We start from the raw sequence: 72089 nt of genomic DNA on the forward strand, positions 1-72089 counted from the left end.
AAAACAAAGTCCCTTCTTCATGGAGCTTACTTTCCAGGGAGAGAGACAGATAATAACCACAAAAAAAAAATTTTTTTAAACCAAAAAACCAAGTAAACATATAGTTAGTCAGGATTGGTGATAAGGGCAAGGGCAGCATAGGGGAATACAGAGTATGCGGGAGGGGTGGTAGCAAATATACACTCTGGGGATGACTCACTGCTAGGGTGACATTTGAGAAGAGACTTAAAGGAAGTGAGAAAGCAGAGAAAGGCTGGGCAGCAGATTTCAGAAGGTAGATTGTTCCAGGCCGTGGTAACAATAGGTGCAAAGGCCCTGAGGCAGGAGCACAGCTGTGTCAACAATGGCCTACTGGAAGGGAATGTTTGGTAAGAGAGTGAAAGGAGAAAAAACGAGGAGGAGCGGAGATGTTGGGAAGTTGAGAGAGACAGGCAAGATCATGTAAGACCTCTGCAAATACTTTGGCTTCGACTCTGAATGAAATGAGAAGCCAGTGGAGGATTCTCACCGGAGGAGTGACATATTTAAACGTGTATTTTAAAATGATAGCTCTGGAAGAATAAAAATGCAAACAGAGAGATCAGGGGAGAGAGAACGGTGGAGTCTGAATCACGGTAGTATCTGTGGAAGAGGTGAGAAGTACTTGAATTCTAGATACTTTCTGAAAGTAAAGCTGAAATCATTTGCTAGTGGATTAGCTATAGCATGGGAAAGAAAGAAAGGAATTAAAGATGACTCGAAAGCATTTAGCTAGAGAACTAGAAAAATAACACTCCCATGGATTGAGATGAACAATACCACAAGAGGAGTAGGTTTGGAATCAAAATAAGAAACTTGATTTTGGAAAACATGAGGTTAGCATCCTGTGCTGTCCAAATCAGCAGTTACTGACCATATGTGGGTATTTAAATTTACATTTTAATTAATGAAAATTAAATAAAATTTAAAATTCAATTCGTCGGTTGCACTCGCAGTATTTAAAGTGCTCCATACCCACCTAGATGGGGCTAGTGCCGATGTGTTGAATAGTGCAGATGATACACTGCATTTCCATCACTGCAGAAAGTTCTGTTGGGCAGTACTGGAGAGACATTAAGCCTTTACTATGTGCTGGGCCCTCTGCAAAGTGCTTTACCTACTTTATCTCATTTAACATTTAAAACAACTCTATGAGTCAGGCAATGTTGTATCTTTTACAAAGGGTATAACTACAGTTCAGAGGAGTTAAGTAACCCTGCCCTAAGTCACACAATTCTTAAAAGGGTAGAGAGCCAGAATTGGATTCCAGGATTGTCTGCTTCCAAAGCCCAAACACTAAATCATCACACTAAATTTTAGAGATTAAACCAGTTTGAAATTAAACGTGACATCTATAGGGAAACGTCCAATAGGTTATCGGCAATAAAGTGTTGAAGCATAGAGAAGAAAACAGGAGATCTGATAGATCTGGGTGAAACTCAGGGAGTGAAACTCCCAACACATGCAGTGTGTTGTAGAACTAAACAGAACACATTCCAACATACTACCAGTTAAGAGAAAACAAAAATATTCAATGAAGGCACTAGTTTATACCTTTTGATAAGGGGTGAAATGATGTTAAAGGATTGTTTAGCAGAAAGAAGGGCTTGATTGACACTACATAATATGAAGTTGAGCTACATTTGTTCTTGTTCTACCCAGTGGTTCTCAACTAGGTATGCTACCATACCCTTAGAAGACATCTGGAAATGTATAGGGTGTTTGGGGTAGACTGATGGGTGCCATGGGCATTTTGTGGCAATGATCTTAGGACACCGACTTGCCACAGCTCAGCACAATGAAGAAAAGTTCTCTCACCCAAAATGTCCACATCTCCCCCCATAGAAGAAACATGGGCCTACCCTTCCTCTAGTAATACTCCACTGTCCATAAACTGAAGCAATACAGACATTAGAACATGGTGCTGGTTGCACAGGTTTTAGTCAGATGAATCTGTGCTCCAATCTGTTCTGACTCGTACTAGCTGTATGGCTTGGTATCATTACCTAGACCCTGAGACTTAGTTTTCTCATCTAAATAAGGCAGAAAACAATTGTTAATACATATCATTTAGGGTGGTTCTGAGAATTTTAAAAGTACTTGGCCCAGTGTTTGGTTCAGGGAGTCATATAAATGTACACTATTATTAGAAGTGGAAAAAGGGGATGAAAGAGGAACTCTAGTATGGAGACGAAAATAAACAAGATGGAAATTCAAATAGAAAAGGAAGTCTAGAACAGCACTGTCTGACTAAAAATATGGACCAAAAAAAAAAAAGGCCAGCACATGTAATTTTTTTTAGCGCATGTAATTTTTAAATATTCCCTAGCCACATTAAAAAAGACAAGAAACAGGTAAAATTAATTTGATTAATATACAATATTTAGGTAACCAACTGTATCCAAAAATATTATTTCAACATGTAATCAATATAAAAAAAACAGAGGTGTTTTCCATTTTTTTTTTTTTTTTGATATAAAGTTCTTTAAATCTTATGTGTATTTTACTTACCCAGTGCTCATCAGCCACCTGGGGCTACAGCTATATATTGGACAACACAGAGCTAGGGTATCAGTGAGTCCAACTCTTTCATTGACTGCTAGCTTTCAGTAATTAAAGATTCTTGCCAGCTAATATTTCAGTGCATAGAGAGTAGTTTCAGAAAAGTCTCAGTTATTACATTTAGGGACTTTAAACTCAGGATCTTTATACCACTGAGAAGAGGCAGTGCTGTAGAATGAATGATTGACCAGTCATGAGTGGACTCCACGAGTTGTAGGTTCCCACTCCAACTCTCCTGCTTCCTATGTCCTTGAACAAGTTAGGTAGTCAAAAACCTGTTTTCTTATTTGCAGCACAGAGATAATGTTACTAGCTCCCCTAAGTATTGTTCTGAGGATCATGTACATAGTTTTAGCCCAGTGCCTATAGGAATTTCTCCAGATGTGAATTGCAGATATTTGTTATTTGGCTTGAGAAATAGGACAGGAGTCACTAGAATTCTAGTTATTCTTTATATATACATACAAGTATTTCATTCAGAGCTCAATTACTCTTACGGCTTTTGTTAATGAGCACACTATTTGCTTTCAAAGCTGAGTGTTTCTTGTCACAGTGAGTGCAATGATTTGTCCTTGTGTTCAGACATACCTTAACCTCTGGAAGACTGCCTGGCACATGGTAGGTCCTCAGAAAGTTTATTAAATGAATTTCTGGCTCAGAATTCCTGAGTAATAGTTATAAGCACACTATTAAAAGTATGATTATTAGTCAATGATGGTGATTTAACCTTTATTTTAATATTTAAATTATAAAGTTTATTTATGTAGCTATTTTTCAATGAGAACAGTCTCTGCCACAAATTTAAGATTCTTGAGTTGATACAAAGTTCAAATAGCATAGGGCAAGATTAATGATTGGTAGTTTATTTGCCACAGAAGTAGCTCTACATATAAATTACTAAAATATAATCTCAATATGGTAACCTCAAGGCTACCCCAGAATTTATTCCATCCATAAATGTTAAAACTCATCACTAAATTCCTATAAAGCTTAAAAAAACATGCAAAACTGGTATAGCACAAACAGATTTATTTACTAACCAAAGAGATGATCCTAATTAAACCAACACTGAAATAGTTAAAGTAAAATGTTTGTGATAAAGATAATTGAACATAGTAATGAAAAACAAAACAGTATGGAGATTTGCTCATTGAACTGAGCTTTTTCATCCTCGCAGCTTCCTATCCAAAATGATGATGAAATTTTTACTCTACTTTTTCATAGACCCGAGTACAGGTGACATTGTTCATGACACATACCTAGGAGAAAGAGTGATATTAGAAGAGTCAGGTTAGTCTTACATCACAGAGCAATGGTAATAGTTAAATGCTAGGACCACAATCCTACAAAACGTTGTAATCTACTTCATAGACGAAGAAAATGCACTTTAGGATTCCTGGGTTTGAAAAGCTAGAACCTGTTATTTTGCTTATGACGTGCATATGCTTAACTGAAAACTAAATATTGATTTGCAATATCTAAACTATTCATTCAGTCTCAGCAAATACTATTCCTCATACTGAAGAAGCAGAAAAACGTATGCCCAAGATTATATAGACATTTTTTTACAAATTGAAGGTTTGTGGCAACCCTGCATTGAGCAAGTGTATTGGCGCCATTTTTCCAACATCATTTGCTCACTTCCTGTCTCTGTGTCACACGTTACTAATTCTCACAATATTTCAAACTTTTTCATTATTATTATATTGGTTTTGGTGATCAGTGATTAGTGATCTTTGGTATTACTATTGTAATTTGGGGGCAGTTATTAGCAATAAAGTATTTTTTTAATTGAGGTATGTATATTGTTTTTTCAGACATAAGGCTATTGCACACTTAACATAATAGTATAAACATAACTTATATGCACTGGGAAACCAAAAAATTCACATGACTCACTTTATTGTGATACTCAGTTTATTGCGGTGGTCTGGAATCAAACCTGCTATATCTCTGAAGTGTGCCTGTACTGTAAATGTAGCAGCAGAGCATGAACTAAACCCAGCTCGTGCTACATCCTCTAGTACATCATCTCACTTCTCTACCTCTACAAAGGGCTTTCTCAGTTATTAGTGTTTTGTATTTACCTTGTTGCTTTGCAGTTTTTTTCTTTCCAAACTTAGTTCTCCTGCTCATGATCAGTGATACAGAACACCTATGTGAACTATGAATTCAAACAAGAAGCGCAATAAGATATGTCAGACACTTACCACCATTAATTTTCCATCTTCCAGTTTTCTTGTTATTGTGCTTTCCTTTCCATCCCATTCCTGACGTTGAACCAATGCGCCATCTGTAAAGTTGCAGACAGTCTGCCAAAATAAAGTATACTTTTTAATCTTCCAAAGCACAGTAAAAGAGAGTTTCTGTGACTCATAACCTCCTTAACCAACATTTTTTTCATCTTTTCCCTTCCGAGTCTACTTCATTAGCCCATACTGATTTCATTCGTAATACAGTTTATGCTTTTCAATCTAGATGCACATAAGAGATACGCACTCTTTCTCGTGTCCCTTAAACTATTTTTACAAAATAGACTACGTTGTGAAGCTGGTACTTTCACTAATTTGTCACAACTCAATTCATAAAACAACTTGTAACTTCTTCATTAAGTTCTTGCCTGGAATCAGTAAGACTGTTATTAATAGAATCTATCATTCTAGAAGCTTCTGTGATATTATAAGTTAGGACTGACCTGAGTTTTTCTGCCATCAGCTGTAGTCTCTTCAAACTTCTCTCCCAGGATGCAGGAAAACTGTGTTGTTTTCAAAGTGCTCTCACTTTTTATGGTGAGGTTTTTACCATCAGAAGTGATGATACAGTCCGGTTTGGCCATTGCACCCATTTTTCGCAGAGCTATCCCCACTCCTGTAGAATGTTATATCATGTTAAACAACAGGAGGACCAGAGTTATAGTTTACATAATAAAAGCAGCAATTCAATTGTAATCACTATGCTGTGCATATTTTCACTTATTCACTTACCAATAACAACCGTGAACACATATCCAGTGCTCACCATGTGCTCATACTTGACATATATTATTCATGGCAGCCTTACGACAACCTTGTGGAAGGGGGATACACTGTCTCCATTTTACAGATGAGAAGATGGGGCACTGATGTAACTTACTCAAGCTCATTCAGCTAGGGAGGGAGGGGGCTGGGAACCAACAATGCAGGCAGGCCGTGGGCCTCCAAATAGCTCCACCACCATGCTCTGCTGGCTTTCAGAAAGTTAGGGAAGATACCTGAACTTCTACAATGTCCTCAATTCTGCCAACCATTGTATTCTATGACTCCAGCACACAGTCTGGCACATAAAAGGCCCCTGATAAATATTTGATTAGCAGACTATACAAAATCAACATTGATCCTGAGATACTCAAATTACACAAAGTTTTAAGAGTTAACTGCACAATCATAATGCTAGCAAACAGGAAAAATCTTACCCTCAAATAGAGTAAATATTTCAGAGCTGTGTAACTCAATTACTGTATTGATATATTTAATTTATAATCTGTGTATTTCCCCTTAATGTTAACATTTAGTAGGAAACTTAGCTCTAGGCGAAATCTCAGTTTCACAAATGAGGAGATTCAACCTAAACAGAGTAACTGACTTGATGATGAACACTCAGCCAGGCTTGAAATGTCCCCGTGAAGTCTTCTCTTTTGCCAGCTCAAGGCTGGTGCCTTGTTTTGTTAGAGTCATTATTTATTCTCACTTTGGACAAATAAAGGGCTCTGCTCTTCCTCCACCTTGATTGTTCTCTAATGAATTGAGCCTTGACAACCTTCATGACTCCAGAACTCTGGAAACCAGCCATCTGATAAACACATTTGCTTTCAATGGGCAGAGAAACAGCCTTCTCCGGCCCTCACACATGTGAACAAACACAAATGTGTTTCTTCGATTTGAGCACGTTAGGTGGCTTTACTCACAGGATCATAAAGACACTCAAGATTCACCACAGAACCAGCCTTAACCAGACACTGTCTTGCATAAAGGTTAGTGAAGGTGTGTTTCTCAAGTACCTCAGGGCCTAGGTCTTTGCAGTGACTTCTGCACCAGAAAGCAGGCATGTTAACATTTGTGGGAGGGCGGCTTCTAAAGCATCCCCACAGCCCCAGCAGTTGTCTCAGATAGGATCTTTGCCATGCTTCACCATCCCACTTCCTAGGGGCCTGTGACAAAGGTTCATCTTTGTTTGCCAGTCTACCCAATGTCTCAACCAGCATGCAATCGTTGTCACCGGCTCAGGAAAAAGACAGGAGAAAATTCAGCACTATTTTGAGTGACACCTTGAATCTTCCTACAGAGACTCATCCTTCCTTGGAAGGCTTCTAATAAGTCAAGTGCCTTCTGCAAAGCCACGGCCATCTTGGATGTGGGAGGAAAGCAGCCGCAGGAGGGACCGGCAGTTTCTGACCGCGGTTTCCCAACAAAGCCTCTCTGCCCTCCACCCTCTAGACGCAGAGGCCAGGGCCGCGCCCCACTGCCTCCCCATCCCCGGCTCGTCCCACAGGCCACCCGCCAACAGGGCAGCGCCGCCAGTGCCACGCCTCTGAGCGCCGCTCTGGGGCGTGGAGGCGAGGATGCCCCGATGCTCCCGGGGGAGCCGTGCAAACCCAAAGGGCCCGGCGCACCCGGAGAGGGCGGGTGGGGGACCTGCGGGGAGGGGAGATGCAGCCGAGAGCGGAATGGAAGCTGAAGCAGTAGCCCGGTTCAGACCCTCTAAAGGGTTTCTGCTAGAAACCGCGTCCCGGGAAGAGGGAGGGGACCCCGCGCGCCATCTAGGAACAAAGATGCGACACGGTGGGCAAGGCGAGTGGGTGCGGCCACGACGGAGCGAGTGCGAGTGGGAGGACGGGGGCAGGATTAGGGAGGACGAGTCGTGGAGGAAGAAAAATAGGGAAAGTTAAGAGGGCTGCCTGAAGGGGTCGAAAGAAGTGAAGTTTGGGGTGGGAGGGGGGTGAGCGCGCCAAAGGCAGGGAGCAAGTGCGGTGGCGCCCAGGGGAAAGCAGCAGAGAGCGGGGCAGACCGAGAGGCCCACGCTCTCCCCACCCCTCGCCCGTGATGGAGGTGGAAGAGGATAACGGGGTCGGGGATACGCAGCCAAGCATGCCCAGCCTCTGAGCCCAGCACGCCGAAGGGGACCTAGGGACAGACAGACACGCACGTGCCACGTTGCAGCGCCGCATGGTGGGGAACCTCACCTACTTCCTTCATGTATTCGTCAAAGCCTTTGCTCTCTACTAAGCACCATCTTCCTACCAGCTGCTGAATGGTGGCCATGGTGGGCGCGGGCGGGCGAGCGGGCAGAGTAAGCGAAGGAGGGTCGGACGCCGTGAACCTGGCGTGCGGACGCCAGCCCACCGCGGCTGCTTTATAAAGGCGGAGCGCGCGCGGGGCGGTGCCCGGCGGCCAATGAGAGGAGCGCCTCTCCCGCCCCCCCACCCCCACCCCGCCTCCGGGCCTCGCTCCCGGGGTCCAAGCGTGCAAACCCGCTCCACCTGTCCCGGCCGCGAGGACTCCTCCGGGGCCTCCTGCAAGCAGGGACTCGCCCGGCGCGCCCCACGCCACCCCGGACGCCAGCCCCTGCACTTTCCCGCGCCTCCTTACGCCCAGGAAGCCAGCGGGGCTACCGGCGGACCCGGCCCGCCTCTCCCGGGCCCACTGATCCCACGTCAAGCTGCCGCCCTTCTTCCGTTCAAAACACCCCCAAAGAATCGATTAGCCTTCGCTCCGCTCCAATGGCAGGAACTGATTGATCGGTAGTTTGATTGATCGATTGATAAACTTCTTTGCCTCACTAGTCACTGCTCGCAGACAGGGGGCAAACCCGCATCCCACACCCTCCTGAGACAACCCGTTCTCCCCACCCTCAGGCCACTCCCGGACCAAATGGGGCCTCAGGATGGTTGTATACCTAAGTTGAGTTAGACCATTTTATCAGAAAGTGCTGGGTGGATGGAGATGTCCCAGGAAGTTGGTTTTCCAAACTCAGACTCTGTAGCAGGTATCAGCTTAAGTGACTGCCACTGCTATTAAATGTTCTCATTCGAGTGTGTTTTATTATTTATATTTTCAGTTTCCCCTCAGGCTCCCAAGTCTTTAGATTCCAGGGTTTTTCCTCTTCACCTTTAATCATAATAATACCCTGTGTTTGTATGTAGAACGTTATACTTTTCAAAGTGTGCTTGTCGCAGTATCTTACTTTGTGCTCCTGGGTTTCTGTGGGAGCGAGTTGGCATGAGGTGAGGAAATTGCCACACAGAGAGGGTAGCCAACTTGGTGAGGATAAGGTCCGTTTACTGAGTGCCTCCTTGCTGGATGCTGTACTTCCTGGCTCCTTTATATCCATTAACTGATCTCTACTAGATTTCTGCTGAAGAATATTATCCCAATTTTCTGAAAGAGAAATAAAGCAGGGAAAGTTTGCAGAGTGGCAGAACCAGAATGCCTGTCCAGATCCTTCTCACTCTAGACCTTGTGAAATAGGACCACACCCGGCTGCCTCTGGCTCACTCTCCTCCTCAAGGGATTAAGAGTAGAGGCTATAGGTGCTTCCCTGGTGGCACAGTGGTTGAGAATCTGCCTGCCAATGCAGGGGACATGGGTTCGATCCCTGGTCTGGGAAGATCCCACGTGCCGCGGAGCAGCTGGGCCCGTGAGCCACAATTACTGAGGCTGCGCGTCTGGATCCTATGCTCCGCAGCAGGAGAGGCCCAGATAGTGGGGGGCCCGCGCACCGCGATGAAGAGTGGCCCCCACTCGCCGCAATTAGAGAAAGCCCTCGCACAGAAACGAAGACCCAACACAGCCATAAATTAATTAATTAATTAAAAAAATAAAAAAGAGTAGAGGCTACAGTCCCCATGCACTATTCCAAGACACTAGCTCTTGTACCTTCCTTAACAAACTGAAATCTGAGCTTGGTTTCTTATCTCCCCGCGTGCCTCAGGACATTTACTCCCCACTCCCCACTGTAGCCCTTTCAAGTTCCTGCCCTAATTTTAGGGTCATCTCAGTTTTCCTTGTGGTACCATTTTAATACTGACTGACTCAGGCCATGCAGTTGTGCCACTAAGGGCCGGTACGTTGCACACCTGAGGCTCTACTGCTCAGCAAACATTCACATTCTGAGGGCAGCTGAGCACGTCATTTGCTCAGCAAAGCAAGTGCTGGCTTCCAGACACTTAGCACGGCCCGCTGCCCCTCCTCCTGGAGAAGCAGTTCCTACGTGTTTGGACTTGCTTTCTTAATGTGCTAGTTCAGCATGTTTTGTCCATTTTTGTATAGAATATGGTAATAATAGCCAGGACTCAGTACCGGAATACTAATTTTTAGATTATCATAGTCAACCATGCTATAGAAATATCAGAAGGAAATTGGCACTATAGTACTAAATACTCAGGTACTTAAATTGTTTTTATACCAGAGGCATTACCCAAAACTTAACTTTTAAGCACACTCTTTGATGTGATGAGTGTTTGAATGAAAAATGTCCCTGCCGTATCAGTAAACAAAGGATGTTGCAACCATCAAGCCCTCAGCCACAGCAGCGCCCAGACTGTGCGCCCTGAGGGGATTCAGGGTGGAAAAAAGAAAAACACTGGCCCTAGATAGTTAAGGCACGTGTCAAAGGTGTGATTTTAATAGCCCAGACTCTTGCATCTTCCCATATATAGAAAAGCGTTACATTTGTTAACTTGAGATGTCTGGTTTTCTTTAATTAACAGTAGTCTTCTGGTGCTCTATCTGGTTTTTGTTGCAAAAATTCCTCTATATCTTGGCTCCTCCCTTCCCTCTTTGGAACAGCCCCTCAGAGCTATTGGAGAGGCTGTCTTCCAGGCTTAAGTCCTCAGAAACTCCACCAAATAAAACGTAATTCTCAACTTTTAGGTTGTGCATTTTTTTTCAGTTGACAAGTGGAAACAATCCTTTCGTGGTTAAAACGCGTCAACAAACATAAGAGATATAGGCCAAAATGACTGTTACTGTCTCTCATGGAACAAATAGGAAGGGCACTGTGATTGCTCTGCTACTGTGGGCAACACACTTAATCCCTTGTTCTCTGATGCCTCTCATCCCTATTACAAATACAGAGAGATATTGAAGTCAATTATTTCTAAGGGACCTCAAGCTCAAAATTCAGATTCCCTTCCTTTCTTAAGAATACTAGTAATGGATTACAAGCGCTGAAAAACAGAGTACTTCCTTAACCTGCTAATTAAAGTCCTGTTCTAGACTACTTAACTTGAACCCAGTATAAGTGTAAAAACCAAAACTGTTGTGAAAACAAATCTGATTAAAGTCTTGTATGACTTTACGGGACTGTGGACAAAGAATATCGCCTGCTGGGACACGGGTTCGAGCCCTGGTCTGGGAAGAACCCACTTGCCGCGGAGCAACTAGGCCCGTGAGCCACAAATACTGAGCCTGCGCGTCTGGAGCCTGTGCTCCGCAACCAGAGAGGCCGCGATAGTGAGAGGCCCGCGCACCGCGATGAAGAGTGGCCCCCGCTCGCCGCAACTAGAGAAAGCCCTCGCACAGAAACGAAGACCCAACACAGCCAAAAATGAATATAAAAAATAAATAAATTAATTAATAATAAGAAAAAAAAAAGAATATCGCCTGCTATTTCAGTAAACAGAGGATGTTGCTGTGGCCATAAAGCCGCCCCCGATGTGTGCTCTGAAGGGATTCAGGATGGAGGGAAAACAGCATCTTGGCCCTAAGTAGTTTAGGTGCATAGCAAAAGAATAATTTCAATGAGCCCAGACTCTTGCATCTTCCCATACAGAGAAAAGCACTAAAATCATTAACTCGAGATGTCTGTTTTTTTGTGTTTAGCAGTAATCTTTTGATATTCAACTACATGGTTTTGTTTGTTTGTTTGTTTTTTACCGGCACAAACTCCTCTATATCCTGGTTCCTCCCTTACCTCTTTGGAGCGGTCCGTCAGAGCTATCTGAGAGGCTGTATCCCAGGCTTAAGTCCTCAGAAAGTCCTCTGAATAAAACATAATTCTCAACTTTTAGGTTGTGCATTTTTTTCAGTCGACAGGATGATTGAGTATCTCTTCATTGGAAAAAGGGAGGAGAATTACCACTTGATTGAGATTAATTACATTACAATACAAGGAACTAGGGACAACAGTTTTATCCTAGCCTATCCTTACAAACAGAAGGAACTGTGCTGGTCATTAGTTTTAGTGGCAGCACAGAGACAGTATAGGTGTCACATCATGTATTCCTTCATGCTGGAGGATAATAACACATTATTCTTGTAGATGAAAATGGTTGAAGAATCCTGAATTACTAGCGACTCTTTCCCAGTGGCTCTAGTAGACTACTAGTTATAAGACAGATGCAATTTTCTTTAATATCTCTAAACCCCAGTTTTCTCATCTATGGAATTAAGGAGGTAAGGATTAGACTAATTAATTTCTTAGAATCCTTTCAGTTTATGAAGTACTCCTGCAGTAGTTGATAGCCCTGAAAAATACACTCAAAATTACTCTATTTCCACCTAGTGGTAAAACGGAGTATTTCTCGCAGGTTTTCTTTGATAAGTGTCAGTAGCTTCCACAAATCGCACACATACTGTTGGTGTATATCGTGTAATTTTGCTTAAGACAAGTTCCCAGCTGCAGTTTGTATAGATGAATGTACATTCCACAAAGTTAGTTATAATGTATAATCATTTCCTAGGACAGCAAGCATTGGTGGCCTAGAAGCACACAGCTGGTAGAAAAAGAGAGAGCATCACATTAAATGAATCATTGCAGAGATTACACAAAGCAATCCGTGTTCAAACCATTGAGTCTTCTCTAAGTACATGCCCAGATGAATCCAAGAAGGAGGAGGAAAAGCAAAGTGATCACTATAAAGCATTACTTCTCAAATTTTAGTATGCAAATCACCAGGGGATCTTGTTAAAAATACAGAATCTGACTTAGTAGGTCTCTGGGCATAAGATCGTGCATTTCTAATGAACTCCCAGGTGATGCCAGTTCTTGGGTCTGTTCGCCTGCCCACTTCAATTTATACCCTTAAGTTATATCAAACTTAAAGGTATAAATTGAACAGCATGTAGTGAAATGTTGGCTTTATTCTCCCATACGTTTTCCCCATGTTGTCTTGTCTCTTGTGTTCCTGAATTCCTGCTTTACAGCAATAGTTTCTCAATTGAATGACTCACTGTTAATAATGAGAAACCAATCTGAGTTTCCAATAAACTACATTCTGTTCTCTAGGTTGGCTAAACGCCATGATTTCCTACAGGAACTGGGGGCTGAGTGGGTGTTATCATTGAGGCCAACCATGATCTTGGTTTGGCTCTATTTTAGAAGGTGGATAAAGAATATTTGTGTCACAAATCTCATGTCTTGTCATCTATCTTGTAGCTTCAAAATAATAGTTAATCCTTCAGGACAAAGCTAAGGTTCCTAATGGCCTTTCTGCCCTGATAGATTAGCAGAACTGAACACAGTGTTTGTGGCACAGTGCAAGATATGGTGCTTATGGGTCCCAGTTAGCCTTGGGACAGGTCTGACTGATGCTTGTTCTCCTGTTGTAATTATAAACAGTACTCTCTTTCACTCCAAGTATCTCAAATTGAATGATGTTGGGTGAAGAGTTGTGAAATGTTAATTCTCACCTATCAGGCAGTTCCAAAGCCTAAATTTCAAGTATGACATTATCATGGGACTCTAGTATCATCTAATGTAAAACCTGAAGGTTGCCTTACAGGAGGGAAGAAAGGCTGTGAGGCATAGTCAGTCCTTCTCTATTCACCTGACCTTACACAAATATGTCATGTGCGCACTGCTCCGCTAACCCACAAAAGGCAAGCACACGACAGACTCCTTTGATTCAAGTCAGCCTGCATTTTTAGACCACCTAACAATTATGTGGAATGGGAGGTAGTCCTTGTCTTCAAGGAGTTTGTCACCTAAGCTTGCACCAGTTAAGGAACTGCATTCATATATTTTTTTAAATTTAATCAACATTTAGTAAAATTGTTCAACACATTCTGAAAATTCTCAAGTATTAAATGTCTTTGAAAATATCAGATAAATTCATTTGATAACATGAGGTGAATTTTCCAAGAAGTTACCACAGAGTCTTTTGCGGGGGGTGAGCTGCATATATCGTCCATCCTAATTGCTTTCAATTGTATCTGGAAACTCTAGATTTTTGATGGTTTGTTTGTTGGTGTGCTAGTTTGAACAGGTCATCTCTTTGGCAGGAACAAGGTGGGTGTACTAATGATCCGTCCTGTTTAAAATTAATGTGCCAAATGCCACAAAGCCACCTGAGGTAACCTGTGCTCAGATTAGAAAGACCTTGTCTAAGGAATACTGGGTTAGAGATTGTGAAGCAACCCACATCAGTACCCAGCTCTCCCTTTGTTTTAGAGTTAGTGCATCACCAAGTGAACCATAAACAGACACTTGGCTGTCCCTAAGGTTGTCGCATGTGGTGAGATACACAACCTGCATGGTAAAATCTGCCAGTGTACGACTCACAACGGGGATTCTCCACCACCCCGGCCAGGCTGGGTAAGGATCAGAAAATCCTGCTGTGTTCCCTTTCTCGTGTCATCGACATCCTCTCTTGTGAGAAGAGACTCAGAAGCAAAGCTTAATGATTTTCCCACACATCCTCTGATACCTCTGTCTTTCCATAGAAATTATAGTTGGATCCTAGGGAGAGAATATGGCTCTGTTATGACAAGTTTTATTGCATTTATCGCACAATATAAAATAGTATCACTTCTGCAGCTATATTAGCAGCACATCATACAAAGTAATAAAAACTCTAGTCAGTCAAGAAAGACAGATAAAGGTACCATAACAAATCCTCTGAGAAGCCATAGACCCAAACCAGTCTTGAAACTGAAGCCTTAAACTTGTCTTGCAACCTTAAACTGAAATAGATCCTGGAACTCCCTTCTCATCTACTATTCTAGAATAGGGCCAGCTTCTGGAAACAGGAAAGAATGTCACTTACCAGTGTCTCTTTGAACATTACTTACTATATGAAAGTCACCTTATGCCACTTACTATACAAAAAAAAAAAAGGTTTTTTTCAAATTGAATATCTCTCCATTGTATTGTATTTTTGCATTTTGGTTGACATGATCATTGCTGAGATATATTTATAGAAACAGAAGTTGGGCTCCATTACAGAACAGAACATCATAACTGCCTAATATCTCGTTTGAAAGCAAGTGGGGATGTAAGTCAGAATTGGAAACAAGATAAAAATCGCTTCAGAATTCAACAAACCTTTTATTAATCACTTTCCAGTAGACATGAATCTTGTGAAGAATGTAACAAGTTTCCTTTTGTTTTCATCTTTCCTGAGCAAGTGGCAGCAGCTCCACATTTCATAGAGCAAGGCTCCAGTTCTTTCGCACACTGACTTTCACAACCCCAAGCCTTAAGGCCTGGGTGCTCTGAGAAAATCGAACTAGTTCAAGTCAGTTATGCATATTCAGAAGTAAAACTTGATCTCTGGTGCCCACACCCAAGTCACAGAATTTTTATTTGCATATTTTGGCAGTAATTTCTGGTTGGACCTGATCTCTGCCCAATTAGCGGTTATTAGTTGAGCAGACGTATTATAAGTAAATCCTTTAAAGTTATATAGTTTCACTTCTGAATAGGGATGTGTGACTTGAATTCAGAACTAAAGGAAAATCTTAAAATCTTCAAGTTTGCAGGAATTATAGATGCCTTCTACTTCAACGTAAGTCCATTAAGCAGCAGCATAGCACAGGGAGATCAGCTCAGTTCTTTGTGACCACCTAGAGGGGTGGGATAAGGAGGGTGGGAGGGAGGGAGATGCAAGAGGGAAGAGATATGTGGACATATGTATATGTATAACTGATTCACTTTGTTATAAAGCAGAAACTGACACACCATTGTAAAGCAATTATACTCCAATAAAGATGTTAAAAAAAAAAAATGAAGGTAGGAGAATTTTCTTTTTTTTTTTTGTCTCATCCAAGCCAAAATATTATTTATCAAAATAAAACTAATGACCTATTATGGTTATTGAATTTCTAGAGCCATTTTGCCAAAAGCAAGCAAAGTATTTGTGGTATTCACACCAAAGCTCAACCAAAGTAGTGGTCAGAAGAGCCATTGTGATAGATCTTTATGAGCCCTCATTTATCAGAAATTTCAATATCATTTATTATTTGAGAAGAAGCCAGATTTCCAGTTGCGCAGAGCAATCTATAGCATACAAGAGGCTGGGTGAATCGTAAAATAGTAACTATAGACCAAAGATTTAGGTTGTACATGGGCAATCATTAAATTCTTCCAAATTGCACTTTCACAGTATTATGCATCCAGTTAGGGAGAAGTTAAGCTTGCTGTCAAGGTGACCCAAAGGAACCTTCTCCCACAGCACTTGCCTATTGTACCCTTCACTCTGTCCTAATAGGACCACTCTAGGTACCCAGGAGCGGCTTCTGATTCCCCTGTCTCTAGGACATTGTTCACCTCTGGAATGCACCCTTCCTATTCAATCTTTTTAACAACTTTATTGAGGTATAATTGATATACAAAAAAAAAAAAGTCACATATTTAATGTATATTATTTGATGAGTTTGGACCTATGCATACACCCTTGAAAGCATCACCACAATCAAGGTAATGAACATACCCATTACCTCCAAAAAAAAGAAAGATTCCCTTAATACAAATAAATCCAGCCTCTTATTTAAATCCTTCTGGTGATAGAGACCTCGCTTCCCTACCAAGAAGCCCTTTGTGTGTTTAACTGGGAGAAAGCAATGATCACTATCGTGCTGAAATCTGCTTTCAATAATTTCTAGCTATTGGTCTTAGTTTTACCCTCTGGAATAACATAAAATGTCTGCTCACTTATTCTCTCATGGTGGGCCTATAAGGCCTGTATGTATCTGATTATGATACTTCATCCACATAAAAAATTGCTTAGAGATCCAAATATATTATACATAAAATACTTTGGAGAAAGAGAAAACTATAAATAAAATTCTATAAAATATACGTTATGTGTCTTTGTGTGTGTATACATGTGCATGTACATATATGTATATGTGTACGTGTATATATATTCTCTCTCTCTGTATATATATACATACATAGAGAGAGAGGTATTAATCATAGCAAAAGGAAGAGTGAAAAAGAACAGTAATTCCAATTACATTTTTAATTTAGAGTAAGCTAGAGGCTAGGAAGGACCAAGTAATAATGACTCCAAAAACTTGTTTAACATGACTATTACGAAACATTCAGAAGAAAAATCATTTCTACTCTACTCAGCATAATTAGAATATTTCATAATCCAACTGCAGCTATTGCCTGAATGCAGTTTTTCCAGAGTAAGCAACAACATAATCCCAAATTACAGGTTTACCAAGAATATCAAATATATTCAGTGATTAAGTATTAAAAACACTTCATAGAGAGAAATATTAAAGTGAAAAATAAGAGAAGGGGATTAGCCTAAAATTATTTCTATCAATTCATATTTGGCCTATGAAAATAATAAGTAACAATTGATGATTAGAGCAATACTCGTGTATGGATTTTAAATAGCTTTGGGAAATTTAACACTAAAATTAATTATGTGGTTGTTTGGCCTCCACCGTTATTCCTCAGGAAAACCATACATCATAATAACAATATGTGTCATAAACACACACACACACACACACACACACACAATTTGCTCACTATTTAAACTGTCACCGGGCCTTTTATGTTCCTTAGAGAAGCTTTTCTTTAAGTGTCATAATCGTTGTGGTCTCAATTCTCCTTTGCCTTCACTTCAATTGGATAAGCTTATCTCAAAAAGATCGTTTTGAGAACTGAGTTAGAGCAACTTTTGTCTATTTCATAAACCCTGTGCTTCAATATTTTAAGATACGCCAGTCAAAGAAACACTGGCATCACTCATAAAACAATAATCTTATTAGTTATCCACTCTAAAGTCACCATGGTATAGTTGAAAGAATAGTATCCTAAGATGTAGGAAACCCTAGTTCTAGACTTTTTATTCTGCTACTAAATAACTGTGTAAACTTAGATTTTTGTTTCCTCATCTGAAAAATGAGAACAGAGTAAATCAAAGTTTCAAGGATGTATATATTAATTCCACAGAGCATTTCTTTAACAACCTAGAAAGAAAGCTGCATTGACAAAAAAACAACAACAAAAAACCCTAATTGTGTACTTTAATTATTTGTCATCTAATTTAAGGGTGCAATATAATGGTTGAAAATTAAAATATATGCCACTGACTCTTCAGATTCAGACTCCTGGGAAAATTTCATAGTATGATCCTTACTATTGTTGACCAGCCCCCTTCTGCCCAGCAAGATCTTGCTGAAGGGGGCATTATAAGCAGAGAGATGCAGGAGTCCCCTGAGTCAAGAAAACGGCAAGTGAGAAATTCTCAATGATTCGGGTGAGAGTGGGGGTCCTCTAAAGAATCCATAGTAACATCTCATGAAAAAAAAAAAGTAGGCAGCTTTAAGTATTCACTAAGAGCAAACCAAATTTCAAAAGAACTTTAATTATTATTCAGATGTAAATAAGTTGCAGCTCAAACCATTCCAGTCAAATAAGATTTTTTTCCACCCTTTCTTTTTCCTCTTCCCCCCCCACCCCCCGCAACTAGAGCAGCCAGAGGTAGCCTTGCGGAGGCAGGAAGACCATTGAGGAGAGGTCTCCACCTTTCCCTACAGAGGTTCTCCAACCTGTGAAGAGGCTGAGGGAGGGCAGGAAACTGCTTGCTTCTTGCGCAATGAGAAGTTCCACTCTTTAAACCTGCCATTTACACGTGTATTGACTTAACATCTGTGAAATGTGCAAGTTACTCCCGGTTCCTCCTCCTTGCTTAACCCCACTCTCTCTTTCCTTCTTTTTTCCCATGTACTAGGGGATTTCTACCGTTTCTTGAAATAATTGCCAGGGTTGTGCCGAACGTATTATAGAAATCAATTAAGTCAACTGATGCCACTGAAAGCTAATGGTAAGAAGACGGTATCAGTAGATTTGAGCATGAAAGCCTCACTTTTAGGTTACTGGGTTTGTTGTTGTTTGTTGTTGTTTTCCATCACCAGACACTTGATGATGACAGCACCATCCTTCATATGACTCCATGTGCTGAAGAAAGGTAATTAAGAATATTGATCCTCTGTTAGAAATTGGTGAATTAGAATTGATCATTCATGTAATTAGAAAAAAAAAAAAAGAGACAACCAAGAGGTTGAGAATGGACTCTGTGATCTAAGAAACTTTGGGTGCTAGAAATACCATGGAGATTAAGCCTCTGTTAATCTTCTGTTTATTAGGGATTACACTGCCTTTTCTTCTTTACCACTTAAGGTACGGGAGGCAGGGAGGAGAGGTTCTCTTTGAAGACTACAAGTTTAACTTGCTTGTTCAGTTTCTCTTCACATCGGCAAGATGAAAAATTATGGATACATACATATTACTCATAAAAAAAATGTCATTCTCTTTTATTCTCCACACCATCTCCACATTCTCACTAAACTTTTCAGAGACAAGTTAAAGTAATAGATCTATTTCATTTTGCAAATGTACTTCTGGAATTGTCCCTGGCACCTAGGGTTATCTAAGGTAAATGACCATCTCTCACAGCTTTTCTCTTAAGGAAGTAAAAAGCAGGTATAGTCTATAAGAATTTCTGAAATAAGATTTATAAGAAACTTTCATAAAAGGATTTGACCTACTTAAAAGAAATGGGTCAGAAGTTTTAGGCACCTGTTGTCAGTTCAATTAACACTACCTTCTAGAGTGGTGCATTGCAGAAGTTCTGGCATCCTTAGAACTTCCATCCAAACACTATGATAACCATAAGGTGCATCAGGAAGAGCTCAGGATTCATTTTTGCTGTGACCACAGCACAGCATCCGGGCTTAATGTGCCTCTACCTTCTGAATGGCTTACTGTGGCATTGTTCTTTTCAGACCAATGAATCAACAACAATACAAAGATGATTTTAAAGTGGTTACTCACACATGAGATCTGCACACTGGGGCCCTGCCATAGGTTATTAAATTGTCTCAGTTTACAGCATACTCTAGAAAACAGTTCCAGCTAGAGAGCTAACACTTGCAGCTAGGGAGTAGGTCACAATGACTAGAGTCCAAGAAGGCAGCTGAAACACCATGGGTGGAATAAGTAAAATCTGCACTAGGACAGAGGTGATGCTTCCTCTGAACACCCAACCTTATTAACAAGTATCAAAAATCAGGACGAAAAGATAGGGTAGGAACCCTCACATGGCTGGTAAGATTGTACATTAGGACAACCAATTCAGGAATCTGTTTGGAATTATCCACTACAGCTGAACCTTTACACCAAGAGACATACAAAAATGCTCATGGTGGTGTTATTTGTAATAGCCCCCCCCCCACAAATGGGAAGAACTCAAAGGTTCACATCAGTAGAATGAATTTTTTAGTGTGATACATTCATACAGTGGAATAGTATTCAGCAGTGAATATGAAAGAACTATGGTTACTTGCAACCACTTGGATGAATTTCATAAACGTGTTGAGCGAAAGAATCCACACAGAGATTAAAAACGTGAATATTCTACTTATTAAAAATTCAAGGGAATTCTCTGGCGGTCCAGTGGTTAGGACTCTGCATTTTCACTGCTGGGTTCAGTCCCTGGTCAGGGAACTAAGATCAGTTCAGTCCCTGGTCAGGGAACTAAGATCCTGCAAGCTGCTCTGCACGGCTAAAAAAAAAAAAATTCAAAAATAGGTAAAACTCATCTACGATGTTAGAAGACAAGACAATGGTTTCTTTTCAGAAGGAGAGAAGGAGGAGCCATTGGGAAGGGAATGAGGGGACTTCAGAGTGCTGGCAAAGTTTTCTATCTGGAAGATGATTACAAGAATGGTTTTATGTTGTGATATTTCACCAAGCTGTACACATAGGATCTGTGTGTTCTTCTCTTTCTCATGTTAGGCTTTAATTGGGAATGTTTATTTTTAGAAAGAAAATATAAGCATTAGTGAAAGAACTATGAAATATCTTAAGTGTCTCCGGAAAAAGTAAGTGGTTCAATGAAATTCTATGTCTATTACTAATCCTTGCTTATGAGAGTCTTCTTATTATTTTAATAGTTAGGGGCTATCTAACTTTTTACTGTGTCAGTTTTAACCTGTCGGCTGAGTGCAGCTAGAGTTGGTTGAGTTCAGCAGTTAAGGAAGTGGATTTTGAGGGGACCACACAATAACTTGATTTTCCACTTTACAAGATTACACTCACAACCATGAGGGTGATATGTGACTAAGAAATATCTTAGGGCTCCTTTTGGAGACTGCGTGACAGGGTGGAAAAGGGTGGAATTTGGAGCCAGAGGGAACAGAGTTTGAATTTTAGCTCTATTACATACGAGTTGTATGATCTTGAGCAAGTCACTTACTTTCTCTGTTTCCTCATCTTTAAAGAAGGATCATAGGACTTCCCTGGTGGCGCAGTGGTTAAGAATCTGCCTGCCAGGGCAGGGGACACGGGTTCAAGCCCTGGTCCAAGAAGATCCCACATGCTACAGAACAACTGAGCCTGCGAGCCACAACTACTGAGCCCGCACGCCACAACTACTGAAGCCCACACACCTAGAGCCCGTGCTCCACAACAAGAGAAGCCACCACAGTGAGAAGCCCGCGCACCACAACAAAGAGCAGCCCTGGCTCACCGCAATGAGAGAAAAACCCACGTGCAGCAAAGAAGACCCAAAGCAGCCAAAAATAGATAAATAAATTAATTAATTAAAAAAAAAAGAAGGATCATAATACCCATTTAAATGAGGGCTATATTACGTATGTATGTATGTTTACTGTATGTGTAAATATAACATATATTATCCAGTGAATGGGAACTATTATTATGAATAGAATTACCTAACCTACTTGTCAACAAAGTAAATAAATGGAACCAATATAAAATGTAAGTTTTATTTTGTTCTCAAGGTTTTTACCACATGTTAAAATGTTCCAAAAGCACAGTCCTAGGCCCCAGCAAACAACTGGTCTATTTCAAAATGTCTGAAGCTGGTATTCTCTGTAGTCTCAAATGTTTTCTTCAGAATCTAAGTAACCAATATGCCCCTGAGGCTTACTTAGTACTACACTATAACTAGTACTACAGTATAACTAATGTCTCCCAGATGAGGACTTCAGACCCCTGCAATGACTTGCACTTGAACTTTTATCACAGAATGCATCCAGGAAAATGGTTAAGTGGAGAAGAGGGCAGGACATGAGCACTAGAGGGGCAAAAGAGCATTACTATTAACATAAGGAGGGACAGGGAAGAAAATATGTAATTCCTGCATATTGATCTAATCCGTTGAAAGGAATGTGTAGAATAGGATTTAGTGCATGGTATGTTATAGTTAAGCTTGGACATCCACTGTACAACCAGCAATATACAGCCTAAGCATTAATATCTTAAAGTTTTAATTTCATATCTATAAAACAAATATAATTAGAGCTTTAAAATTTTTCTTTGGAAAAAAAAGAAATGGTTTAATTCTTTAGTTGTGAAAAAATTATATTAGTCTCTCTGTTTGTTGTCTGTTTGTTTTTTACATCTTCAAAAAAATATTTAGGTCTGAAACTCCATATGGGGAGTGGAGAGTTGTAGAATTAATACAGACCACTTTCCCTCCATGAGCCCCAAGTGTACTGGAAATGATGTCATTTGTCTTAGGGGCTTTGAATTCCATTCAAATCACTCCTTATCATGACCACAGATCTTTACAGATAAAAGAAACTTTAAGAGCTTATTCTGGTCCAGTAGCCAGAAAGACAAAGAATTGCTGTTTCCATCTTATCTGTCTCTGAAACTTCCTCCAAAAAAATTTTTTGACCTAAAAGTATTGGTTCTGACATAATTTAATTAAGCATGTGTGAAACTGCAGTGTTCCAGAGTCTGAAATTGATATAACTAAAGTGAAATGCAAACTGTGAACCTCTGATACCGTTTTTTAATGTCACACTACATCACTTCTGCTTAATATCAAATCACAAGAGATATTTTTCATCTGTTAATTGCATTTTACATGCCCTTCACATCACTGGCCTCAAAGCAATTAAATTTGAGAAAAAAATTACTGAAGCAAAGAGTAAGGTCCAAAATAATCAAGTTCACTAAAGTTGCTTTCACTCAATGATGTCTCTAGCAGATGAATTACCATAGTTTCATTCTACTATAGCTATTTCACTCTCAAAAATACTTAGTTTAAAAACTGAGGAATCTAGAGCAAGATTTTTATTTTCAGAGTATGTGTGGAAATCTAGCAAAAAAAGATATCTGCTTATTTCTAATACTGTATTATAGAAATTATTATTCTTTACATAAAGCTTAAGCTATTGACAAACACTAAAAATGAAATTAATAGTTGGTCAATTTTCATTATCCTTTATCCATGAGTCTCATGAACCACAAAGTGTTCTTGGCAGTTTTATGCTTCAGATATTCTCTCTAGACTTAGATTTGATAGTTGACACAAAGGACTTGAGGATCTGACTTCTAGTCAGTAAGAAACCTAACATATGATATTTGGGGATATTGGGTTAAATCATATTAAATTGCCACATTTGTAGTCTAAAAACAGTCAAATTCAGGAAATTATTATATGATACAACCAAAGAGCTGATAGGTTTTGAATACAGGCATCTCGGTGTACCTGGAAATATCATAGGGTTCCTTCTCCATTAAATTAATGTGAATATATATTTTGAAACTATTATCTTATAAAGGGCTCTTCTGTTTACTGTTCTCTATCTTTTTTCATACTCACTTCCTCCTTCGTCCTTTGAGTGGATAGCTTCTATTCTATCAACCCAATAGAAACTCTTCTCTCCAAAATCATTGATGATCATTCAGGAAATTGCCAAATCCAAACACTTCTACAAAGCACATACCATGCTATGTAATCTACGAATTTTACAAATATTAAATTATTTGATTCTCATAACAACTTTATGATGTGTACTATTATTATCCTTATTTTATATAAATGAGGAAATTGAGGCCCAGGGAAGTTAAGTGATTGACCAATGTCACACAGCTAGTTAGTGGCAGAGCCAGGATTCAAATCCAGGCAATCTGGGTCCAAAGTTGAGTTGGATCTGTTAATCTCATCCCTCTCTGTCTGAAACACCATGACCCCCCTTCCAGTGGTTCCTTCTCTATCAGATCTTTCTTGTTTGCTCACTACTTTGATAAATTCAACCTCTATCTCTTTAGAACGCCCTCTATAATAAGTACAAACATACTTATACTTATTTCCATCTGCGTTTCCCTTTCATATAACCTCCTTGATGCCCTCTCTTTTACCATTTCCTGTGGTTTTCTCTGACTCTAAATACTGAATGTGCCAAGGTTAAAGCCTTCGAGCTTTTGCTCTCTACTTACACCCATTCTCTTGGTGATTTCATCCACTTCAGACTGCAAACACCATCTGTACAGGACAACTCCCACATCTATAGTTCCTGCTTAGAATTCTGTCCTGAACTCCAGACCCATATATAAAACAGTATCGTCTATGACTTCACTTGGTCGTCCAGCGGGATTTCACAGTTAACTTGTCCAAACAAAACTCCTGACCCTTGCTCCCTCCCACAAACCCCATCTCAGTCTTCTCCATCCGGCCAGGAATAACAACATGCTTCCCATCGCTCAGGACCAAAAATGCTGGCGTCAGCTTTTATTCCCCTTTCTCCCTCATGCCCTACAATCAATCACCAAGTCTGATTGGCTCTACTTTCGAAATAGATCCAGAATACAACCACTGGTCTCCGTTTCCACTGCTATTAACTTGGCCTGAGCCACGATGATTTCTCACCTGAATTAGCCTCCTAACTGCTTCTGTTCTTGCCCTTTTAGTAATTTTCCCAACGGAAACCTAAGTGATACTATGAGAATGTAAGTCAGATCATGTCACTCCTCCACTAAAATCATTCCAGCAGGTTCTCATCTCACTCTTAGTGAAAGCCAAAGTCACTTTCACTAGTCTCTGTTCCCTCCCTGACCTCACCTCCTCCTACTCTAGCCCTGCTTGAAATACTGGCCTTCTTGCTTTTCTTCCACTGCTCCAGGCATATTTCCACCCCAGCGCTTTTGCACTCAGTGTTCCTGCTGCTACTTGCTGCTCTGCCTGGAACATTTGTTTCCCATATACCGTTGCTGCTTGACCTGCATCTGGCCTTTGTGCAAATGTTACTTTCTCAGTGGGGTCTTCCCTGATCACACTATTTAAAATTGATAGTCCCTAATCCTAATATTCTCTATCTTGCTTTCCAGCCTTACTTTCCTCCATATCACTATCTAAGAGGATATATTTTACTTATTAAGTTATTTTCTATCTCTCCCCACCAGAATCTAAGTTTCATCAAAATTCACTCTTCCAACCTCAGTGCCAGGCAGTGCCTATCATATAATAAAGACCCTAAAACTGTTGTCTATTATACTCCTCAGCCTGTAGCCCAGAGTAGAGAACACATTAGGTCTTTGATAAATGCTACAGAATGGATCAGTTCATTTGTGACGGAATATATTTTCTTTTTATCATATATCTAAGCTATCCTAAGATCACTCTGAAGGCAACTCCAATCTCTAGTTCTATTCTAAATCTCTCTTCCAAACCTGAAACTTGCAGTACCAACAGCCTCTTGTTTATCTCATCCTAGAAGGTATAGATCCTCCAAATTCAGTCTAAAGTTAAACACATCTCTGGATACTCACTGCCCAAGCTCAGTTAGCTTTCTAATTTTTTTATTAGCGCTCAAGACCTTATCAGCCCTCAGTCAACAGTCATTTTGTATGCACTGACTTCTATGTCCTTGTATCCAAATAATTATCAAACCCTGAGTCTAGCTATATATACAACATTTCTCTAGTTTGTCTTTTCCTTTCATTCTCACTGATAACACCCTCACCAGACCTTGACTATCTCTTTATTCCATCAATCCAGTCAGCCATTCAGTCCTTCATCCACCTCTTCATACATCAGCAAACATTTATTTAGTCCCCACTGCACTAAGTACTTGGCCCATATTGTACAAAATGTGCCATCAAATGGTGTCCTTGACCAGAAAAAAGTCACTGGGTAGGACAAATTGATACAATAGCATTTGTTTCAATCCTTTAACTGTATTATTAACTGGGTAAGCAAAGCCAACTCCTGAATCATGGAGTCAAATCATGGAGTCAAAACCCATGTCAGTCTTGGGTTTTGAATTTTCCTGGAGATAAAGGCAAGGGACAAATATGGTCCACTTGCCATCTGTGTGCTGGTTCTCACCCCTGGGAATATCTTCTTTTGCATTTTGTAAACACCGTCTCTCCTGCTGCCAAACTGGACAATTAGATTAACAGTTCCTACTTCTTCTGGTGCTGTGGCAAGGGATATCATTCAGCTAAGGGCTACATGGCTCAGTTCCTCCTGTGACCACTCATACCATCTACCCAAAAGGCCACTTCTAGGAAATGCACCAGAACATCTACCTCAGTTCCTCTCTGATCTTGGAAAGGGATCATATTCTATATAATTAGATTTATTTACGTGCTTTTGTTAACACTTGCTCTCCCCAGAACCAGATGTATAATGAGAACAGGATCTGTGTTTTAGGAGTCTCTTGTACCGTCAACATTGTTTGAATATATTAGGGGGTTTGTGGATGTTGAAAGTAATTGAATAGAATTGCTTACAGGTCACACTCAGTTTGAATATATCATACAGCTGTTTTGGCATTAGAAAGAGCTGCATATAATGTAGGCAGTAGGAACTATACATCCAAACAATAACATTTTACTCAAGGAAGAGTCAAGAGGTCGTTCTTTCTTTGATTCAGCCAATGAGGAAATATTCCCCTGGTCTTTAAGGATGAGGATTATAACACCAGCTCCCTCTATTGGTCCTTTTAGAAAAGATGTGGCATTTGAAACTATTTTGAGCAGCCACAAAAATAGAAGACACCCTCCCTCCAAAGTAAGATACATTTGAAATATTATTTATCCAACCATGCCATTCTGAATATATAAGGAAGAAATATATAATATGGTTTTTTTAAAAAAAATTATTAGCACCTTTAATTATTATTTATTTATTATTATTATTTTTTTGGCTGTGTTGGGTCTTCGTTTCTGTGCGAGGGCTTTCTCTAGTTGCGGCGAGCGGGGGCCACTCTTCATCGCGGTGCGCAGGCCTCTCACTATCGCGGCCTCTCTTGTTGCGGAGCACAGGCTCCAGACGCGCAGGCTCAGTATTTGTGGCTCACGGGCCTAGTTGCTCCGCGGCATGTGGAATCTTCCCAGACCAGGGCTCGAACCCGTGTCCCCTGCATTAGCAGGCAGATTCTCAACCACTGCGCCACCAGGGAAGCCCTATAATATGGTTTTAAGTGGCAATTTCATACAGTGTCTCCTTCCCTGTTGATTATAATGATCAACAAATATATACTATGTTTAGGAGATCAATGATAATGGAGTCTAGCATAAACATACGATTTTAGGCTCTTTGAAGATAGTGGTTATCAAGTTTTTGTCTGCATAAGGAAAATCTGGACAAGTGGTTTGCAAGCTTTGGTAAGCATCAGAAATCCCCTGGAGGGCTTGATAAAACATGGATTGTTGGGTCCGACCTGCAGCATTTCTGATCTAGTAGGTCTGCCTTGGAGCTGAGAGTTTGCATTTATCATGTTCGGAGAACCACTTCTCTGGGTCATGCTACTAACTGTGATCTACAAGTCGGCAGCATCAGCATCACCTGGGAGATCTGAGAGACTCTCAGGCCTATCCCAGACCTACTGAATCAGAATCTTCTTTCTCAAACGATTCCTAAGTGATTTGTATGCACATGTGAATTTGAGAGGCATTAGAACAGGGGTGGCAAAATTTTTCAGTGAAGGACTGGATAGTAAACATTTTAAGCTTTCCAGGCTGTAGAGTTTCTGGCACAACTACTCAACTCTGCCATCTTAACACAAATACAGCCACAGACTAAGACTGGCTTTGTGTCAATAAAACTTCACCTCCAAAAACAGGCTGTGGGCTGGATTTCGTCCACTGGTCATAGCTCACTGACCTCTAGCTTCGTACATAGGTGTGTTTTTGTGGGGTTATTTTGTTTGTTTGTTTGTTTTTTTAAGTAGTTTTATCTCGCACGGTCTCTGTTTCTGTGGTTCTAGGGTTGGACCTGCTATTTGTATTTTTAACAAGCACCTGGAAAATTTTGATTCATGTGGTCAGCATACCACACTTTGAGAAACACATTCTGCCATCATTTTTTTCTTGTAGTATCTAATTATTTTATTAGATATATATGGTTTTCTTGTAAATCGCTCACAACAAGACAAATTAAAAGCTCTGATCCATTATTCCTTTCAGCCATACCCTCCATGTTTTTCCAAATGTGTCCCACACAGGGTTGGGCTGGTACTAATAGTATGTATTTTTCCCCAATGGAGCAAACTGAGCACTAGAAGGAAACTTGGCTCTTGGAAAAGTTGCTACTGCATATATTTTCCCATCAGGAAGGAGGACAAACTGCATGTACATTTAAGCAGGAAACTCACTACAGAAGGAAGTTAGAAGCCATGAGAAGTGCGCATCCTTCTCCTTTATTGCTTCTCTAAATTTTCAAACCAAAACTCAACTGCTCTAGCTAAACTCTTCAGGGAATAGTTTTATGATTAAGGCCAAAAAAAAAAAAAAGAGTACTGTGCATTTATTTTCTCTCAATTCTATATCAAGCAGAGAAAGGGAGGGAAAACAAAGCCAGCTGTGAAATGGACTTTACTCTCATTCTCTAAATGGTTAGTTGTTTCTTTCATAAAAGTAGATTTGAATTTACCTTTTCATCACAATTATCCCATCTCTCTCACCAACACTCCTTTCTCCCAAAGACACTAGCTCTAAAGTAAGTCTGTGAACTTTTCTGCTGCCATTCTTCTTATTTTGCTTAAAAGAGTTCTAGGAAGCAATACATGAAAAAACCTTAATTGCTAATGAACAAAGATGAACATTCTAAACATTATGTTTTTAACAGTTTTTTCAAAGACATGTTTTTCTCAAAGTGTGTAAAAAGATGTTTAGAATTTTCTTAGCCATTTTTTCCAGCTGCCTTAAAGCGTAGCTTTAAATTGTCATGTTCTTGGGGGCTAATATTTTTTTAAAATATTTTCCAAACTATTTAAACAATACTGTTCATTGTTAAAATTTTTTAAATACAGATTAATGATGAAAGAAATCATGCATAACACCCCTAGTCAAAGATAATCTCTACTAACTTTAAAAAAATAATTTGAGGTAAAATTCATATAACATAAAATTAAATATATATTTTTTTAATTTTATTAAAATACAGTGGATGTACAATATTACATTACAGGTGTACACTATAGTGATTCACAATTTTTAAAGGTTATACTCCAATTATAGTTATAAAATTATCCCCATTCCCCTATCCCACAGCCCCTGACAACCACCAATTCATGTTCTATCTCTATGGGTTTATCTATTCTGGATAATTCATATAAATGGAATCATACAATATGTGACCCTGTGTGTCTGGCTTCCTTCATTTAGCATCTTTCTAAAATTCATACACCTTATAGCGTGTATCACTAATTAATTCCTTTTTATGACTGCATAATATTCCATTGCAGAGATATACCCCATCTGTTCATCCATTCATCCATGGATTGGATGTTTCCATCTTTGGCTACTGTGAAATAATGCTGCAATGAATATTGTGTACACATAGTTGTTTGAGTAACGGTTTTCAATTCTTCTGGGTATATATCTAGCAGTGGAATTGCTGTGTCATATGGTAATTCCATGGTTAACTTTTTGAGGAACCACAAAACTGTTTTCCATAGTGGCTGTACCATTTTACATTCCCACCAGCAGCATATAAGTGTTCCAATTTCTTCACATCCTTGTTAACATTTATTTTTGTGCATTGTCTTAAATTATATCCATCCTTGTGGGTGTAAAATGGTACTTAATTGTGATTTTGATTTGTATTTCTCTAGTCACCATGATGTTGAGCATCTCTTCATGTGTTTGTTAGCCATTTGTATACCTTTGTTGAAGAAATGTTTATTCATGTCCTCTTTTCATTTTTTTTAATTTGGTTTGTCTTTTTTGCTGTTGCGTTGTAAGATTTCTTTATATATTCTGGATGCTAGACCCTTATCAGATACATAATTTGCAAATATATTCTCACACTCTATAGATTGTCTTTTTTACTTTCTTGATAAAGTCCTTTGATGCACAAAAGTTTTTACTTTTGATGAAGACTAATGCGTCTATTTTTTTTTCTTTTGTTGTTCATACTTTGGGGGGTCATATCTAAGAATCCATTGCCCAATCCAAGTTCATGAAAATTTACCCTTACCTTTTTTCTAAGAGTTTTAAGGTTTTTAGCTCATATTTAGGCTGTTGATCCATTCTGAGTTGACTTTTGTATATGGTGTGAGGTGGAGATCCAAACTCATTCATTTGTAAGTGGACATCCAGTTGTCCCAGCACCGTTTGTTGAAGAGACTTTTTTTCCCACATTGAATGATCTTGGAATCCTTGTTGAAAAGAAATTGGCCATAAATGAACGGGTTTATTTCTGAGCGATCAATTCTATTCCACTGGTCTACATGTCAGTACCTCACTGTTTTTATTGTTGTAGCTTTGTAGTGAGTTTTGAATCTGGGAAGTGTGAGTCTTTCAACTTTGTTCTTTTTAAGGATTATTTTGGCTACTTGGAGACCCTTGCAATTCTACATGATTTTAAGGATCTGCTTTTCCATTTCTGGAAAAAATAGCATTGGAATTTTGATAGGTATTGCATTGAATCTGTAAATTTCTTTGTGTAGTATGGCTATCTTAATAATATTAAGATTTCTAATCTATGGACACAAGTTGTCTCTCCATTTATTTAGGTCTTTTTTTAAAAAATAGAATTTTTTTTTGTAGTTTTTGGTGTGGTTATCTGTTTAGGATAAATTTCTGGAGATAAACTATATTGGCTTAAAGAGTATACAAAATCCCAAATATATCACCAAATTTTTCCTTAGAAAGGTTTGCCAAATCACACTTTCATTCAATCTTTATCAGCTTAAGGGGTAGAAAATTGTACTTCTTTGCCTTAATTTTCACTTCTTTGATTCTTGGTAATAGTGATACTTTTTCATGAGCTTCTTGGTCATTTATAATTCTTTGTCAGGAATATTTATTTGTAAACATGCCTCAATAATGATTGACTTTCTAAGTTAGATTTATAGAAGTTATACATCTGGTTACCATAAACCAATATTAATGCAAGTAAGAACATTATTATGATTATTGTTTTATCAGTGGTATTATATTCCATAATACCTTTACTTATATACAATACAGCATATTAATCTCAAAGCCCCTTCATTTTAATTTTGTGCATAGTCAATAAATCAGAATATTTGAGAAGAGGCAATAATTTGGTTTGTCTTTTACTGTGCATGCTGCCTGGAACTATGACTCCATATTTACACAGTGTGACTTCAGCAAGATGAATAAATGTCTTTGGTGCTAGGAACCCCATGTTTCTACTTAAACTGGCACTGCAAGTGAAGTTTATAGAATTTTAGAGCTGGAATAAACCCTCAGAGACCATTTAGTATAGTTCTCCATAGTTTTATAGATGAGGAAGCTGTAGCTTAGTCTGGTGATAGAGGTTAACAGAGGTCACAGTCAGTCTGGTGCAGATTCAAGATACCATCATGTTTCCAACACACTAAAGTTGTGGTTTGTATAGCCAACAAAACAGTGAAAGAGCTTCAAGCCTACGTGCTCCCTCTGCAGGTCTCAGAGGCTAAAAATGTCTGCCACAATCCAGTCAATCATTGGAACAAGTAGTGGGAAAGAATATGGACCATTTCAGCTTTGCTAAATGTGTTTTTCTTGCCACACATAGCCCCAAGCTAAGGCTATACAGATATTTCAGGTCCTTCAGGATGAATACTTCCTTCTTCTAAATATTTTGTTCCCACTTATATAAATACAGAAATTAAAGAAAGCAGTATCTTGTAGTAGTTAAGAACCTGAGTCCTAGATTCAGAGATTCTGAGCTTGACTCTGACTCAGTCTTTTGCTAGCTACATACACTTTCAAGCAACTGTTTCACCTATAAAATGGGGGCAATAATAGTCATTATATCCACAACTAATAAGATAGTTGTGGAAATAAAAAGGAAGTGATGCATGTAAAGTACTTAATATAGCAATTAACATATGACAATAGTGAAGACAAATGGCTGTAAGGGCTCTTTAAAATATTTTAAAAATTGCAGAAGGTGTGCAGTATGCAGCTCATTCACCTAATCTCATTGATAGGGGAAAATTGACTACTTCCAATTTTTTCAACACATTTTTGTTTTGTTTATACTCCTTGCAGATGGAGCATTTTAAAGACACATGTGACTTGGATTTTTCTTTAACAACATGTGAGTTTCTTAACAACTCTGGCTGTGGAATAATACACTCATTATAATGTTTTCAAGACTTAGTACCTGGGAACAATAATACTTTAAGAATCTAAAGTACATGTTTGAAGACAGAAAAAACCTTCAATAATGCATTTATTAAAAAGTTGATAAAGTTTATATATGCCACTTTAACTGTAATTTGGAAAGATGTTTCAATAAAATGGTAAGAAATTACAGACTCCTGAATTAGAGGTATGAAGAATATTATCTTAATATTTATTTATTAATATAGAGAAAAGTCAGATAAGAATTAATGGAATATGAGGACTTCCCTGGTGGTGCAGTGGTTAAGAATCCACCTGCCAATGCAGGGGACATGGGTTTAAGCCCTGTTCCAGGAAGATCCCACATGCCGCAGAGCAACTAAGCCCGTGCGCCACAACTACTGAGCCTGTGTGCTCTAGAGCCCACGAGCCACAACTACTGAGCCTGTGTGCCACAACTACTAAAACCCACATGCCTAGAGCCCCTGTCGCAACAAGAGAAGCCACTGCAATGAGAAACCCACACACCCCAACGAAGAGTAGCTCCTGCTCACCGCAACTAGAGAAAGTCCATATGCAGCAACGAAGACCCAATGCAGCCAGAAAGAAAGAAAGAAAGAAAGAGAGAGAGAGAGAAAGAGAGAGAGAGAAAGAAAGAAAGAAAGAAAGAAAGAAAGAAAGAAAGAAAGAAAGAAAGAAAGAAAGAAAGAGAAAGAAAGAAAAAGAAAGAAAGGAATATGAAACAAAGATAATAAAGATGAGACATTATTCTGACATCTAGAAGCTAATCATAATTTTTTAAACTTTCAGATCATACCAAGAGCCACAATTAATTAAAACAAAGAGACTTTTTGAAAAGAAGTAATAAATAAACTTTTGGAATGTTTGATAATCAAATTAGCTAAGAGGAATAAATTATATCAACACATTGAAAAAAGATATAAATTTCTTGCTGACTTGATAGGAAATACCAACATTGATTAAGATAACATAAAATTCATAATATGCTACAACAAAGGGGGTATTGAGTGTTGTCAGTGCAAGAGTATTTGAAATTGGTCATTGCTTGAGTAAAATGAAAATGCCCAGAAATTTTACCATTTGTTATAAAAAGAAGTAACCAAAGAGTATGCAGCCAAAAATAGCAGGAATGTATTATTATAGAGTTGTATGAGGTAGCTAATTAATTTGAAAAATTATATTATTTTTGTGGATTTTGTGATGTTTGGCGTGTATGTCAGATTTTTTGAATGCGTAATTTGTTGTGATTTTATTTCTCAGTTGAAATAAATATTCATTTGTGTAGCTAATTCTATACTTGTAATTTTTATTATTTTTCATAAAGAAGAACTTCTGAATCATATAAGTTTCAAGCCCACAAAAGCTGGATCTGTCCCTGGGTAGGGGAGACATGAAGGATCAAGGAAGGAAACTGAGGGGCCTGGATTCTGAGGGGAGTCTCAGATGCCAGCTGAGTCCTCTTCACTGCTGCTGATGCAGCTTCCATGGCTGTTAGGTCAGTGAAGTGTTGTGGGCCTTTCACAAGCTCCCCACTTTTTCTTCTCTATTTGCTACAACTATTACTGCTGTTACATCAATGACTGTCTGCCAGACACTGAATTGTGTGTGCAGTGTGATGTGGAATAAGAGTACCTTTGGGGGTTTCCCTGGTGGCGCAGTGGTTGAGAATCTGCCTGCCAATGCAGGGGACACGGGTTCGAGCCCTGGTCTGGGAAGATCCCACATGCCGCAGAGCAGCTGGGGCCGTGAGCCACTATTACTGAGCCTGCGCGTCTGGAGCCTGTGCTCCGCAACAAGAGAGGCCGCGATAGTGAGAGGCCCGCGCACCGCGATGAAGAGTGGCACCCGCTTGCCGCAACTGGAGAAAGCCCTCGCACAGAAACGAAGACCCAACACAGCCATCAATAAATCAATAAATAAATAATTAAAATAAAAAAAGGGTACCTTTGGCAGCAGGTAAAAGGTAAGCATAATGATCAGTGCCAAAGAAAAAGAGTGTTTAGTGGAATGTACGAGGACTTTGCCTCTTGAATGTATAAAAGAGCTTGGGTAGGGCAAATGAGATAATATGAAATGGGCAGTGATAAATGAAATACAGCCTGTCGTATCAGTAAACAAAGGATGTCACAGTCATCAGCGATTGCAGTCTATGGTGAGCTGGTGAGCCCTGAGGGAACTCAGGAAGGAAATAATACCTGCCATCTAGCAGCCATCAGACCGCAGCCACTCCCCACAGTGAGCCCTGAGGAAACTTAGAATATGAAAACACAGGATATTGGCCCCAGATAGCTGAGGTACATATCAAAGAAGTGATTTCAGTGAGCCCAGACTCTTGCATCTTTTCATACATAGAAAAGCGCTAAATTCCTTAAGTTGACATATCTGGCTTTCTTTAATTAACAATATTCTTTTGACGTTCAGACTACCTGTCCTTTGTTGCAAAAATCCTATATATCCTGGCTCCCCACCTCACCTCCTCTGAGCAGTTGTCTCGGGGTTACTTGAGATGCTGCCTCCCAGTCTTTAATCTTAAAAATTCCCACCAAATAAAACATAACTCTCAACTTTTAGGTTGTGAATAATTTTTTAGTCGACAGCAGTAATGGATTTTAAATTGACCAGTGGTGACTCCTGAATTTCTATATAGGTTGGTGATCTTCTTGAAAGGTGAAGGTGGGAGACATATAAACTGAGTTTGCTTAGCTAGATCTATCCTTGATTTAAACTGTATGTTATTTGGGGTGGCTTGATCAAGGGGGCGGCTGATGAAGACTCTGAGAGGTAAAGGGAGGGGTAAAGGACCTCCTTGTCCATGCCATCCCAAGGAGCCTGCCCCGACCCCTGGCTACAAAATATTAGCTATAAGTTGTACTTGCTGCTGAATTACTTAGCTTGTTTTGTTTTGATAACCCCTTAAAATGTGTCACCAAAAATATAAGAACTCTAAAGTGTGTATGAACACAAATGTTTGAGAACCACAAAACTGTAAGGAAACTCTTTTGTGTTCAAATGTAAGATCTCACTTTCTTTGGCGCAGTTAACTGCAGAGATGCTTTCAGTTCATGCAAAGTTCTCTGTTCTGTAGTAAATGATGAATTTTACAAAATCATTCAACTCAAATGCATTTGTCACACACCTAGTGGGCCCAGACATTGTGCCTGCAACTGGGCAAAGAACAAGTGGCAATAAATGTTAAGAGCTTTGGGAAAGACGAGGCCTACAGGAACGTTAGTATGTCAAGTCTGTTCTGGAAAGGACTGTAAGGAAAAGAGCTTTTGTTTTTTATGGAAGTAGAATCACTGCCTAAGAGAAAAGGAACAGAAGAAGGACATTATCCCATGGTAAGAATGAAGTTTAATTCCTTATTTTTTCCTCTGGGAAGGCTTTGTAAAGTAAGTATTTTTTTTTTCTTCAGGGGTCTGACATATTTTAATTAAGTTATACTAATGTCCTAGTGTTTTAGTATATTTTTCTTATGCTAGAAAAAAATATGCTTTATAAGTGGCTTGAGGCCATAGTGGGAACAAAAACTGAGGAGGGCGGCAAGAATGTTAGGACAGCAGGAAACTAACTTGTCTCACTTCATGATTTGGCTGAAAATCAGCTAAGATTGCATCTTCTTACCTTTATTCTATTAAAAAAATTTTTTTTCTGTTCCTTTAAAATTTTTTAAAAAATAAGCCACCTTACACTTTTATTGATTTAGACAAAATCCTCAAAAGTTATTTTTGAAACCTGATTAAGGTTTAATTTAAGCTCCTACTTTTAAGAGACAAGCATTTTGCTATGAGTTTCAAGGAGAGCTTAGAAATCTCCTTGATATTTGTAAATCTCATTGAGATTATCACAGTAGGAGCCAAACCATACCTTGGTTTGCATATAATTTTCTACGCAGCTAATAACCTGCACAGTTAAGAACTAATCATCTCAGCAGGGCTGTATCTGCTGTTCTAAGCATGGTAGAAGATAATTGCAGCTTAAAGTATCAGAGGAAAGAAGGAAAGAAATGTAATATCATTCCCTTTGTAGTGAACAGGGAGGGTGGTAGGAAAGAATTATATAACTATGATTTCTGAATTATTTATCTTGTGTCACAAATGTCACAGGGCTTTTAGTGAAGTTTTTGGTCATTACTTAACAGGAGTGTTCAAACGCACAATCTCAAGGCTCTCCTAATAAAATTTAAGTCATTAACTTTCCTTTCAAGGATGGACGATAAAGGAATTGTTACTGCAACCATTGCATTCCGTAGACCTGGGAAGTACAGCCAAGTAAAGAACACACAGAAGAAAAAAGCGAGGCATTTCCAAAGACATGGGGGCTCCCGTTCCATATGGCTTGGCATGGTGCAGAACAGATGGCCTGGGTGGGAGTGCTGGAAGAGCTGACGGGACCAGCAGGCAGCTCGTGAAGCCTGCCATATGAACAGGGTTTCAATCAGTTAGGGCAAGGAAAAGTGATGATTTTTATGTTTATGATCCTTTGCTTTATGCTTTTCTAGGCAAATAAAATGTCAGGAGGACAGATGTGTGGATAGGGTAGAATAATCTCTTAATAAGTCTACTGGTGCCAGAAGCCGAAGAAAACAGCTCTGGGTGCTAAGCCAGAATCCTAAAATCTCCCGTATAACAGCTCACTTTTGGGCGGTGCTTTTTATGCCAGGCTTTTAAAATGTCACAATCTTTCTAGGTAGGTTTGAATTTTGTTCCTAATTTAAAAGGAGGAAATGGGGTCCGAAAAGACATAAGTTGATAATTCATCCTCAGTGAGTCGTAAAGCTGTTTCTGACTCCAGAGCTGACTCATAGCCGCTACTTTAGGCTACTTCTCTGGAAGATGCGTACCTGGTTAAAAGCAGGCCTCCTTTTCTATCATACGTATAGGGGGAAGGACAGAAGTCACTCATTCATTCATTCGACAAATACTGCACATCTACAATGTGCCAGATGCCATCAGCACTGTGTGGATATTGAAGGTGTCAGGACCCAGATGTATCTATAACTCAGTGATTCTCAGTAAAAAAAATTTTCCCTTATATAGAGAATTTACTTTCACGTTCCTTCTAAAGACTGCCTGTCACTTTGCCCTGCTCTGTAACTTGCAAAGGCTGGCTTTGCCATTCTGCTGCCCCAGCACCTCTCCTGCCTTACCTCCCCATCTCCCCACCCCCTACCCTCGCTCAACGATGCACACCTTCTGAGCCCTCCAAACAGGATCACACCCACTCTCCCCCAGCAAGCCCAACAGCCCAAAGCTTGCCTTCTTCAGCTACTTCAGTGACTCCTTTTTATTTTTCATAAATGTGAAATAAGAGCTTCCCTCCTGCCACAGTCTCTTACAAATATTCTTTTTTTTAAATTTTTTAATTTAATTTAATTTTATTTTTTATACAGCAGGTTCTTATTAGTCATCAATTTTATACACATCAGTGTATCCATGTCAATCTCAATCGCCCAATTCATCACACCACCCCCAACCCCCCACCGCTTTCCCCCCTTGGTGTCCATACGTTTGTTCTCTACATCTGTGTCTCAATTTCTGCCCTGCAAACTGGTTCATCTGTACCATTTTTCTAGGTTCCACATATATGCATTAATATATGACATTTGTTTTTCTCTTTCTGACTTACTTCACTCTGTATGACAGTCTCTAGCTCCATCCCCGTCTCAACAAATGACCCAATTTTGTTCCTTTCTATGGCTGAGTAATATTCCATTGTATATATGTACCACATCTTCTTTATCCATTCATCTGTCGATGGGCATTTAGGTTGCTTCCATGACCTGGCTATTGTAAATAGTGCTACAATGAACATTGGGGTGCACGTGTCTTTTTGAATTGTGGTTTTCTCTGGGTATATGCCCAGTAGTGGGATTGCTGGATCATATGATAATTCTATTTTTAGTTTTTTAAGGACCCTCCATACTGTTCTCCATAGAGGCTATATCAGTTTACATTCCTACCAACAGTGCAAGAGGGTTCCCTTTTCTCCACACCCTCTCCAGCATTTGTTGTTTGTAGATTTTCTGATGAAACCTATTCTAACTGGTGTAGGGTGATACCTCATTGTAGTTTTGATTTGCATTTCTCTAATAGTTAGTGATGTTGAGCAGCTTTTCATGTGCTTCTTGGCCATCTGTATGTCTTCTTTGGAGAAACGTCTTTTTAGGTCTTCTGCCAATTTTTGGATTGAGTTGTTTTTTTTTTTAATATTGAGCTGCAAGAGCTGTTTATATATTTTGGAGATTAATCCTTTGTCCGTTGATTCGTTTGCAAATATTTTCTCCCATTGTGAGGTTTGTCTTTTCACCTTGTTTATGGTTTCCTTTGCTGTGCAAAAGCTTTGAAGTTTCATTAGGTTCCGTTTGTTTATTTTTGTTTTTATTGCCATTACTCTAGGAGGTGGATCAAAAAAGATCTTGCTGTGATTTATGTCAAAGTGTTCTTCCTATGTTTTCCTCTAAGAGTTTTGTAGTGGCCGGTCTTACATTTAGGTCTCTAATCCATTTTGAGTTTATTTTTGTGTATGGTGTTAGGGAGTGTTCTAATTTCATTCTTTTACACGTAGCTGTCCAGTTTTCCCAGCACCACTTATTGAAGAGATGGTCTTTTCTCCATTGTATATCCTTGCCTCCTTTGTCCTAGATTAGTTGACCATAGGTGCGTGGGTTTATCTCTGGGCTTTCTATCTTGTTCCATTGATCTATGTTTCTGTTTTTGTGCCAGTACCATATTGTCTTGATTACTGTAGCTTTATAGTATAGTCTGAAGTCAGGGAGTCTGATTCCTCTAGCTCCATTTTTTTCCTTCAAGACTGCTTTGGCTATTCGGGGTCTTTTGTGTCTCCATACAAATTTTAAGATTTTTTTGTTCCAGTTCCATAAAAAATGCCATTGGTAATTTGATAGGGATTGCATTGAATTTTTAGATTGCTTTGTGTTGCGTAGTATAGTCATTTTCACAATATTGATTCTTCCAATCCAAGTACATGATATATCTCTCCATCTGTTGGTATCATCTTTAATTTCTTTCATCAGTGTCTTATAGTTTTCTGCATACAGGTCTTTTGTCTCCCTAGGAAGGTTTATTCTGAGGTATTTTATTCTTTTTCTTGCAATGGTAAATGGGAGTGTTTCCTTAATTTCTCTTTCAGATTTTTCATCATTAGTGTATAGGAATGCAAGAGATTTCTGTGCATTAATTTTGTATCCTGCAACTTTACCAAATTCATTGATTAGCTCTAGCAGTTTTCTGGTGGCATCTTTAGGATTCGCTATGTATAGTATCATGTCATCTGCAAACAGTGACAGTTTTACTTCTTCTTTTCCAATTTGTATTCCTTTTATTTCTTTTTCTGATTGCCATGGCTAGGACTTCCAAAACTATGTTGAATAATAGTGGTGAGAGTGGACATCCTTGTCTTGTTCCTGATCTTAGAGGAAATTCTTTCAGTTTTTCACCATTGAGAATGATGTTTGCTGTGGGTTTGTCATATATGGTCTTTATTATGTTGAGGTAGGTTCCCTCTATGCCCACTTTCTGTGGAGTTTTTATCATAAATTGGTGTTGAATTTTGTCAAAAGCTTTTTCTGCATCTATTGAGATGATCATATGGTTTTTATTCTTCAGTTTGTTAATATGGTGTATCACATTGATTGATTTGCATATACTGAAGAATCCTTGCATTCCTGGGATAAACCCCACTTGATCATGGTGTATGATCCTTTTAATGTGTTGTTGGATTCTGTTTGCTAGTATTTTGTTGAGGATTTTTGCATCTATGTTCATCAGTGATATTGGTCTGTAATTTTCTTTTTTTGTAGTATCTTTGTCTGGTTTTGGTATCAGGGTGATGGTGGCCTCATAGAATGAGTTTAGGAGTGTTCCTTCCTCCCCAGTTTTTTGGAAGAGTTTCAGAAGGATGGGTCTTAGCTCTTATGAACAGTGTGACTTTGGACAAATTACTTATCTTATAAGTGTCATTTTTTTCCTCTTCTATATTATTCAAGTAAACAACAGTACTGTCTCATAGCATTGTTGTGAAAACTTCTCATGTAAAATACTCAAGTAACATGCCTGGCATAAAGTCTCAATTACTGAGTGCTGTCATTTTCGTGTCATTTCTTTGCTTTAGAAGAAGAAGAAGAAGGAGAAGGAGAAGAACAAGAACAAGAAGAAGAGGAAGAGGGAGGAGGAAGGGGGAGAGGGAGGGAGGGGAAGAGGGGAGGGGGAGGAGGAAGGGAAGGAGGAGAAGAGGAAGAAAAAGAAGAAGGAGAAGAAAACTTTAAATGGTTCCTAATAGGTTACAATATAAAACACACACTTCTTGGCTTGGAATTTTAAAACATAAAACACTTCATAATCTAACCTCATTCTATCTTTACAGCATGATTTCCTGCTCCTTCTTTCCATGGACGCTCTCTCTTCAGCCACAAAGAATTTTTCAATTTCTGCATGTCATTCTTCTTCACACACATGAATATATTGGTCTCTGACTGGAATTCTTCTGAGCCCACTTGTTAAACTCCTACATCATTCAAGACCCAAGTATAAGCTCCTTGGTGAAGTCTTCTTGTTACCCCAAACAGAACTAATTCCCCATTTTGCTCCTAAAGCCATGCTAGTCTTACTTCTATAAAGTATGTTTCATATGGCACTGTCATCATTTATTTGTCTTTTTCTCTTTAAGCTATAAAAATCCTTTTAAGAAATGTTTTATTAATGTCTGGTTAGATAACACCTAACAGAAGTGCCTGGCATAGAGTAAACGTCCATCAGTATTTTTTAAATGAATTAATAAATGTATAAATAAATACATTCAGGAACCAAAGGAATAATTCTTTGTGGAAGGAAGATGTGAATTCAGCTAACACAGGTTGGGCCTGAGTATTTCACTTATAAAATGAAACAACAAAATACACACACACACACAAATGTGCAAAGAAATAATAAACTGTTATACACAAAATAGACAAGCAACAGTGAACTATATTTAATATCTCGAAATAACCTATAATGGAAAATAATCTGAAAATATATATATATAACTTAATCACTTTGCTGTACACCTGAAACTAACACAATATTGTAAATCAACTATACTTCAATAAAAAAATTAAAAATTAAAAAAATAAATAAATGACACAATCTAATATCAGGGAATGGTTTTAGAAAACAGCCTTTTGTGCTTACTCAGCCTAACCTTCTAAAGCCTTTCTTCACATCTTCAATAAATTCTGAGCGATCAAAGTTTGTAATGGGGACCTGGAGCCATCATAAGTCTAAACCCATTTCCTGGTTACCTTTATATTAACAAGACATTCTGTGTATTACAAGATGCCAATTCTTTGTCCATCAGGGCTTACTATGATAAGAAGGACAATGGAGATTATACTTCTGGGACTCAGAAAAGCAAATAATCCTAGACAAAAGAACACCTTTATGCCCAAAGATATACTTTGTGTTACTACAACTTAATAGCCGAAAAATTATAAACAAGCTAAATGCCTGAAACATAATGATGTTAAGTACACTATGGCACATTTATTCAGAGGAATTCTGCTTTTTAAAATGATGTTTTTAATGTGCAAACAGTATAATCGGAAAATATTTTAAATATGTTAAATTTAAAAATCAGGGTATATCACTGCAAATAGACAAGGATCACAACCATGTAATAAAAACATTGTACAAACTACTGAAAAAATATTAATCAAATATTAGTAATATTTGGGTAGTAGAGCCATGATTTTTTTTTTATTTTTTGGTAATTTCAAAATGTTCTTTAATTATTTTAATATAAATATTACTTAATTTTTAATCCAAAAGCATATTTTGATGGACTAACCCTGCCAACTTAAACCATTAGGCCAATTTAGTCCAATACACATTAGAAGTATCTAAGAGTCATTCAGCCTTCTTAAAAAGTTGCTCTAAGTATTCTCTTGCCAAGCTTTGATTTCAATTCAGCAACCTTCTACGGAGTACCTACTATGTGAAGTCTTTGTATTAGGCATTGGGTTGGGGGAGAGAAGATACAAAGATAACACGTAATACGTCACAGCAAGCACTTCACAGTCTAGTTAAGGGGCTACATACACCTGATTCCCAGTTGTCTCCAGCACAGCCTGTCTGCGTCAAATGCTCTAATAGAGATGAGAGTAAAGGGCTATGTGGGATTTAATTCCACTCAGCAGCACTAGAGGAGTATGTACAGGAAGCTGACATTTGAGTTAGGAGTTAGGGATTGTGAAGTGTAAAGATGTGAGGGAGACTATTCTAGAAACAGGAAGAAAGGCATTAAAATGCGTGCAGAGTACTGAGTTGTCTCTGTGATGCGAACATTCAATATGAGGTGGGGAAAGACTTGGAAGGAGGCGAATATAATTGCAGTAATGCATTTGTTGGCAGTGTACACGAAAAGCCTAAATAAACTTGATCCTCTTCCAAGTTTTAAATATTATAGACAATGTATTCTGAAATACTCAAATACCTATAACTTGATTTCCTATGTTTTGGCCTATTTTTGTTTTCAGTTCTGGACTTGCATAATTTTAATTATAATAAGAAATATAATAACAACAGGAAATCATTCTTCAGGATTTACCTGTGCCTAGGCACTCTGCTAAGAATTTTCCATATATTATCTCACATGAGGTTCCTGAAAATCACATCCTTATCCCCATTCTACAGACGAATAAACTGAGTCACAGAAATATTAATTAATTTTCCCAAGGTCACACAGGTAGTAGGTAGGAATGAAAAGACATGAAGGCTCAGACAAATCGCATGACATTAAATTAAAATTAATTCTTGGGGCTTGAGTAGACCAGACTAGGTCATACCCTACCAATGTAGTTCAGCAGGATGGTCGCTAGATGGCAGAACCGGCCCAGCTTGGATAGAGTTTGGACTGGGCGCTGTCGAATCTTGAAAGCCCTTATGGGATTTAGCACTGGTTAGATATAACTGTTTCTCTTCAAATTAAGCAGATTGGGACAGGAATAATATGCATCCCTACGTAGTTAAGCTGCAAAAGGAACTTTTTTTTTCAAAATGGAGAATCACAAACAATGGAAATAATTTCCCATATATTGGGAAATTTATAATCTATAAAATATAACTAAAGAGGATGTGAGTCTTCTCATTTCTTCCTTCACAGGAATTTCTGGGAGTGGGATTGCTAGGTCATCTGGTAAATGTATGTTTAACTTTTTAAGACTCTGCACCACAGTCTGGATGGGAATTTATCTACTGTGTGTAGTTCTTCTTTCTAAATTCCTGTGTCTGGAATAGTAAGAGGGCAAAGGGCCTCTCCCACAGGAAAGGGGCTGAGCCAACGCCTGTCTCTGGAGTTGCAGACATTTGCTATCGTTTGTATCTTGTTCTTGGCCAGAGAGTGAAAAACACCAAGATTTTTATCCGAGCCTGAGGAGATAGAGCTGTCAGGTGGTGCTGCGTCTCCCTCACACATCTCAGGTGCCGGTCGACACTGCTTGCTCTGGTGCATTTTGCCAGCAACCCTGCATCGGGATCTGAACCACTCATAATAAAGCTGTCCTTGGCTTTTCTTTGTCAGTGTTTCTCTGAGTGTACTTCTCTCAGGGGAATGCCAAGGTAGAAGAAATGCTAGTACTACTGAATCCTCCGGACAAACGCTCTCCAATTGCACCCCTGACGGACCTTAATAGCCAGCATCTGTATGTATTAGTATCTGGAGCATAAATGCTAATGTTGAACATCATTCTGCAGTTCCAGAAGTCAGAATTTATAGTAGCTCAGACTGAATTTAGAATTTGGAAATCAAAATTTGGAATATCAGAGAAGGACTGAGAAGAGAAATTAACAATAAAATAAATGTATAGGTGTATAGGAGGCTCTTGCCTTGATTATATTTAATATGTATTTACTAGTGTCTAGTAGGTTATACTAAGAACTGTTCTGGGCACTGGGTATACAGCAGCAGGCAAGAAAGACAAGATCTTGTCTTCATGGAGCTTATTTTTTAACGGAATAGGAAGATGACCAGTTCAATGAATGGGCAAACACACACACACACACACACACACACACACCAAGAAAAATATCAATGCTGGGCAAAGAATAAAATCAGGATGGTGTACTAGAAGGGATTTAGGGAAGCCTCTCTGAAGAAGCCAAGCATATGTAGATCAGGGAAAGTGCATTCCTAGGCCCAAGAAGCAGCTAATGCAAAGGTTCTGGGTAGAACAACCCTGAGGAACAGAAAGAAAGTTGCTGTGGCAGAGCCTGGGGTGGGAGGGGAGGGTGTGCATGAGGGAGAGCAGGCAGGGTAAGGAGTCGAGAGTTTACATAATATATAGTCTATATTCTGTCTCCAAACCCAAGGATTACTTTACCTCACAGTTGAGAAATAAGAGACCTTAGAAGAAAATTAAAGTTAAAGGAATTGAGGTTGAGAATGAATTTATAAAAGTCTAATATATATTTTTCAGTTCAATGAACAAAATAATAAAACAGATCAAGACATTGCCTTCTAAAGGCATCACCTTTCTTTCCCTCTTCTTTGACACTACTCCTCAATTTTATTATCCAACCACTTCCTCATAGTCTTAAAGAGTTTCCCTTGGGTTTATTTTATTTTATTTTATTTTATTTTATTTGCAGTTGTGATGGAGAAGCTCAAGAATTTTTGTCTGTGCTCCAATGTTATGCAAATTTATGCAAATAAATGATTATGTTTTTGAAAAGTTGTATCCCTGAGTGACACACAAAAACAATATGTGATATTTAAGCACTAAATCATGACATAAGCAGCATGAAGATCATTTATTTTCACAAGATAGCAAAACTGTGACAGATTACATACAGCATAGCCAAGGGGTAGAGAAGTTGAGAGGCCAAATGCTTGTCAGTCTCCCTGAAACTGTGAGCGAGGCAGGCTGCTCAGATGGGGCTGATTTTAGTTTACAATTTAGAACTCCCAGCAACTTGTACATATTTAATACAAAATTGTTACGGTTTATATGTGGTACACAGAAGTAAATCTGCAAATATTAAAATGCTATAGTAGGGGATCTTCTGGTTAGAAAGGATTTACTTACTTGATTGAAATTCTTAGTAAAGAAATGTTATAATAGAAGGATGTCATTTCAAAGGATTTTAAAACTAAAAGATAATTGAGTCTGTAAGATTTCAGTTTATTCCCAATTAATCCCAACTAATTATAATAGTGATTTACTATCCACTTATTTGGTCAAGCACTATACTAGAAATTTGTTTGTTTACTTATAACCTCATTTAATTCTCCCAACAATCTTATGCAGAAATTGAAGCTTAGGAATCTTAATTAACTTGTCCAATATCACACTTGCCAGTGATTCCATGGCCAGAGTTTTAATTCAAGTCTGTCAAAGTTCAGAGTCTCAGCTCTTACCCTCTACACATTACTGTCCCAGAATGAGGAAGAACCAGAAAATCATTCACTGGGGTAGACAATTTCATAAAGACTATGAAAAAGGGTGGGAGGGAGACGCAAGAGGGAGGAGATATGGTGATATATGTATATGTATAGCTGATTCACTTTATTATAAAGCAGAAACTAACAAACACACCATTGTAAAGCAATTATGCTCCAATAAAGATGTTAAAAAAATTTTTTTAAATAAATTACTTCTTTTGAGTAGGCTGGATATACGTTTCCCTATTTCTATTCACTCATTCATACAACAAGTATTTGTTGAGTACTTGCTATGGGCCCGTACGGGCCAGGCACTGTTCTATGTTTGGAAAGCTACAGCAATGAACAAAACACAATCACTACTCTCCAGGAGTTTACATTGCAAAAGGGAAGATGTGTTATTTTCCTAGGTCTGTCATAACAAATTAACACAAAACGGGTGGCTTAAACCAACAGAAATTTACTTTCTCATAGTTCTGGAGACTGGAAATCAAGGTGTTGGCAGAGCCATGCTCCCTCTAAAGGCTCTTGGGGAGAATTCTTGGCTGTGGCTGCATAACCCCAATCTCTGCCTCCTTCTTCACATGGCCTTTCCCTGTGTGTCTTCTCCCTTCCCTCTCTTATGAGGACACTTGTAATTGAGTTAGAAACCACCTCGTTAATCCAGGATGATCTCATCTCAAAATCCTTAACTTTCCACCAGCAGTGTGCTGGGGTTCCCTTTTCTCCACATCCTCACCAACATTTGTTATTTGTGGTCTTTTTGATGATAGCCATTCTGAAAGGTGTGAGGTGATATCTCATTGCGGTTTTGATTTGCATTTCCCTGATGCTTAGTGATGTTGAGCATCTTTTAATGCACCTATTGACCAGCTATATATCTTCTTTGGAAAAATGTCTATTCAGATCTTCTGCTCATTTTTTGATTGGTTGTTTGTTTTTTTTGATATTGAGTTGTATGAGCTGTTTATATACTTTGGATATTAACCCCTTGTCAGTCATATAATTTGCAAATATTTTCTCCCATTCAGTAAGTTGATGGTTTCCTTTCCTGTGCAAAAGGTTTTAAGTTTAATTAGGTCCCATTTGTTTATTTTTGCTTTTGTTTCCTTTGCCTTAGGAGACAGACCCCAAAAAATATTGCTATATTTTATGCTCAAAGAGTGTTCTGCCTATGTTTTCTTCTAGGAGTTCTATAGTTTCCATTCATGTCTCTAATCCATTTTGAGTTTATTTTTGTATATGGTGTGAGTATATCTGAAGGAAATGAAAACATTAATTCAAAAAGATATATGCACCCCAATATTCATAACAGCATTATTTACAATAGCCAAGATATGGAAACAACCTAAGTGTCCATCAACAGGTGAATGAATAAAGAAGATGTGGTGTGTATATATATATATATATATGTATACACACAAAAGGATATTATTCAGCCATAAACGAGAATGAGATTTTGCCATTTGCAACAATATGGATGGACTTGGAATATATTATGCTCAGTGACATAAGTCAGACAGAGAAAGACAAATACTGTATGTTATCATTTATATGTGGAATCTAAAAAATAAAACCAATGAATGAATATAATAAAACAGGAAAGGACTCACAGATATAGAAACAAACGACCGGTTACCAGTAGGGAGAGGGAAGGGGGAAAGGACAAGATAGAAGAAGGGGATAAAAAGGTACAAACTACTATGTATAAAATAAATAAGCCTCAAGGATATATTGTACAGCACAGGGAATATAGCCAATATTTTATAATAACTTTAAAAGGAGTATAATCTATAAAAGTATCGAATCACTATGATGTACACCTGAAATATAATATATAATACTGTATAATGTTATAAATCAACTATACCTCAATAAATAAAATAAAAAAATAAGAATAAAGTAAATGCCAATCACACACCAAAAAGAATTATCAATGACACCTTTTTCACATTGATTGCAAACATAGCGTTTTTCCTTCATGTGAGTATTTTGGTGTGAATAAAGATTAGCTTTCTGGCAAAAAAAAAAAAATCCTTAACCTAATTACATCTGCACAGATCCTTTATCCAAATAAAGTCACATTCACACATTCTAGGAATTAGAACATGGCAGTGGGTGAGGAGGGGACTACAGTTCAACCCACTACAGATAAACAATTTTTAAAAACAAATAACAAATACATAGTGACAATAAGTCCTATAGAGAAAAATAAAACAAGGAAGAGGAACGGTGAGTATAGGGAGGGGTGTTGTATTGATAATGACTGGAAGGTCTCACTGAGAAGGTAACATTTAAGAAGAGACCTAGAGAAAGTGACAGAAATCCAGGTGTCTACTAGGGTATGGCAGAGGTAGTTAGCTACTCACCAGAATCTTTCTCCCCTCCTGGCCCGCACTGAATGACATTTCCCAGCCCTCTTCTCTTAGGCCTGGCTGTGGGACTGAGTCCTAGTCGATACAGTATGAGTGGAGGCTATGACTGCCACATTCAGCCTGACCAACAAAAGCTCCCGCACGAACTACTCCATGCTCTTTTCCCCTTCCAGCGCGCTGTAAAGAAGCACCCTCCAGAACCTTGGAAGCCTCACAATGAACGTGGCATAACCTCCTTTAGCCTGGGTTCCAGGGTGACAACATGGAAGAACATTAAATGAGGAAGAAAATGTCCACTATGTTTGAGCCACAATAGAATTTTGGATCTGTCCATTACAGCAGTTATTCCTTAAAAAATACTCCATGGGGGGCGGGGGGGGGGGTGCTTCCCTGGTGGCGCAGTGGTTGAGAATCTGCCTGCTAATGCAGGGGACACAGGTTCGAACCCTGGTTTGGGAAGATCCCACATGCCGCGGAGCAACTAGGCCCGTGAGCCACAATTACCGAGCCTGCGCGTCTGGAGCCTGTGCCCCGCAACAGGAGAGGCCACGACAGTGAGAGGCCCGCACACCGCGATAAAGAGTGGCCCCCGCTTGCCACAACTAGAGAAAACCCTCGCACAGAAACGAAGACCCCACACAGACAAAAATAAAAAATAAAAAAATTAAAAAAAATACTCAGGGGGAAGAGCATTAAAGGAAGCAGGTAAAAAGCCCCAAGGCAAGGACATGCTCTGTATGTTCAAAGGGAAGTAGGGCAGCCATTGTGGCGGGAAGAATGGGCAATGAGGAAAGGGTAGGAAGATGAAGTCGGAGAGGCCGGGGGATCACATCGTGTACCGCAACAGCCCACAAGAGATCTTTGTAAATTTGGAAGCCATTGCAGAACTTAACTGAGGAGTGGCATGATCTCAAGGATGCGGGTGGCTGCTTTAAAAGAAAGGAGAGTGTAGAGGAGCATGCGTTGAAGCAGTGAGTCCAGGTAGGACGCTTAGGCAGGAATCAAACAAGAGCTGACGGTGGCTTGGCCTGGGCTTGCAGCGGTCCAGGTGAGAGGAGTAGAGGAGTGATAGATGTGCTTGAAGGGGTGAGTCATCAGGATTTCCTGAGAGAATGGGCATAGGGTGTGATAGGATGAGAGAACACGAGGATGATGGTAAAGCATTTGGCTTGATCAACTGGAAGGATGGAGCTTGGCATGTACTCTGTTCAATAAAGGCAGCCCTGATGTCAATATCTCATGTACACTGACAGTAATAATGATGCAGGCTTCACAGAGGCAAAGAAGCATCTGACTTAAGCATCCTTGAAGAACAATAATAGGGCTAAACAAGGTATGTATCCTCTCTTCTTTGGAATGCTGTCTGAGAGTGCGACCATCCTCCCACACAAAAGATTTTTTTTCCTTTTAAATGTGTCATCTATTCTATCTTTGACACTTGTGTGGTTTACTGTGTTATTTTCAAGTTCACATCAGCAGCTTCTGTCTGCCTAAAGAACAGGTTTACAAAACGTAGGAACCATTTCCATTTGAGTATTTATGTATTGTCTACTTAGGTACCTAATACAATAAATGAGGAACTTAAATATTTTTTGCAAACGGAGCACATCACCATTTTGATATATTAAAAAAATGTCCTCATAGAAAAAATCCTGTTATAGATAGCCCACCCAGCCCACAGAGTGGTCCCCTAAGGAACAAAAGGATTCAGCAGGTTATCATGACTTCTTTAGTATGAACAGAAGATTCTAGAAATAATCATTGAAGATAATTTCCCCTCTATTCCCAGAAAGTGCAAATTCCTTGGAGATAAAAACTAAGCTCAATATATATTTCACAATACAGGCATCCTTTTCTCCTGCTTCCTAGCCAATAAACAGACATTATTTCCAAATAAGTCATGTTAGCCTTTTCTTACCACTAAATAAAAGTATCTTTGAGATTGCAACGGAAGAAAATGATTCAGAAAAGAAATACTGACAGGTGAATTCATTTATGCAAAAGTTCCTTTGAAACAGGTATAGCCAAGTGCAGCTGGAAAGAATTTTTAAAAATGGAACAGCCCCAGTCATTTTTGGATACAGGTCTAAGTGGGATATGGGCTCTTGGACTGTCATCCTCTGGGTCACTGAATCAGGAAAAGAAGAATCTGGAGAGTTGTACCAACTCTTTCCAGCAAATGTTTATGGAGTACCTAATAATACAAGGCAATCTGCCTAATATTCAAAGACCCAGACCCTCTCCTCAATGGAGAGAGCAGACATCAAAACTAGACTTTAATTTCCTATTTTCCACCTGTGTTATATAGGGTAGGCTTATTGCATTACAAACAAATCCAAAATGTTTAATGCCTCCAAACAACAGAGGTTTTGTTTTCTCTACAGTCAGTCCAATGTTGAGTCTCTTTTTCAGATCACCTTCTGTACATGGTGGGCCAATCATGGACCAAGACTCTTCCTTCTTGTGGCTCCCTCCTTCTCTCAATGCTCTTGTCTTCTCCAGTCAGTCCCAAGAGGGGAAAGAGCACAGGTAAATCTGTGGGCGAGTTTTCATGACAGTCTTAGAGAAGGAACACATTTCTCCTCACATTTCATTAGTTAAAACTCAGTCACATGGACACAATTAACAGTGGAGGGTACGCAAGGTAGTCACGTGCCTAGGAGGGAAAGGAAATGGGTTATGGAGAACACATCAGAAATTCATATGTTATTTCAAAACATGGAAATTGCTCCTGTTGTTGGCAAAATCTTGGCGATAAGCCTTTCCATATTACTGTTTGGCTTTGTTGATTTATTTATAAGGAAACATCACCCAGCCAGAGATAATAAAAAGAAACAGAAAAATATCTTGAGGCAGTCATAAGAATGTTTGAAATGGAATCTTTGAATTCTTTTGTCAGTTTCTCATTATTTATTATGTTAAGGAAAAGTTAAGCATCCCTTATATCCTATTTTTAAATATTAATTTTCCAGGGCTCTCCAGTTAGTTCTTCTGGATTTTGTGTAAGTTCATCATCTCTAGTCTTTCCTGGCTCTCTACTCTTCATAGGAAATCAGTCATCCTGGAGAACAAAGCAGAAGGAAATCTAAATGTGTTATAATGCAGTAGGAGCTTCATCAGCCAGATCATCTTAATTGTCTCCAAAACCACGGCTGCAGAGAGAAACTATTGCCTGGAGCTTGAACGAATAATAAGCCTCTCATAGGTGTACTGGCTTCATTTTGTTGGATTTTTTTCCAAATTTATATAGATAATCTTAAGATTCGTTAAGGACAAACTCAATTCAAAGGTTTGATTAAAAATTTTCAGTTGAATAATAAAATTCTGTAATTCATCTTATATTAAAAAGGAGGTCATTGTATTCAATAAGATTGGAAATGAAAGCTTTATTTCACGTTCTAGAGGCAAAAAGGAAAGTAAGAAGCCCACTGCAGTATGATTCCACTCAATTAAGGGTGGAAGTCCACACACGGGCACACACAAGCATGCACACAAACATAAACAGAGTCTGGCACACATCCCCCCACCCTTACCCCCAAGTAAATCACCCTTTTGGACTATGTCCACAGCACATGGAGGCCCAAACATTCCACTGTCACCATCACCCAACAATATATTTCAAAGTAAAATTGGCACCAGTCATTCTTCTTTAAGTCAACAGCCTCAGCTCAGGACAGTTCTAGCAGAGGAATAAAAGGCAAACTGGAGGCTTCCCTGGTGGCACAGTGGTTGAGAATCTGCCTGCCAATGCAGGGGACACGGGTTCGAACCGTGGTCTGGGAAGATCCCACATGCTGTGGAGCAACTAGGCCCGTGTGCCACAACTACTGAACCTGTGCGTCTGGAGCCTGTGCTCCGCAACAAGAGAGGCCACGATAGTGAGAGGCCCGCGCACCGTAATGAAGAGTGGCCCCCCGCTCGCCGCAACTAGAGAAAGCCCTCGCACAGAAACGAAGACCCAACACAGCCAAAAATAAATTAATAAATTAATTAATTTTTAAAAAAAAAAAAAGGCAAACTGGTATGTTTTAGTCTGGAAAGTATGTTTTGTATCCCAGTACACTGCTACAATTCCTGTGGGTACAAGGTAGTTCAGCCTTGAGGCGGTGCCATGGACCTATGTGCCAACCCATAGTACTTAACATACTATTCAAAATATGGTCCCTCACACCAAATAACACTGGCATCTCCTGAGAGCTTGTTAGAAATGAAAAATCTCAGTCCCCACCCAAGAGTGACTGGATCAAAAATCTGTTTTAACATGTTTGCCAGGTGATTTGCATGCACGTAAAATATGAGAATCACTGTCCTACAGGGTTCTGTGTCCTCTTTGCCACCATTTCATCTCCTATTAATTTCTTAACATGATTATCATGTGAAAACTCAATTGTGTTTTGTTGATATCTCTTTATAAACATCACTAAGAGGAGAAAGTCACTAGTTACACAATCCAACTTAATGAAATAGGCCTCTTAATTAGGACACAAAAGCTTCATCTAGGATTAATCTAGTTGATTTCTTTGGTGGAGAAACTTACTTGATTTACAAAGGATAAAGGAATTGTGATGGGGTGGAGGGGCAGAGCCAGAAATCCTCATTTTCTTCAAAATCTACTTATACTAAATATTTTAAAATCTTTTACCACTCAATAATTATAGTCAACAAAATGAAATTTTATCTTGTTGCTAAAAATTCACACTCAGTTATTAAAGGTATGAAAGCAAAATTATAAACAATTACAGCATGCATATTTATTTATTTGACTGGGAAATCCTACAGCATGCAGAGTACATACCATTTCCAAGAGGAATTAATAGAAACTCTACCAGGTATATATGCATTTATGCAAACGAATTTACAAGTGTCAAAGATTATCAAAATACATCTGAAATTTTTTAAAATTTTTTGTTGTGACATTTTATGGATAGCATTATTCAAAAATTATTGACATACTTTAACTGGCAAAGGTTACAACCGCAACTATTATCATTGAGAGCTCTTTTCTACCTCTAGAAGTACAAGCCTAAGGCCATACTACAATTAGTATGAGTGGACTCGACTCTTTACAAAATGTGAGACCAATTATTCTCATGACTGATGAAATCCCGAATGACCTTAAATATTCCCACAATATATCAAGAATACTTCTTTTGTGGAAAGTGCCAAGAACTTATCCAAGAACATCTTATGAAAAAGAGAATTTTCCCACAGTAGAAAAGAGGAAATGCATGCTGAAAGGCAACTACTAATAGGCAGTGTGAAGCATGTGACCTACTTAATTATGTGCCCTTGGGACATGCAATTCGTTTGCAAAGCAACAAAGGCCTTAAAGGTCACATTTGAGGAGCACAAATCAGATGTAAGAAGGAGGAGGAAGGAATTCTAGTTGCGTGGCATCTTAATGAGATGAAACATCCTGTCACATCTTTATAGTCTATGGCTATTGACTGTGGCTACAAACCCCCATGGGAAGGGGCAGAAATGCTTATTAAAATAGTGAGAAGCACGCTGCATTTACAAATGAAATATGCTGCAATTGACGGATATTAACAAAGAATTGGATTGGGCTGGTTTTACCCTTAGATTATAAACTTATAAGTAAAATAAAATTACATTTTTCTAATCTAATGGTTTTCCTATTACAATCTTCAAGCCCCTTTGTGGAAAAAGAGGCAAGGATCATAGTTCCTTGCCAAATTACATCCTCAAAATAACTGTTCGCAAAATAAAATTCTTAAAAATCTCTCTCATGTAAATAATACATGGAGACTTGCGGACCCCCAAAGAGCCCCCGTGGATACTGATCCTCTCCATGTCTCTGATGGCACAAAGTAAAATGGGCAAAATAGTTGCCTTCTCACAAGCTCAATGTCCGTATCTCTAAAATGGCATTTCCCAAAATGGGTGTGTGCTTTTAATGAATTACAAATGCAGGTACCAAAGATGTGTTCTATCAAGGCAACCCCAGCAATTATAAATGGAACAACTATAATGACTGTCAAAGTCAGCCCAAAGCTCATGAAATAATAATACCTTACATTTTGTATTTTTCTCCAAGGAGCTTTGCACACTTTACAAGCCTGGAAATGTTTCTCTTTTTAGTAAAACAGTCCTTTAAAGGGTATTCCTGAGTGTTGAGTGAGATAAATTACACTCATTTCAGTAAGCTATTGTGCAGTTCTCAATATTTACAGTGTATTAAACTGTTCATCCGAGTGCATTTTTTATGTAGATGATGTAATAACACTTCCTGTTTTTTTTTCAGGCTATCTTAATCCATCTCAGTCTTCTTATATTTAATTAAAATATTCTTTTTTAAATTTTACATTGATTAAATAGACCAGACAAGGAAATATATGCTACGGTTGAATTTTAACGCATGTAACGTTTTGCACCTATGTGGGTTTTTTGCCCTTCTATATTTAAGAAGCCAAATTTTCTTGAGAAAGATTACATTTATGAAGTTGGTCAGTCCCTTGTTTAAATCACGTGCTATGTACTTATTTTCTTTTGGGGGGAGGGAGGAGTTTAATCAGGTTCACTGAGGTATATTTTATACACATTGAAATTTTTCCTTTTAAGTGTACAGATCAATGAATTTTTATAAATGTATATTTGATTAAGTCATCACCACCACAAACAAGATATGTAATTTTTTTTTTTAATAAATTTATTTATTTATTTATTTTTGGCTGTGTTGGGTCTTCGTTTCTGTGCGAGGGCTTTCTCTAGTTGCGGCGAGAGGGGGCCACTCTTCATCGTGGTGCGCCGGCCTCTCACTATCGCGGCCTCTCGTTGCGGAGCACAGGCTCCAGACGCGCAGGCTCAGTAGTTGTGGCTCACGGGCCCAGCTGCTCCACGGCATGTGGGATCTTCCCAGACCAGGGCTCGAACCCATGTGCCCTGCGTCGGCAGGCCGACTCTTTAACCACTGCGCCACCAGGGAAGCCCTGTAATATTTTTAATATTCCAAAATGTTTCCTCATGTCCCTTCACCGTCTCAGCCCCACCCCCAGCCCCTGGCAACACTGATCTTTTTCCATCATTATAGTTTTGCCTTTTCTAAAATATATGAAATCATACAATATGTGGTCATTTGCATCTAGCTTCTTCCACTTAGCATGTTTTTCAGATTTGCCCACATTGTTGCAGGTATCAGTTCATTCCTTTTTATTACTGACTGGTATTCCACTGTATATACGTACCATACTCTGTTTATCCATGCAAGAGTTGATGGGTTGTTTTCCAGTTTGAGCGATTATGAATAAAATTGCTATAAACATTCACATCCAGATCTTAGTTTTGACACATATATTTATTTCTCTTCGATAAATACATAGGGGTGGAATTGCTGGGCCAGGTGTTAAGCAAATGTTTAACTTATAAGAAACTGACAACCTGTCACCCAGAGTGGTTATGCCATTTTGTATTTGCACCAGCAGTGATTGAGAATCAGTTGCTCCCAACCTTGTTCACACTTAACATTATCAATTTTTCATTGAAGTCATTCTAGGTACGTATTAGTATCTCACTGCACATTTCCCTAATGACTAATGATATTAAGCATATTTTCATGTGTTTATTGGCCATTTGTATATCTTCTTTGCTGAAATGTCTCTTGAAATATTTTTCCATTTTAAAGTACATTGTTTACTATTGATTTGTAAAAATTATATGTAGTCTGAGTACAAGTCCTTTATCAGATGTAGGTTTGTAAATATTTGCTCCTAGTCCAAGGCTTTTTTTTTTTTCAATTTTCTTGAGAATTTCTTTAGAAGAACAGAAATTTTTAATTTGATGAGATTTAATTTATAAATGTTTTCTCTAATGATTTATGCTTTTTGCACTCATTTTCATTTTCATATGCTCTCCATATTTAAAGGCTGTCTCTTGAATATTAGCTAAAATAAAACAACCATTAGACATTTTCCTTTCTATTTTTAGTTTAAGTCATCTCATGTCAGGCATGTATTAGCTTCCTATTGCTGCTGTAACATATACCCAAGAATTTTTTGGCTTATGACACTCATATAATATCATAATTCTTAAGGTCAGAAATCCAAAATGATTCTTACTTGGCTAAAATTAAGGTGTCAGCAGGGCTACATTCCTTTCTGGAGACACTAAGGAGTAATCCATTTCGTTGCCTTTTACAGCTTCTAGAGGCTCCCCACGTGCCTTGGTTTGTGGCCCCTTCCTCCATCTTCAAAGCCAGCAATGACCTGTCTACTGCTTTTCACATCAAATCGCTCTGACCTTCTCTTCTGCCACTCTTTCCCACTTGTAAGGACCCTTGTGATTACACTGGTCCCACCTGAATAATACTGAATTATCTCCCTATCTTAAAGTCAGCTGATTAACAACCTTAGTTCTATTTACATCCTTAATTTCTTCTTGCCGGTGTAACATATTCACAGGTTCTGGGGGTTAGAACAAGACATCTTTGGGGGCCATTATCCTGCCTATCATGGGCAAGTTGCTAAGAAATCAGACTAAAAGCATCTGTACTACCATAACCTCTGGCCTATCTTTTTACAGTACTTAAGAGACACACTGCACTGCCCCAGTCCATTTGTTTGTCTGCCTTCAATCCTTGAATTGTGAGCTCTTTGAGGAAAGAGACTGGATTTTTTTTAATCTCTTTAACCCTAACAGAGATAGGGCTGCCATATAAAAGGTAGTCAAAAAATATTTGATAGTTCATGAATAAGTGAATGGATGGATGAATGAATGAATAGATGGATGAATGAATGAATGAAATTTCTTCAAATCAACCTGCTGGTCTTGCTCCCACCTATTTTCATCAAGATACTTTATGCTGAGTGGGTTAAACCTTAGATCTATTGCTTATTTGCTCCATGACTTTGAGTTTCTGGATTCGATTATTATTGCAGCTGTAACAAATTATCACAAATTTAGCAACTTAAAAGAACACCCATTTATCATCTCACAGTTCTATAGTTCAGAAGTTTGGTGTGGCTCAGTGGAGTCCTCTGCTTCGGGTCTCACAAGGCCAAAACCCAGGTATTGGCCAGGCTCTCATCTGAGGAAGCAAGGGAGAATTCATTTCCTCATGGCCGTTGGATTGAGGTCCCTGTTGCTGGCTTTCCTCCAGAGTCCACTCTCTGCTTATAAGGGCTGCCCACACACATGGGGCCCCTCCACCTTTAAAGCTACAGAATCGAGTCTGAGTCCTCACCCTTCAATTCTCTCTGGACTTTGGAATCTGCCCTTTAAAGGCTCATGTGATTAGATCAGACCCATCTGGATAATCTCCATGTCTTAAGGTCAACTGACTTGGGACTTTAATTACAGCTGAGAAATCCCTTCACAGCACTACCTAGATTAGTGTCTGATTAAATAACCAGGGGACTGGAATCATGAGATGTGGTGGGGCAAGGTGGGGAGAATCTAAAGATTTCTGTCTACGCTGGCTTCTAACTTAACCAACCTGTACCTTCCTTCCCTTTTATAAAAAGTGAGGGTGGGAATTATCCCTAACCCTTTTATTGCTATAGAAATTTAAATACCATAATCCATGTAATATGCCTAGCACAGATCCTAGACCGTAGTTGAAATTTAAAATATATTCATTTTGTAATGTACAACAGGATTATTACAATTAGCACTGCTGTACGTTATATATGAAAGTTAAGAGAGTAAATCCTGAGTTCTCATCACAAGGAAAACGTATTTTCTTTTTCTTTTATTTTGCCTCTATATGAGATGAGGGATGTTCACTAGACTTGTAATCATTTCATGATGCATGTAAGTCAAATCATTATGCTGTACCCCTTAAACTTATACAATGCGGTATGTTAATTGTATCTCAATAAAACCAGAAGAAAATATATATATTCATTTTCTTACAAAAGTATATTCATTTTCACAAATGTCTACATTATTTTTCTATTACTCCAGGAACTTATTGAAAAATCTGTGCGAGAATAAACTTGCCTCCTTTTAATAATTAAAGCTGAGTTTGCTCCCTGAAAAATCTATATTTTGCATGAAAAATAAGGAACTTTACCATGTAAATTTACATGGAATTCCATGTGGTGTTTTACATATTATTTTCGACATATTTGCAAACTTTGAATAAAGTATTCTACATGAATCGAAAAAAAATCAAATAGTCTTATATACTTTACCATCAATAACAGATTTTCTAGGAAGCTTCCCTGCTCCAATTAGTTTTTATTATTTCCTACCTTCATTATAGGGAAACTAATGTTGTGGTATGCATTCTCTTTATACCAGGAACTAATTTGAACTAATTTAATCTCTTTAATACCTCCCTAATTTACTAAAGAATCTTCCTCGTTCTTTGATGTGGAAAGACAAATGATCAACAGCTGTTCTCACCAGAGAGTTCCTAACCTCTGACATGGGCTAAGTGAGTTAATCTATAAAATGGTTGACATTCTGATGGCTAGGTTGAGGGCTTTTAATAGGTAAAATAATTATAAAAGAATGAATCAGATATTTCTGTCTCCAAAAATTACCTCATTTTCTCATCAAGCCTTTGGTTCCCTAATGATTTTGTCTGTCTTCCACATAAAATGAGAAGACAGATTTCTAACAAGATAACTGTGGTTTTCAGTTATTCCCAGTATTCTTCCAGCATTTATTTTATGAAATGTGTTTTTTGACCATGAACAGTTCATCTATTTATATATTAACAGTGACAAATTCATTTAACTCTATACTTATGGAAAAATATTCAAGTTAATTCAGAACAAAAATTCTAATAACTCACGGGGAATCCTTTTTCCCTTTTCTCATTTTTGTTTTTGTTTTGTTTTGTTTTTAGAAGGACATTTGGTCTACTTCCATTTGTACAGTTTTTAAAATAATTTTCCATTATTTCATTTGGTCTTCACCACAGCCCCTTTGAGAGGTCAGATGACTGTTATTATCACCTTTTACCAGTGAGGAAATGGGCTTAGGGAGGATAATTGACTTGGTTATTTTCATGTTAGCTGGTAAGAAGCCGAGCTACGTCCTCTGATTTTTCATCCTGTGTTCTTTCCTTGATGCAACGCAGCAATTATATTTGAAACATCTCTCAGTTGACAGACTCGCCTTTAGGTGTAAATTATTTAGCCACATGCTAAGCTTTGCTAATTTGTTTTAGCTCACTCTATTCTGAAAAACATTAAAAAGTAGGACCCATACTACAGAAACCCTAAGATTTTGTGTATAAATGTGAAATTTAAAAATTCTATTATGAGATATAATTAAAAATGCATTCATTATTGTTATCTTCCCATCATAAATTGCAGTAACTGTTCTCTGAATACACTTTTTTAACTCTAATTTTTACAGTTCTAGTTTTGAAAGCCTCATTTTTCACCCAAAGTCCACAAAGCTATCTTAGCTACAGTAAGTGGTATCATGCTTTTTTGGGGAAAGTTAATAAAAACTAGAGTAACTATATAATTTATCATCCAAACAAAGAAACGTTTGAGAGTGAAAGAAATACTATTAATAATTATGCTGGAAAAAGAAGTATAAACCAGGTTGGGCCCAAGGAAACCAGGATATATGGTCACTCTAATAATAACCCCCCTAGCCCCTGACCTCAAAGATTTTCAGTGTCTTTAGTGGTAACAACATTTATCTTCATTACCCTCCCATTAAGCTGCCTAAATTTAAAACTGGGCTTTGGGCCTTGGGCCTTGTCATCACCCCAAACTGTTTCATTTCCAAAATTTTGAACTCCAAAATTTTCCTTTCCTCCTTCCATTCCCACTGCCTCACTATTACTGATTCTGCCTTTGGTCCTCCAGTTCCTAGACCACTTCTGTTCTTACAACCCATCTACCAGACTGCAGGCTCATTTGTCTCCGATACAGACATTCCCTATGGGTAGCCATTGCAGTAAAGCTCTCACTGGAAGCCTTGATCTCTTGTACACCATGTCCTTCTAATGAAACCAACTTTTCAGTTCTTAATCCTGGGTATTATCTCTTCCCTTCCTTATCATGATGCTGTTGGGCATAACCGAAGAAAGTCACAAAACCAAACTCGTCTGTTTGGTTTTTGTTTTTCAGATTCATCCTGTCTGTTAGCAACTGGCGCCTCCCCTCTATTTAACAATCCTTTCATTCATCATTAATCAATGTGCTTTCTTCCATGCTCCTCAGAAATAAATCAGACATAATTTCTGCCTTCCAGGAGAATAAAAATAGTAGGACAGATAGTCATGGGTTCAAAAAGTACAATTAAGAATTATAGATATAAAGATAGCAGTATGTTGGGTTATAAAGAAAGAACATAAATAAAGAACAGGATGAAACGAGCCAGGAAAGGTTTCACAGAGGGTTACTGACTGAACTAGGAGTTGAAAAGTGAATAGGCATCCTCAAGTAACAAGGAAGTGGGATGAAAGAATATTCCAGGCAGAAAGAGCATCATGATCAAAAGCAAGAAGATATGAAATTGCCTAATGTACTTGGAGGATGGAAAGCACATCTGAATGTCTGACCTGTGCACTTCAGATGAGGCTGGAGAAATGTGGACATTATACAGAAGACAATGGGGGCCACTGACTAAACAGGAGAGTGGTGTGGTTGGTTTTACATTATAAACATATCACTTTGGAGGTGAAGTGAAGGATAGACAGGAAGGATGCAAGATTTGAGCCTGCAGTAGCAATGAGTGACCATTGCAGATGTTTAGGTAAGAGGTTCATGAAGAAATTACCTTGGAAGAGTTAAAACTATCTTGAATGCCCTACACAGTAGTACCCAATAGTGGGTGCCCAAGTAATACTTTGAAGAAAAGATAGTAACTCAAACACGAAGAGAATGTGGATGTATTGAGTCACTGAGGTGCCCTCCATTCTCACTAAGATCTTATTTTCAGGAAATGTTGGAGAAATAGAAAAAGGAATTATTGTCACCTGCAGACAAAATAAGCTTATGAAACCAAGAGCTAGTAATATTGAGTGGCAGATAGGCTTGAGATGACTGCTTCTAAACTAAACTAGCCCTTTGGGGCAGAAATAAGACGTCTAGTTAAGAATAGAGTCTGTCATACAGAGTGAAGTAAGTCAGAAAGAGAAAAACAAATACCGTATGCTAACACATATATATGGAATCTAAGAAAAAAAAAAAAAGGTCATGAAGAACCTAGGGGTAAGACGGGAATAAAGACACAGACCTACTGGAGAATGGACTTGAGGATATGGGGAGGGGCAAGGGTAAGCTGTGACAAAGTGAGAGAGTGGCATGGACACATATACACTACCAAACGTAAAATAGATAGCTAGTGGGATGCAGCCGCATAGCACAGGGAGATCAGCTCAGTGCTTTGTGACCACCTAGAGAGGTGGGATAGGGAGGGTGGGAGGGAGGAAGATGCAAGAGGGAAGAGAAATGGGAACATATGTATATGTATAACTGATTCACTTTGTTATAAAGCAGAAACTAACACACCATTGTAAAGCAATTATACTCCAATAAAGATGTTAAAAAAAAAAAGAATGTCAATTAGTCTCCTTAAGATGCCAATGGATGCAACAATGTTTTATACACTGAAGCATTTCATAGCTTGGTGTCCAACAGTATTCAGGTTTGTGAAGATGTTAGTTTCATTAGTAAATATATTTCCTAATGAACTAACACCTGAGAATTAATCCAACTGGGTTTGATTTATTTGCTATAGTTTCCTAAACCATAACAATTGTCTAGTATAGGTTTTTGATTAGAAAAATTATAGTGTGGAACTCAGAAAATAATTGTAACTTTATCATTCAGCCCAGCCTCTTAATATTTCCTTTCAAAAGAAAATTCCAAATGACTGGGAGAAAGAAGAAGAAATAGAAAACCTACATTCAGTTTCTGAAAGCTCTGAGTGAATGAACCAGAGCAGGGTTAGATCAGCAGTACCTCTGTTGTTTTACTGAAGAGTCTTTTCAATTGCTTCATCACACACACACACACACACACACACACACACACACACACACTCTCTCTCTCTCTCTCTCTCTCTCTCTCTTTCTCTCTCTCTCTTCAGGGAAATTAACATTTTCTGTAGGTGGGTTTTCTTATTCATTTTCCTGCTAATGGGAATAAATTTAGAATGATCTTACAAAATTTTTAGTATTTCACATAGAGTTATTGTATTAGTGTTCAAGTTCCCTTCTAATAGATTTGATCCTTCTGAGACAAACTAAAAGTTATAAGCTTAATTAAATGTACATATCTCCCAGCCAAAGTGGAAAACAAAACATCTTTTTTTTCATTTTGTAATTCTCTTATTTGGACCTTTCCTTACAGGGGATAGTTGGCTTCAGAATCAAAACCAGCATTTCTAATTGGTGAAACAAAAGAGTGATATTTGAAGTAATCAGTTGTGACAAACCACAGATGATAATTTAGGCAGTTAGGATGTAGAAAAAAATATCAGGAAGATAAAACAGAATACTTAGAGATACACAATTGGAAATGCAATTTTCAGATAAAATGAGCTATTTTACCAAATATTTTTAGAAAATTTTAAAACTTCCTCAGATATAAACTAGAGCCATTTTAAGAATTAATAACCTAAATGAAGATTTATAATATTAATTTTATGATATTTAGAGAACACTAATGAAATCAGAAATGATTAATAGTTATATTTTTGGTCTTGGAAAAAAGTTACACTCTGAAATTTATTTGAATTAAAATACTTATGAAGAGTACAAAGCTTGGCATGCATAAAATTTATGTGTAAGATATAGCTGCATATTATAAAACATGAAATATGTAAAAGCAATCAGTAAATTCTAGAAAGAAGATACATTTGAGAGATATTGCTTTATTTATGAGAAGACTTTACTGTAATAAATTAGAGGATCAATAGTTATTTTGAAGACATGTTATCAGCCTATCACAAAATTTCACATGCTCTGAGTCTCAATGCAGAGACAGCTATTACAAAGGACCCTGAGTCAAACCTACTTGCTGATCTTGGAGAGCCTCCTGGAAAGACAGGAAGCAACTGGGACTCCCTCTGGGGACATAGACCCTGGCAGCAGCCATTTTTGGAAACTCATTCTAACACAAGGATACTGGTGCTGGCAAGAACCATTTTGGAGTCCTCCCTCTAGCTTATAAGCACTGGGGGCTTACCTGCCAACCAGCAAACTGGCACCAGCCCTGGGACCCCCAGGGCCCCACAGCCACCTGCATGGGGACCTGGACTCACCCACCAGTGTACTGGCACCAGCCCTGGTCCCCCTCAGTCCCCACAGCCAGTTGCCTTGGGACACAGTCCCACCCACTAGTGGGCCAGGACCCATTGCTTGAGACAGGGCCTGGAAGCCAACCAGGCTATGGACAAGCCCCACTCACCAGCACACCTACAGTACTCAGTCCCACCACAACAGAAGGGCCCACAAAGACCACATAGGGGGCACACCAAGAGCGTATAGCTCTGATGACCAGAAGGGAGTGTGCTGCTGGGCCCCATAGTACATGTCCTACCTAAGGCCACTCCTCCAAGGTTGGAAAATGTAACTGACCTGCCTAATATATAAAAATAAACACAGAGAATTAGGTAAAATGAGGAAACCGTTGGATATGTTCCAAACAAAGTAACAAGACAAAACCTCAGAAACTAAATGAAGTGGAGAAAAGAATCTACCTGATACAGAGTTCAAGGTAATGATCATAAAGATACTCAATGAACCTGGGAGAAGAATGGATAAACACAATGAAAATCTAACAAAGAGTTAGAAAATATAAAGTAGAGCCAAACAGAGCTGAAGAATACAATAACTAAAATAAAAAGTACACTAGAAAAAATCAACAGTATTTTACATGAGTGAACTGGAGACAGAGTAGTGGAAACCACCTAAACTAAACAGAAAAAAAAGAATTATTAAAAAATGAAGTTAGTTTAAGAGACTTGTAGGGCAGTGTCAAGCATACTAACATTTGCATTAAAGGAGTCCCAGAAGGACAGGAGAGAAAGAAAGGGGTAGAAAACATATTTGAAGAAATAATAGCTGGAAACTTCCCTAACCTGGGGAACAAAACAGACATCCAGATCCAGGAAGCACAGAGACACCCAAACAAAGTGAAACCAAAGAAATCCAAACCAAGAGATTATAATTAAAATGGCAAAAATTAAAGATAAAGAAAGAATATTAAAACCAGCAAGGAAAAAGCAACAAGTTACATACAAGTGAACTCCTATAAGGCTATCAGCTGACTTTTCTGCAGAAACTTTTCAGGCCAGAAGACAGTGGCAAGATATATTAAAAGTGATGAAAGAACAAAAGCTACACCCAAGAATACTCTACCTAACAAGGCTATCATTCGATTTGAAAGAGAGATAAAGAATTTTATAGATGAGCAAAAACTAAGAGTTCAGTACCACCAAACCAGCTTTACAGGAAATGTTAAAGGGACTTCTCCAATCAAAAAAGAAAAGACCATGACTAGAAATATGAAAATTACAAAAGAAAAAATCTCATTGATCAAGGCAAACATACAATAAATGTAGTAGATCAACCACTTATAAACCTAGTAGAAAAGTTAAAAGATAAAAGTAACAAAATCATCTATAGCCACAATAAGTAATTAAGGGATACACAAAGGGAAAAATGTAAAATAGGATGTCAAAATATTAAATGTTGCTGGTGGGGGCCGGAGGAGTAAAAATGCAGGGTTATTAGAATGCATTCAAATCGAAGAAAACATAAGCTTAAATCACACACACACACACACACACACACACACATACACACACCCCTCATGGTAACCACAAATCAAAAACCTATTATAGATACACACAAAAAAGAGATAAAGGAATTTAATACTGAACATAACACTAAAGATAGTCATCAAATCACAAAGAAGAGAGAAGAAGAAAGGAACAAAAAAGACAAAACAACCAGAAAAATATCACAAAATGACAAAAGTATATACCTATCAATAATAATTTACTTTAAATGTAAATGGACTAAATGCTCCTATCAAAAACATAGAGTGACTGAATCAATACAAAAACAAGATCATATATATGTTGCCTACAAGAGATTCACTTCAGATTTAAAGACACACATAGACTGAAAGTGAAGGGATGGGAAAAGGTACTCTGTGCAAATGGAAATCAAAAGAAAGCTAGGGTACCAATACTTAATATATCAGTGAAAAAAGACTTAAAAATAAAGATTGTAACAGGAGACAAAAAAGGACATTACCTAGTGATAAAGGGATCAATCCAACAAGAAGATATAACAATTGTAAATGCATATGAACCTGACATAGGAACACCTAAATACATAAAGCAAATATTAACAGATATAAAGGATAATTTGACAGTAACACAATAATAGTAGGGGATTTAACACCACACGTACATCAATGGAGTGATCATCTAGACAGAAGATCAATACAGAAGCACTGGCCTTAAATAACATATTAGACAACATGAACTTAATAGATATATGTGGAACACTCCAACCAAATGCAGCAGAATACAGATTATTTTCAGTTGCACATGGAACATTCTCTAGGATAGATCACATGCTAGGCCACAAAACAAGTCTCAGTAAATTTAAGAAAATTGAAATCATTTCCTACCACAACGATATGAGACTAGAAATCAACTACAAGAAAAAAAAAGCTGCAAAAAACACAAATGTGTGGAGGCTAAACAATATGTTACTAAATAACAAATTGCTCACTGAAGAAATCAAAGAGGAAATAAAAACATACATGAAGACAAATGAAAATGGAAACGCAATGGTCCAAAATCTATAAGATGCAGCAAAGCAGTTCTAAGAGGGAAGTTTATAGCAATACAAACCTACCTCAGGAAACAAGAAAAATCTCAAATGAACAACTTAATCTTACACCTAAAGGCACTAGGAAAAGAAGAACAAAGAAAATCCAAACTTAGAAGAAGCAAAGAAATCATAAAGATAAGAACAGAAAAAAACAAAATAGACACTAAAAAAATAGTAGAAAAGATTAGGGACACTAAGAGCCAGTTCTTTGAAAAAAATAAACAAAATTGACAAAACTTTAGTCAGATTCATCAAGAGAAAAGGGGAGAAAACTCAAATAAATGAAATCAGAAATGGAAGAGAAGTTACAACTGACACCAAAGAAATACAAAGGATCATAAGAGATTGCTATAAACAATTATATGCCAATAAAATGGACCACCTAGAGGAAATGGATAAATTCCTGGAAATGAACAATCTCCCAAGACTGAACTAGAAAGAAACAAAAAATATAATAGATAAATTACCAGTAACAGAATTGAATCAGTAATAAAAACTCCCAGCAAACAAAACTCCAGGAACAGATGGCTTCACGAGTGAATTCCAACAAATATTTAAAGAACAGTTAACACCTATCCATCTCAAAAAATTGCAAAAAATTGAATAGGAAGGAATGTTCCAACTCATCCTATGAGGCCAGCATTACCCTGATACCAAAACCAGACAAAAACACCAAAAGAAAAAAGGAAAATTACAGGCCAATACCACTGAAGAACATAGATGCAAAAATCCTCAACATTTTCAAAGCAAATTCAAGAATACATTAAGAGGATCATATATCATGATCTAGTGGGATTTATCCCAGAGATGAAAGTATGGTTCAATATATAAAAATCAATCAGTGAGATACACCACATTAACAAATTGAAGAATAAAAATAATATGATTATCTCACTAGATGCAGGAAAAGCTTTTCATAAAATTCAACATTGATTTATGATAAGAACTTTCAACAAAGGGAATATACCTCAACATAATAAAAGCCATATATGACAAACCCACAGCCAACATTATACTCAATGGTGAAAAACGGAAAGCATTTCCTGTGAGATCAGGAGCAAAACTAGTATGCTCACTCTCACCACTTTTATTCAATAGAGTGTTGAAAATCCTAGCCACAGCAATCAGACAAGAAAAGGGGATAAAAGGAATCCAAATTGGAAAGAAAGAGGTAAAACTGTTACTGTTTGCGGATGACATGATACTGTATATACAAAATCCTAAAGATGCCACCAAAAAACTATTAGAACTAGTAAATGAATTCAGTAAAGTTGCAGAATACAAAATTAATATGCAAACATCTGTTGCATTTCTATACACTAAAAATGGACTATCAGAAAGAGAAATTAAGAAAACTATCCCACTTATAATTGCATCCAAAAAAATAAAATACCTAGGGATAAATCTAACCAAGGCGGTAAAAGATTTGTACTCAGAAAACTATAAACATTGATGAAAGAAATTGAAGGCAACACAAACAGATGGAAAGATACACCTTGCTTATGGATTGTAAGAATATTACATATTAAATATTAATATTATTAATATTTAATAATATTAATTAAAATGACCATACTCCCCAAAACAATCCACAGATTAAATGCAATCCCTATCAAAATACCAATGCATTTTTTAAAAAAAGAACAAATAATTCTAAAATTTGTTCAGAAACACTAAAGACTTTGAATAGCCAAAGCAATCTTGGAAAGAAGAAAGCTAGGGGTATTATGCTCCTTGATTTCAAACTACACTACAAAGCTACAATAATCAAAGCAGTATGGAACTGACACAAAACCAGATATATAGTTCAATGGAAGAGAATATACAGTCCAAAAATGAACCCACATTTATAAGGTCAATTAATCTATGACAATGGAGGCAAGAAATACAATGGGAAAAAAAAAACAGTCTTTTCAATAAATAGTGTGGGGAAAACTGGACAGCCACACGCAGAAGAATCAGACTGGACTACTTTTCTCACATTATATACAAGAATACACTCAAAATGAATTAAAGACCAAAATGTAAAACCTGAAACCATAAAACTCCTAGAAGGAAACACAGGCAGTACACTCTTTGACATCGATTTTAGCAATGTTTCTTTGGATATGTCTCCTCAAGCAAGGGAAAAAATAAATAAATAAATAAATAAACAAATGGGACTACATCAAACTGAAAAGCTTTTGTGCGGCAGATGAAACTATCAGTAAAATGAAGAGGCAGCCTACTGAATGGGAGAAGATATTTGCAAATGATATATCTGATAAGGAGTTAATATCTAAAATATACAAATAATTCATACAACCCAACATCAAAAACCAAACAACACAATAAAAAAAATGGGCAGAGAACCTGAATAGACATTTTTCCAAAGAATACATAGAAATGACCAACAGGCACGTGAAAGGATGCTCAACATCACTGGTCATCAGAGAAATGCAAATCAAAACCACAGAGATACCATTTCACCCATGTCTGAATGACTACCATCAAAAAGATATCAAATAACAAGGCAAGGGTTGTGGAGAAAAGAGAACCCTCATGCACTGTTTGTGGACTTGTAAATTGGTGCAGCTGTTACAGAAAACAGTATGGATGTTCCGCAAAAAATTAATAAAGAACTGCCACATGTTCCAGCAATTTCACTTCTGGATATTTACACAAAGAAAACAAAAACACTAAGTCAAAAAACTGTATGCACTCCAATGTTCATTGCAGCATTCTTTACAACAGCCAAGGTATGGAAGAAACCTAAGGGTCCATTGATAGAGGAGTGGATAAAGAAGACGTGGTATATATATACAGTAGAATAGTACTCAGCCATTAAGCAAAATGAAATCTTTCCATTTGTGACAACATGGATGGATCTAGAAGGCATTATGCTAAGTGAAATAAATCAGACATACAAAGACATATACCACATAATCTCACTTATATGTGGAATCTAAAAACCTAACCAGACAAACAAAACAAAAACAGACTCATAGATACAGATAAAAAACGGGTGATTGCCAGAAGAAATGGGGTTGTGGAGACAGGTGAAATACGTGAAGGAGATTAAAAGATATAAACCTACATTTACATAATAAATAAGTCTCAAGGATGTAATATGCAAGATAGAGAATATGGTCTATAATATTGTAATAAATTTATTTAGGGACAGATGGTTACTAGATTTATTGTGGTGATTATTTCATAATATATGCAAATGTAATACTATTATGTAGTACACCTGAAACTAACATAATATTGTACTTCAACTGTATTTCAATAAAAAATAACATACCAGAAAGAATAAAAAAAAGCACTTAGGTGACTTTTTTCCCAGTTCTATCACAATATTTACTTTCTTAACTTTCTACGTTCCTTTTGAGTCAATTTAAGCAGTATATAGTTTACTCAAAATTAATATTTCATTAATATTTCAATTTTATTATTATCAAATAGTTTATTTTTCTACATCCAGGTTAGTCAGATAGAGTCCATTTTACTTTTTTTAGAGAACCAAATTATAAAATTATTTGTTAACTTGGACAGTTTATGGTTTTAATTTATTAATTTTTATTACTTAATTCTTTCTCAATGCTTCTTAAATTTAAATTCTTAAATTCAGTTGAATGCTGAATTTAGTTTTTCCTAAACTGCTCAGAAAAGCATTACACTGAGACGTTAATAAGTATACTATGAAAACAATTTTCTCTGATGAAATAGTATGGGAAACAATGAACACTATATTTCCTCTTAGAGCTTTACAATGCTCATTATCATGTTAAAGACACTCAGGAATTCTCAAGTTAAGAAATGTATAGCATTTTTAAAACAACATTTTCCAAATAATTTTTACCCCAGAAACACTTTCTATAGTATAGTATAGAACATAATAGTATAGTATAGTATGGTATATATACTTTCCATAGTTTAGTATAGTTTCTGCAGCACAGTATACTTTCTATAGTATACTACTAACATTTTGTGACATGGTGGTGTGCAGGACACCAATTTGGGAAATTCTAGCCTCAGGTCTTTTAATAAGGTCATTTAATTTTAAGTTGATTATTACAACTAATAGCTTTCATACTACATTTTTAGTCTAATTCTGTGCCATTGGCTACTTTAAAGCTTTTAAGAACATACTCAACCAAATTCTTCACTGGCAGTTATTATCAACTCCACGAATAAAATTTTCCCGTCTATTCCACTCCTCCCTCCCTATATTTGAAGTTGTAATATGTGATTCTAGACCTATTTCTTTTTACAATTAATTGTTTTATATTATTCATCTTCTACTTCAATAATTTTTACCGTTTTGTACTTGTGCATATCTTTTTGCTTGCTTGGATGAGAAATGAACATTTTACGCTAAATTGCTCCCAGGAAGAAAATCTACAGCCAATAATAAAGAAGATAAATCACGCTTGTGAAAGTTTGGGGAATCCAGAGAGATATCAGAGAATGGAGGTTAGACTTTGTCAAAATACCTCTACTCAGTTGCCAGACAGTTAGTACTAGGGAATGAGATGAGGAAGAGGCTGGAACAGCCAGTGGTTGTGACCGAGGGGATGTAGGGATTGACCACTTAAATGTCACTTGGCTTTACCTCTTAAAGTGAAGTGTGAGCAAAGGGCTATCTCCCCATCCACAGCACGCAAAGACTTGTCAATGGGTATTTACTCTGAACATAGAGGCCACGCTTAGAAATTCCAGTTAGGAATGCACACTGTGGATACTACATTACACGCCGAAACTCAATCAACAAGCTGCTGTCATTTCAAGGTTAGCCGCTCACCCCTTGCTTTTTCCCAGGTTACACAAGATTCAACAAGAACTTATGCATTCTCAGATAAAGTTCCACCAATGCTGGGCCCCATAGAGAGGAGGATAGAGCTATTCCAAAAGGAATGACCAAATTGCCCTCTTCCCAGGCTGATGTTTCCAGTTCTTGGGCAAAGACTCTTTGCTATATCCGGATAGTTTCTGCACAGAGGGAGATGTGCTGAAGAGCCTGCCCCAAGACGGAGACCCACCTTACCTAGGTTTAAGACTATTATGTCATCATAGCTCATGGGGGGAAAGTTGGGAGTAAATTTTCTTTCCCAGTTTGTGAAGACTTCCTAGGGGAAAAAAATAGGGCAAGATAATTTATTCACATTAATTTTTAAATTAATACATTTAATGTTTTATATTAGAAATTTTCTGTTTCTCTTACTGAATTTGCTTTATAATCTGACAATAATTTATGATTAAGCCTAAGGAGCCTAACCCAGACCTGGCATACAGAAAGCCCTCAATAAATATTGTTGACTGATTTTCTAGACTCTCTCAAAGGCTACTTTCTGGAGAATTAATCGTTAAAAGTTTGATGTCAACCTTGCGTTTTGTGAAACTGAGAACCTGTGGGATTTGTGATCCGCAAGACTCAAGTTTCGCTCCACAGGGCTATGACTAACCATCAAGTTCTATTAGGAGCTTGTACCAAATTAGACTATTATATCCAAATGGAGGCTTAATGGGGCATTTCCATACCCCACACCACTCTTCTCTTGACATCACCTCAATACAAATCTTCCTGTATTCTTTCCTTAACTCAGTTAGGCCCTGAGCTGACATTAGCATAATTGACCTAGAAATTATAGATAATAGAAGCAAGAAAAGGTTTTAACAGGCAAGACAGCATTATTTAGTCCTTTTCTATAATGCCCTTTTTATTACTGTTATTTCACTCTCTTATTCTATTTACCACCCCTTGTTGAAACACTGAGGTTTAGTGAGACTGCTATGAAGCCCCTTTTCCCTCAAAGACAAGCCTTCTTAAAATGTCATCATTCCTCACAATAACCTTCAAGGTCAGTTACTTAATAATTTTAATGTTGCAAAGAGAAAGGGGAGACTCTAGGTTAAATGGCCTTCCCCAGACAAATCAGGAGAACAGCTGTGGTCAGAGCTCTTGTTCTTTGGGCTCCCAGCTAATTCAACTGGAAAACAATACATCCCTCTGGCTGGGATTGCTACCAGGACAACTCAGAATGTATAATATAGTGTTCTGATTGTGGGCCTGTATTTTAACTATAATAACTATTAAACCACTCCACTCCAATAGGACTTGAACCTAGATACACCACAGATTGGGACTTGAACCCACAATCCCTGACTTAAGAGGGGACTCAAACCCACAGTCTTTTAATTGAAACCACTCACCTGGTATCAGGACTTACTGAAGCTCAGGTTCTTTTGTCTCAGTGCAGAAAGAATTCAGCATGAGGCAAAGTGGGAGGCAAAGAATGAGTTTATTAGCATAGGATGCTTGTGAGAGATAAAGCAGGCCA

The 72089-nt window shown here is 38.1% G+C and overlaps 2 protein-coding genes across 2 annotated transcripts; both read right to left on the minus strand.

The window, feature by feature from the left end:
- Positions 1–3592: 3592 nt before the first annotated feature.
- On the minus strand, positions 3593–7957 carry FABP5 (fatty acid binding protein 5). Its single transcript, XM_082363652.1, has 4 exons — positions 7799–7957; positions 5276–5448; positions 4791–4892; positions 3593–3839 (listed from the first exon to the last, which is right to left on the minus strand). Exons 1-4 carry the CDS (start codon positions 7875–7877, stop codon positions 3786–3788), a joined length of 408 nt encoding a protein of 135 aa, XP_082219778.1. The 5' UTR covers positions 7878–7957; the 3' UTR covers positions 3593–3785.
- A 255-nt stretch (positions 7958–8212) lies between these two features.
- LOC309614812 (uncharacterized protein) lies at positions 8213–14276 on the minus strand. Its single transcript, XM_082363682.1, has 3 exons — positions 14119–14276; positions 11530–11666; positions 8213–8993 (listed from the first exon to the last, which is right to left on the minus strand). The coding sequence occupies exons 2-3, from the start codon at positions 11633–11635 to the stop codon at positions 8662–8664; spliced, it is 438 nt and encodes a 145-aa protein (XP_082219808.1). The 5' UTR covers positions 11636–11666; positions 14119–14276; the 3' UTR covers positions 8213–8661.
- Between the last annotated feature and the right edge of the window lie 57813 nt (positions 14277–72089).

The sequence above is a fragment of the Balaenoptera borealis genome (assembly GCF_965194805.1).
Source record: "Balaenoptera borealis genome assembly, chromosome: 17".
NCBI classification, from domain to species: domain Eukaryota; kingdom Metazoa; phylum Chordata; class Mammalia; order Artiodactyla; family Balaenopteridae; genus Balaenoptera; species Balaenoptera borealis.

Bases quoted from the DNA above. Each gene is read 5' to 3' on its own strand.
- LOC309614812 (XM_082363682.1), bottom strand. From the start codon at position 11,635: ATGCACAACCTAAAAGTTGAGAATTATGTTTTATTCAGAGGACTTTCT. The intron at 8,994-11,529 runs GTAAGGGAGGAA...TTTCTCTTTCAG, and splicing joins TGACGGACCGCTCCAAAGAG to AAAATTGGGATAATATTCTT.
- FABP5 (XM_082363652.1), bottom strand. From the start codon at position 7,877: ATGGCCACCATTCAGCAGCTGGTAGGAAGATGGTGCTTAGTAGAGAGC. The intron at 4,893-5,275 runs GTCAGTCCTAAC...TTATTTTGGCAG, and splicing joins CTGATGGCAGAAAAACTCAG to ACTGTCTGCAACTTTACAGA. The intron at 3,840-4,790 runs GTAAGTGTCTGA...TCTTTCTCCTAG, and splicing joins AAGATGGAAAATTAATGGTG to GTATGTGTCATGAACAATGT.